The sequence below is a fragment of the Falco punctatus genome (genome assembly GCF_963210335.1).
Source record: "Falco punctatus genome assembly, chromosome: 6".
Taxonomy (NCBI): Eukaryota; Metazoa; Chordata; class Aves; order Falconiformes; family Falconidae; genus Falco; species Falco punctatus.
The window spans coordinates 7,699,069-7,771,157 of record NC_137585.1 but is presented as its reverse complement, the minus strand read 5'-3'; positions in this window follow the sequence as shown (position 1 = coordinate 7,771,157).

Here is a 72,089-nt window from a genome sequence, read left to right as displayed (position 1 = left end):
TACATCAGTGGCAGAGATAAATGGGCATAATATCATGGTATATTAGGCACTGACCTGCATAAGTGATAATAAGTGATAATACAACATTGCTCAGTTCCCACCTACCTTTTCGAACCATTACAAATCACATACACTCAGAACAGACAACAAAATACTGCTGAAGTTTGATAGCAAAGTCATCTTGAAGTTATGAGGAACCCAAGAAATATTATGCAAAATATATTCCCATATAATGTAAGAAAAATGTGGATATACTGGAGTGAGTCTACTGAAGGGCCACAAAAATTAATGAATTGGAGAGCTCTGTCATGTGAAGACAGTTTGAGAGTGCTTGATGGAGGCGGGGTAAAGAAGATGGAGCCAGACTCTTCTCGGTAGTATCCAGCAAAAGCACAAGAGGAAATAGGCACAAATTGAAATACAGGACATAGAAACATAAGAAAAAAAAAATCCTTGTTTACTGCGAGGGTGCCCAAAGTAGTTTCATAGTCTTCCTCCTTAGACATATCCAAAACCCGAGTATAAATGGGACCCAACAACTTGCTCTAGCTGACAGTCCTTTGAGTGGGGGGTTGGACCAGATATGTCCAGAAGTCTTTTCCAACTTCAATGATTCTGTGATTCTGTGTGGTTCTGGAAGATCTATGAAAATCACGTAGACAGCTCTGTCAGGTCTGGAAAATAGCCCTCTGCCTTCTTGATTTCTGTTCCATATTACTCATGAAGCCTTGAAAAGAGATGATTATATATGTATACTCTCATACCATATATATGTACATATATATATATATATGTATATGTATACTCTCAGCCTATGCCAAGAGAAGTGGAAGACTGTTGCTTACATTCTGTTTTTGAGTGCTCAGAGGAGAGAAGGCATGTAATTTTATTTGAGGAGCTAAACGTCATTATAATGCCATCCCCCATAAGCTATCAATGGTTAGAGAATATTACATCTGGGCACACAGCTTATCAGAAAGTAAGTGAAGTAATACTCTCAGAATCATGAACCCATTTTTACTGAAATTAAATGCAAATTGCCAGCTTCCATCTTATCTTGTCACTTTCAGCTCTTCTATGATAGCTTTTAAGAAACTTTCCTTTCTCAGAAAAACTCTACCTTCTGCCTTATATTGCTTGCTGGAATCTGAGATGGAACTTCTATATTTAATTAAAAGAGAAATTTCTGTTTCACCTGCTCTACTTTTCTCTCCTGCTGGATTATAGCATGCTTAACAAGTCAGAGGGGAAGACCAGATAAGTAAAAATACACCCATTTATTCAAACAAGATAATTTGCTTTGTGTCAAATCTTAGCTGTTTCTTTTCTTCTTAGGCTACAGTCTGCGCTTAAACTTTTAAATTGCTGTTTCACATAGGGTTGAAGGAATTCAACTACACCACAGATGAAGTTGTAACAATTGCAATTACTCCTCTCTTTTCTTTCTTTGCCCAATGGCAGGCACTCTGTCATCTTGGTTTCTGTGACTTTTTCACCTTTATCAAGGGATAGACTATTGATTTCATGCTAGATTGGAAAATGCTAGAGGTATTTATTTGCCTTCTTCAGCATAAGGCTTTGGGAGCACTCTTATAAATCATTTTAACTGGAAGATCTATGAAAATCACTTAGATGGCTCTGTGGTCTGGCAAATAGCCATCTGTCTTCTTGCTTTCTTTTCCATAACTGGCTTATACAGTAAGTCATGCTGCAATGTGTCTCACTTTTTTCTGTTGTGAACAATTTTCTTTAAACACATGTACGTGTGTTCGGCTGTCACTGTCGACAAGAAACCTACTGTAACTATGATAGTGGGTAGGCATTTTTTTTCTTCACAGTTTGGTATTTTCCTTCCTCTTCCATTAAGGAAAATAGCCACAATGCTGCTGCCTCCCACTAAAACAGGAAAAATAAGAAAGTCTGATCAGTGCTGCATGTATTTCATGAGCTGAGAGCAACGTAGCTTATTTTCCAGCCTAGAACTTAGCAAAAGTAAGGTCATAATTCTTTACAATGCTGCCTGATGATGCTCCCTAATAAATTAAATACAACCAGGCTTATAGTGTAGAGTCAGCACTCTGAGATGCCTAAGATGATGATATTTCTGGCTCCAAGCAGAGCTTGTCCTCCTGGGTTATTGATCTGGTTGTGGACTTTGGCAGAATTTTAGAGATTCTGCTAGTTCATCTGTGGTCCCTGCCAGACAGAAGATCAAATTATTTATACTAAACTCTGCATAACACAGGTAAAATTGTGTGATGTGACCTAGGCGTTAATGGTGCCCACCTGCTTTCTTTCTTCAAACTAAATAAAACAGAAGATGGTAGAAGCAAAACAGCCAAAATTGAGAAGTACAAGAACTTTGTATGTGATAACCTTGTATTTTCTTTCAGGGAAAAAAATATTTCATGAGCAGTGCATGATGGCTTGCTTTGTAGTGTTCAGAAACCTGCTTGATATGATAAAAAGCCTCTGGAAATACAGATGTATCAAGTACCATTTGTTGAAGTTAGAGAAGTCAGTACAGCAGAGTTGTTCACAGTTTGGATGATGGTGAAAGCTTGCTTCTGAGAAGGGAAAGAGAAGGGGAGCAAGAGCATAGCTAGTACTACTAAAGGCAAGGCAAAGCTTCCTTAAGGAAAGAGCTCCTGATAATAGCTATTTTTGTTTAAAAATGTGGCCTAGAGGAGCCCATCAAGCTCAGAACCCTGTTGTTCTGTGTACTGGTGTTCAGATCCTGCCTTATTAGCTTGTCACTAAGTAGATGAGAGAAAAGCATTATTTCCCTGATTCTTGCTTTACACTTGTGCCACAGAGCTCAAGTGAATTACATGCAACATACTACAAATTCCAGGAGGGTTGGGACAGAGCCAGCTTTCACATCTATTTCAGTAACTGACAGCATCTTCCTGTCCATAAACCTAAAAACTGGCATGCTGAAAAAAAACTTGAAACAAAATTCAGGCTGCTAGATCAAAACAGTACATAATTAAACATGGAGGATTTAGGAAAAAAGTGATGCAGAATTAGAACTCTTCTTGCGACTAAACTAATTTGTGTGATCCATTCCTCTTCATTAGGAACACTACCTACTACAATGTGGAAACAACAAGAGTAGAATGGATGCATTTAACAAGAAGGATAAACCATGGCACTCAAAATTAAAATGTTCTTATCCTTAGTGCAGTCTTGCAAAAAGAAACTTGATAAAATATGTAATCTCTTAATGACAAAAAAATTTAAGAAAGTGGCACATTCTCTCCCTTGTACTTACTATGTTCTGGAAATGCATAAAAATGATGATTTATAAGTAGTAAATCCATGTGTGTGCCAGCTTCCAAGGAACGACCAGCTTGGTGAGGAGGAGAAAGGAAACCTACAGCAGTTTAAAACAGTGGATTCATGTTACAAGTAGATCTAAGGCACATTTTTTTAAATGGCATATGAAAGGTCATGTTCGTTCTGTAAGAGTATGAGCTCAGGAGGAATTTGAGACATACTAGTCTCAAAAAAAATATGCTATTCTGTGTCTTTTGCTGTCAGGATAAATAAAAACCCCACAACAACCTTAAGCCACAATGAATCCTATAATGGTCCCTGCAAATTATGGAAACAAAAGTATAAACCTTGAAGAACAATTTTAATGGGAAAGCTTATTGAAGTTTCTAACACCTATGGGTGAAATACACACATGGTTAGAAGCATTAGATTTTCATCTTGTGTCTGCCTCAGTTTATCTATCTTTGAGTTCTGCAATCTATAGTATTAATATTTAAGTTTATATTAATCTATAATATTACCCTGCATTTTGGAGTGTGGAGAATTAGTTGATCACTGTACATGCTTTGTGTCATACATGTTTAAAGACAATACAAAAGTCTCCCTAAATGCAAAGTATTATTTAAAGTAGTTCTTATATGTGACACAAGGATGGGAGAGACCACCTGGATTATCATTTCAGGTACTGTAATGGGACATCATCGGGTATTACAACGATATTTGTAATAACATTGTAAAAGAAGATACACTGCAAGCTTAAACTACACTAACCATCCCATACACTGCAAACCAAACATGCTTTGTTGTCCAGTACAATCTTACAATTTGCAGTACCCAAAAGCATAAAGTCCTCAAACTGAGATTTGTAAAAGGAAAAGAGCAGAAGAGGTTGAAGGCATGGTCAAGTAGAGTATTGTCAGCTAGAGTAGCCTAATCTTGGTTACTCCCTAGGGCTGAATGTGATTTATATATTTTTAGATTAGATTTTTTAGATTATTTTGCCTCTCTGAGTGACACTCTGCCATATCTAAAAGCTGTTTATTGTCATCACAACTCTAGTTATTAGTGAAAGACACAAAAATTCTCACATCTGAAAACCCTAGAAAGAAAGCAATCATGAATGGCCCACGTGGCAAGTTTTATGGAATTTTAAGCTTTAATTGTGGTGTAAGATTGAAATTCAAGCTTGTCCTATAGTTTGTGACCATTGCAGAATCCTGTGAAAACTATAAAATATAAACGTACTAAGCAGGATATCTGAACATGGCTTTTCACTGTGCTCTCAAGCCTGGTGATCCTGACCATCGGTTCCATCTATACTCACAGCTAATATAAAATATGGTTGTTAAAGACTAACAGTTCTGCATATATAGTGGCAATTAGTGTAGTGTAAGTACTAACTGTTACCAAGAAGTATGCTGCTGATGAATGAATTTAGAAAAAAACAATAGTTTTACAGTTTACAACTGGACTGGTATCTTAGTTTTCTAGGAACTGCCATTCCAGCAATAATTCCCCAAGTGATACATAATACACAGATATTATATCATATATAATGTACATGATATTATATCATGATATGCAGATATATCATGCCAGGTCTGACAACATGAAAAAGCTGAGGTGGCTGAAGTTCCATGCCTTCAAGTCCAACCAGTAGCAAGGCTGAAAGTGTATCGCCAGTAGGTAGAAGCATACGGAGCACACATATACCACACGTGTATACACATCTAGATGGTCAGCCACACAGATCACAGACACATGGAGCACTCACATGAACAGACCACACCAACATATGAGCCCCGAGGCTGCAGCCTCACTCCACCTGCTGGTACAGACCACGTCACACACACACATACACACACACGCTTAAACACCCAGAGCTGGCTGGGACTCCCCTGGTACCAACAGCCAAGTGCCTTGTAGCTCCCAGACCACTTCACCTACATGCCAGCTAGTCCAGTTTGGTCTTCACTAGTGCTCACACACTTGCTCACGCACTCGCATTCACTCTGGTTGCTGTTGCTACAGACACATGGACTGCTGTGACCCACGGTCCCACTGCAGTCACTGGCACTTAGGTCCACTCACTCCACTCTCTCCAGTTGCTGGTACCACAGACAAATAGGCCCCTCCAACCTGTGATCTGACTCCATTTGCTGCTCTCAGACCCACGTAACCCCACCCCCACCCTGAAACAGAGTGTCTTACCCAGGAAAAGAGTTAGAAAGAAATTGAATAAGAAGGCAGGAGTGACTGCACTGACCAGGTGCAGGGCACGGCAAGGCAAATGTACCAAACAGCAAACTGTACACAACCAGCCCTTTCTATCCCCCTACCCATCTATTTTCACACACTTGTTCATCTGCAAATCACCTAAATTAACCCCATTCCTCACCCTTGGTTCCTCTTTTAAACATCTCATAATATGTTTTGTGCAATTCCAAGTTCTCTTCCCTTGCATCCCCTATCGTAGACCACACCCTCAGGCAATAAACTTACCCTCAGTTTGAAAAGATGACCGGAGATTTGCTCCTGATGACACATCTTGATGGGTTTCACACCGGAACAGTGGGGCTAATGGCCTTCTTGGGGCTGCCACAGGACAGGGTTCCATTTTGCAGGAGTCACTGTTCTTCTCAGGGCTTGTAGTGATGGGCCTTTGATGGGTTGCTGGCTCTCCCTGCCGGAGTCCAGACACTGTAGTGAACACCACTATACTTGACTAAGACTTTGGTGGTCCTACCTCTAATGTCACTGCTACTCCACACTTACTCTCACAACCAATACTTGTTGGACTTATCACTCTTGCATTACTAACTGTAGTAATCACTTTCTGAATCTACAATTTGTGGTATCTTGAAAGGATCATCAAAGCATCAAATGTAGTGATCCCAGCTGAAAGGGCACTGAACTTCAGAGGTGGGTCATGGAGGCAGGACAGCCTCATGGGGAGTGGGACATGATGGCCTGCCAGGCCTAGGAGGTGTGGGGGTCTGGCAAACCACACCAGCTTGCTGGGCTCTGGAGGCGGGATGGTCTCAAGTGAAGCCAGGCACCACACTGGGCTCAAGAGTCAGGGTGGTTTCAAGGTGTGTGGAGCACCACACCAGGATCTGAAAACAAGGCGGTCTTCAAAGGAAACTGGCCCACCTGTCAGGCCAAGGAGACTGGGCAGCTTCAAGGGGCACAGGCCTCCCTGTTGGGCCCCAGAGATGGGGTGGGCTTCAGAGGAGCAGAGCACCACACCAGGCCCCTCAAGGGAAGTGGGGTGTTCCCCTGAGCCAAGTTGACCAGGAAGCCTCGAGGAACAAACCTTGATGTTGGGCCCCAGAAGCAGAGCACTCCTGAGGGAAGCAGGCCTCCTTGCTAGACCCTGGGGGTAGGGCAGCCTGGAGTGCTCTAGAGGACAGCAGGTCTCTCTGATGGACCTCAAGGCCATCTGATCAACCTCAATGGCAGTGGGACACCACTCCAGCCTACCAGACCCTAAAGCCAGGTTCGCTAAGAGAGAAGTGGGCCCCTTACCAGGCTGCGTACAGCAGGTGACCTTGAGGGGGGCACCCTCTTCACTGGGCCCTGAAGGCAGAGCAACCTCAAGGGAAACAGGGCACCATACTGTCCCACTGTGCCCCAAGATGGGGCAACCTTGAGGGGAGTGGGACACAGCACCATGCCTTGGAGATGCCCCTGCCAGGTCAAGGACACTGGATGGCCTCAGAGAGCCAGGTCCTGGAAACAGGAAAGCATTGAGGGGAGTGGGCCTAGTCCAGGAGCTGGGGTGCCTTGACACAAGTGTCATCTCCATCAGATCACAAGGTGGGGCAACCTCGGTGGGAGTGGGGCACCACATGAATCTGTCTGCAAGGCCCCAGAGGCAGGGTGTATGCGAGTGGAGCTGGCATCCACACCAGGGCACAGAGGCAAGGTTACTTTGAGAGGACTGAGGAACTATGCCAGCCTGCCGTGGTCCAGAGGTAGGGCAGCCTCCAGGCTTGGAAGCAGGGTGCCCAAGAGAGGAGCAAGGCTCTATGCCAGCCTGCCAGGCTGCGGAGGTGGGATGGCCTTGAGAAGAGCAGGGTCCTCATCCTGGAGGTGGGGCAGCCTCAAGGGGACCAGGTCTCCTTACCAGAGCACAGAAGCAGGGCAGCCTAGAGGGAAGCAGGGCACAGCGCTGAGCCCTGGAGGCGGGCTAGCCTGAGGGAACTAAGCCTCTCTGCCAAGCACAGGATGCAGGGTGACCTCAAGGGGAGCAGGGCACCATGCTGGCTCACTAATGTCCAAGAGGTACAGCTGTTGTCTAAGAAGTGGAGTCTTTACCTGCTATGCAAGGCAATACACACAGGGTTGAGGTATTTCTTTTACAGCAAGTTTGCACAAAGTTGGAAGTAGGTGGCTTTCCACAAAGGTACCTCAAAACTCAAAAGAACATGAATAATATTTATAGTCTAGATATACATGTGTATTTCCTAAAATCTACCTAAAAGATACTATTGGTAATTAGTTATACATGATATTTTTTTATTGGTCTATATATCTCTCACTTTGATTTAAAGTTACAGTGTATTTTTAATTTACTATGTATGTCCAAGGGAAGTTAGGGGATGAGTCTTTTAGTCCTGAATTGAGTTGGTGGTCACATTCTCCCCCTGCTCCCTTTACCAGTTACCATGCATTCTGTTGCCTTTAAGCCATGTGGCAACCTTCTAGTTGGGCAATCTTTGTAGCAAGATGTTTCCTTTATCAGCCCTTGAAGTCTGCTGCTTTAGCTCCTCCTTTATGCATGTCCCTAGTGCACACAATATGCCTATATTTGTGACTTACCAATTTCCCCCTTTAAAACTTACCTATGTCTTTTCTGTGGGTAAGTTTAACTTTTATCATTAGGAATCAATACTGCATATTGTCCTGTGACTCTTTTCACTACCGTGTTCTTAATACATCCAAATAAATTACAAATAACCATGACCATTGCAACAATTACTTTCAAACTTTGTAGCAAGCTTTGCAACTATCCAGTTAGGGAGAATCCAAACCCTTACAGTATTTTGTTTAACCATCACATTTCCATCACGGCTTGAAGATCACAACTTGACTTTGCTACTTGTTTGGTTTTTGGTGTTTGTTTTTTTTTATCAAGTTGATCATCTGAATGTTCAGCAATGTTTGGAATGTGAATACATCCATTTTTACTATTTAAATTTAAATATCCACATACTCTGTGTTCATGCTGTAATAGTAGATCCAAGGTTAAACTTTTCTGCAGGGCCATCTTAGAAGTAGCTTGTAGCTGGATATTCAAATCTTGCAATAAAATCCATGGGCCATTTGCCTAATCTGGCTACATACACTTCCTGTTTTGTTTATTAGTTTAAGACTTGAGAGCCCAGTTCCATTGTTTAGCATAGCCTCAAAAGTTTGGTTTAGATCTAAAGTTAAGATGCCTCATTCCAAGGGACTAGCTGCTGATTTTGGTAATGGAATGCAAGCAGTTACACTGCTTGTGTTATGGCTTCTCCCAAAGGATTGAATGAGTTGCAGAAGTAGGTTTCTTGTACATTTAGAAATACAAAAACTTACTAGTAATTGCCTTGAAATTTTCATCTTAGTAATGTTAAATTGATAGCACTTTTGTTAGAAGTCTATTATTGGATTTTGAGAACAATAATCTACTTTTATAAATTAACAAAAATATAATTAGCAGTAAAATTAGTAGTCTTGATAAGATAAACAGTCCTTGAGGACAGTTTAATTCTCCATAGGCGTATTCTGAGTCTCAGGTACAGTTTATGAACTAAACTCACAGGAGACCTGAAATTAAAATCCTTTTGAAAATTTCAATTCCAAATCCCCTGCAGGCCTAACAGTCCACTGTTTTTCTGGAGAAGCTTTCCTTACTCTAGTGTAATGTATCCAAGAGTTAATTCTGTTGACCTTTATCGCTGTATAGGTAGTCAAAATTACAAGGTATGGTCCCTTCCAAGTTTCTTTTAATGGTTCATTTTTCCAAGTTTGAATGTCAACAGAATCTCCAGATTGGAATTCATGTATGGCAGAATCTAGAGGTAATGGTGCTTATTTATTTAGATACCCATTCAGGAATGTCAGTACCTTAGAAAGAGATAAAAAAGAAGCTTGTGTAACTCGTTTCCCATTACATGCATCTGGTCACCTTTCCCCAAAACAGAATTAACTGGGTATGTTTTCCTGTAAAGGATCTCCAAAGGGCTTACACTAGACATAAAGAATTTCTAGGATTGATTCTGATTCTCATTAATGCTATTGGTAATACCTCTACCCACTTCAAGTAGGTCTTTTGGCACAGCTTAGCAGTTTGTCATTTGAATATTTCATTCATTCTTTCTACTTTTCCATTTGACTGAGGTCTCCAGGGTGTATGCAGGTCCCATTTAATCTGAGAGAACGTGGATATTTCTTGCACTATGTCCACAATAAAATAAGGTCCATTATCTGATGATACCTTCTGGTATTCCAAATTGGGGAATTATTTCTTTTAACAATACCTTAACTACCTCCCTTGCCTGATTGGTGCAACATGGGAAAGCTTCTGGCCAGACTGAAAGGGTGTCAACCAGAACAAGAAGGTATTTATAGCTGTCACGATTAAGCAATTCAGAAAAGTCTACTTGTCAGTGTTCTCCAGGACTGATTGCCCTTTCTAGGTTGCCAGGTGGTGGCTTTTGCTGAATTTTTGGATTAGTTTTAGAAAAAAGGAGACATTTTTTTAGTAGTTATGTCTGCATTTTTTGTCCTATAGGATATCATTTAACATTGTTGACCATTGCCTCTGTTCCCATATGAGTTTATGCATCTTAGTAAGAACAGAGTTCGTTAATTGGGGAGTGACTAGGACTTGGTGGGTGAGAATCACCCACTACCCTTCTTTGTTTTTACTACAATGAAATATTTCAGCCAATTTATTGTCTTTTTCTGAATACTGGGGCAGTTCTAATTCCAAATGCCTCGCAGGTACTAATGCTTCTTGGATATCTTCCTGTAAGGCTGCCTTTTTCACTGCTGAATCTGCCTGGTGGTTGCCTTGAATCATATTCCCCTGACCCTTCTGGTGGGCTTTACAATGAAGTATAGGCACTTCTTTCAGTTCCAATACTGCTTGCAAGAGATAGAAAATCTCATGTCCGTACTTAATGAGCATTCCTTGGGAGCTCAGCAGCCCTCTCTCCTTCCAGATGGCTCCATGAGCGTGTACCACTCCAAAGGCATATTTGGAGCCTGTATATATATTGATTCTCTAGTTGCATCCAATTCTTAGAGCTCAGGTGAGAGCTATCAGCTCTGCCTTTGGGGCTGAAGTATTTCAGGGCAGAGGCTGTATTTCAATTTCTTCATTGGTAATCACTACAGCATACCCAGCCTTTCTCACTCCTTCATGCACAAAAATGCTGGCATCAGTATATAATTCCAGTTCTGCATCCTCCAAGGGTTGATCCTTCAGGTCTGGACTACTAGCATAGACTCCAATCATAGCCATGCAGTCAAGGTGTAAAGGTTCAGCTATTGGTAATAAGGTAGCAGGATTTAAGGGTGACATTGTCTTCAGAGTTGTGTCATCCTGCTCTGACAGTAAGGCTTAGCATTTAGCTAACTGGCTGGGAGAAATCCAGTGATGTCCCTTATGTTCCAATACTGCTGTCACTGTATGTGGGACTAATGCTGTGATGGGTTGACCCAAAGTGATTTCGCAAGCTTCTTCAATTAGCATAGCTGTAGCTGTTACTGCTCACAAATATGCTGGCCAGACTTTGCTTACCTCATCAACTGTTTTGAAAACCAGGCCACTGGCCTTTCCCAAATACTAGTTTTTCTACTATGTGTGCCTTTTTCTTGCACACCTGTTATCCAGCTAGACAAAAAAAGTTCAGAAGGTTAATAGTCGCTTTCAGACAATCATCGTTCCAGCCCCCCCCAATTAAGGTATCATCTACATATTGTAACAACATAGTGTTCTGATGGATATCTTGCCATTGTTCCAGTTCTTTTGCTAGTACATTACCAAACAGTGTAGGACTGTTGTTGAGTCCTTGTGGTAGCACAGTCCAGCATAATTGTGATTTTTCTCCCCGCCATTGGGTTCTTCCATACAAAGGCAAACAGCATCTGACTCTGCTTATTGGAATGCTTCCAATTTACCAGATGTGAAGTAATAAATGAAACATGTACAAATAACAGTTGTCCCTCCACTCCCATTGCCTGTCTCAAGGGAGCTTGTATGATGGGACTCTGTCCACTTATCCTCTCAGAGACTGGACTAAAGTTTTCTTCACTATCATTATCACCACTACTGCCGCTATCATCCTGCAACTTCCCTTTTTCAACCCTGTCCTCCACATTCACCAGGTTGCCATTCAGGACCATCATCTGCATATCGTCAGCTTCTCCGCTGTCTTTAATGCATTTTTTTCAAGTTTTTTTGTATCCACTCTTTTTCTTTCCTTTCCCATTAACACTTTCTGCTAATACATACATCCATTAGCGTCTTCCATAAACAATCTACATTTTTTCATGAATCAACACGAATCATGAACCAAATCAACACACACAAACTCATCCCAGCTCCCTTCCTGCTTCCAAAATACCATTAATTGTAATATGGTGTTATACTTTGAAGAACCCCCCCCCCCCAGGCTGTTTCCCCCATCATCCAAAAAATATTATGGCCACCACTGATTGCAATATTTTTTTCTTTTCTCTTTAGTTGAATGTTGTCCCCCAGTTTTCTCCAGTTTTTCAAAATACACCCTGGGGAAGTACAAGGAGCTGTTACAGTAGAGGATGCCACACCCATTTCCCCATTTTCATGTTCACCAAGTTATATTATCCAATTACCATACCCCATCGGTCCAGACCTTTAATAACCTGCCACTGCACACTGCTCTGACCCCATAGGTCACATAAGGCCCCCTGCTGAGCATTATTGTGTGACTTACATGGAGATTAATTCCTCCAATTAATAATATTTATACAGTCTAGTTATACATATATATTTTCCAAACTCTACCTAAAAGTTACTATTGGTAATTAGTTATATATGCTATTTTTCTATTGGTCTATATATCTCTCACTTTGATTTAAAGTTACAGTGTATCTTTAATTTACTATGTACGTCCAAAGAAAGGGGTGATGGTGAGTATTTTGGTCCATAATTGAGTTGGTGGTCATGGTGTCCCCCTGGCACCTTAACCTTTGTCCTGGTTACTGTGAATTCTGCTGAGTTTACATGGTGTGGCAAACTTCCAGCTGGGCCAGGGAGATGGGGCAGCTTTGAGGGGGAGCAGGGCACTATGTAAGCCCACGAGACCCTTGATGCAGAGTATCTTCAAGGGGATAGGTCTCCCCATTGAGTCCTGAAGGAAGGGTGGCCATGAGGGGAGAATGCCTCCCAGCCAGGCCCTGGAAGCAGGGTGACCATGAGGGGAGTGTTCTCCCTACCAGGTTAAGGAGATCATGTGGCCTTGAAGTGAGCAAGCCTCTACTTAGCCCACCAGCCAAAGACCAAGCAGGCTCAAGGTGACTTGGCCTGTTCTTCCGTCCCTACCCACTAAATGCTGGTGAGGATACGCTTGGAATGCTGTATCCAGTTTTTCTCCTCTCTCTCCAGTCTGAAAAAAGATGTGGAGAAGCTGGATTGGTCTTGTGGGGGACTAACACAATGGCTAGGGGTGTTAGAGCCATTCTTATAGTTGGAGTTGAGTTTGTTTACAGTTACATGAAGGGTAATTTAGAAGGATGACAGAGTAAAGCTCTTCTCAGTTAGGGCAGATGATACAATATGGAGCAAGGGGCTGAAAATTGCGTGGGAATTGGAAAATGCTGCTTTGATCTCAGAGGAAACAAAAACATTCATTGAGTAGGACAGCACTGGAAGATGTCACCCAGAGAGGCTGGATAATCTCCACCCCAACCATTTTCAAGATTTAGGTATGCAAACACCTGATACAGCATTGGCAACAGTCCCACTCCAATAATGAAATTGGGATGGAGATGTCCAAGGTTCATTCCATTCATTGCTTCTGGGGTTCTGTGATTCTTGCACCATTAGCTGCTAAGTGCTTCTTTATTTCACTGAATCTTCTTGTTATATAACAAATATTATTAGTGGCTTCCAACTTAAAATTTTCTTACTTGCATCACAAATTCACGACAGATGGGCACTAGTCCACTGAGCTTAGTGCGGCATGAAAAGTCATATTTGGTAGACAGTAGTATAGACAAATAGTGTTTATGAAACAGAAAAAGAAATGGAAATAGTTCATTTTTAAGTGCGTTTGTGAATGGATTTCTAAATACATTTGAGTATTAGGAATATCTGGGAGCCAAAAACCCCATTAAGTTCACACTTTAACATCAGGCTTTGGTTCCGTTTAATTTATGTGTTTAAGTATTCTTCCTGGCCAGTTCTCAACTGAGGCTTAAAAAAATCAGTTTAAAGATATGAGCTTTTTCTTCTCCTAACCTATCATCATGTAAGAAAGACGTAACAGGTTTGTCAGTGAGACACTAGTGAGCATCATATCCACTGACCACAAGGGCAATTAAATAAATCACCTTTGTCTTATTGTCCTCATCCAGTGAACTGCAAAATATAAGTAAAAAGATACATATGGACAGTGGAATGAAATATATGTTTCAAACTATTCTGATCATCTAACAAATTGCTATAGAATAGAGAGAGACTCCATCATGACTCAACTATATTTCATCTTCCTTGGTTTCTTGACACAAAATATTTTAAAATTTGGCTTTTTGTTGTGGATGATTTCAGTTTCAAAGGTTTCCAAGTGAAAAGAGTAATTGGTTCCTATGACAGAATAAAAAATCTGCCAATCTCACTAACTTAGATTTAGGAGTTTTCTTTGCCAGGTTGCAGTTGATATTCCATATTGATGTCTTAAAACTCAGGATTTACATTTTCACAAGTAGGCACACTCTGTTGCCAGTGTATGTTAAGTAATGACACTGTATATTTACCCCAGGGAATAAGACCAGACCACTACAGATGAATTCAATCACAGAAGTGATGACAAGTCAGTTTGCACCTTAACAAGAGAACATCACATTCCCAAAAGCAATAAAAAATTAACCTGCTCATCATGCCACGTACACAGCAAGGTAGAGTTGTAGCATGCTAAATTGTATTATTTGTGTTAATTGTATTATTATGATCTTTTTCTTGCTTAAATATAAGCCAGTAGGATGTGGGTTTAATTGCTAAATATTGATGCAGCTCAATTTTCACCCTCTTCAGCTCTGCCCTTTCCCTTTTAAGGCCTCCTAAGTATTTTCTGCTTCGCATTGGTATCTGCTCCCCTCCTTTCTCCAAGCTCCCCTTGTTCCATGCAAAACCTCTATCACCTGCTACAATTTCTCGTCCAAAGGTAGATGAGTGTGGGTCGGCTGACCTTGAACAGAAATTACAGATGAACTGCTTCAATCAAAAAGAAGTGTTGATTTGAACAGTCAATTGTAAATTAAAAAAAAGGACAAATGCAGCAATCCTAATGAAACACAAAGGGCCAGATTATCAGATCCTTTGAACTAAATGTACAAAGCACAGGCCAGACAGCACCAGAACATTTCATGTATACCACCCCTGAGGAATCATTATTGTTGGAGCTAATAAGAGGTAGGGCTACAAAAGCCTTCCACTAGGGGATGGTGAAAATGCTTACTCCATTTCAGGGCTACATATATTAATGCAGTCTTTTAGGCAATTAATATTAGTTACATAAGGACTCTTGCTTCATAGGGAAGCTGAAGGAACCTCTAGCTAGCTTAAAATGATAAATGACACTTTCTTTTGTATCTTGACTTTTTCTCTTTTTGACCTATACAACTTAGAAATCACAAGAAATCTGTCTGATCTGTTTATAAAACGTCATATTAAAATCTGTGCTAGAGAATGCAGACTGATTGATGTTGCCATTAGAGATGGTAGATCTCTGTGTTTGCTGATATGAAAGAGTCTGGTTCTGGGTGGTTTTTTTTTCTAGGGAATTTCAATGGGAATATGTGCTTGAGTTAAAAACACTAATAATAAATTTAAGACTTGTTCACTTCAAAAAAACTGTAGATACTTCTGTCTCACCTCCCTTTTAATGGTTCCTTAGCCAAGCAAGGCATATTTATAGCTTTCTCCATGTATTCTTTCCCCATAAATTAATCCCTCCAAACAGACCCATCAGAATTTTTTTATTTCCCTTCATTTAAGGGGAATATCTGTCTTTAAGGACAAACCTAGAACTGCCCACAGGACAGTTCTATCAGCTCCAGGGAGAGACTACTGCTGTGTGTTACCAAATTTCAATACCACAGACCTTTTTTGCTGGCTTATTCCTTTAAAAAATTGTCTGATTTTTAATTCTTTACTTTCATATTCCTGAATTTAATACTGTTGAACTTGTTTCTGAATATTTCCTATCAATCACAAATCTGCCTCTAAAGTTAAATTTTCTGAAATCTATTCCCTAACATACTTCTAACAGCTTTAGCTCCCTTTAACATCTGCTGGTTTTACCAATATTTTGCAAAACCTCATAAAATAGACTGACTTTTGAATTTGTCCAAATCCATTAACACCTTTCATACGAACATAGTCAAGGATAATGAAAAATATAACCACGGTAATGAAAACTAAGCAGCTCTGAAACTCCTTAATAATCCTTGACTTTATCACATTTCATTTCAGAGCCTCTTGCTTCCTTCCCACACCGTTATAGTATTTCCTTTCTATATCTTAACCTCCATTTGAATGGAGGCTTGCTTCTTAAATAAGAACAGTGCAGAAAAATCTGCCCCAAAAGGAAAACACAGACATGGCAGGGAAGAATTCTAGACTCTCAGGGTTCTACACTCTACTGCTAATGTTAAAGTTTTGACAACCAATGCTAGTGCAATGAGCTGGAAAGCTATAAATGAAATTTCTTGCAATGTCTGTGCTTTCATGGGAGTGAGCTGCAATATCAGTGGTTGCTCTGTTCAGGTCTTTGAACCTTGTAGCTCTGACAATTTCAACAGAGGAAGTTTAGCCAATACTATCACTCTCAGTTAAGTGCTAAGGAGAGGTTTTTCTTTCCACAGTTTGCATACCTGCTTTGCAGTGCACTTAGAAGGGTCTCACTGTTGTCTCATTTTAAGCACACACAGAATGCTCTAGGTTGGAAGAAAACCCACTTCTTTTCCTTTTTTTTTTTTATGGAAAAAAGAAAATGAAAGTATTTTACTTCACTATCAGAAATCATCACTCACTGCAGGTGAGTGAGCAAACAGAAATTTTAAAGAAGAAATGAATATGCAGTTCTGCTCTAGAAATGGCTATCTGGAAATGGCTCTTATGCAGCATATTCTTCTTGAGGATGTTGCAGGAAAGAATGGAACTCTCATACATAAGAGACAGATACAAAATATAAAGCACACAGGAGACTATCAGATTCTCTAACACCTTGGTCTATTCTAAACCAAACCAAACCCCAGTATAACTTCAGCTTTATTGCATATTTGCATCTTTGACTTCAAGGTGAAATTTAAATTCTTGATTCTGAAAGAAAAACAGGCCAACAAACCGAAACTCACTTATTTCTTATTCTAAGAAAATATGCTAAAGAATATCTAAGACAAAGCATTTTTTTTCTGGAGAGAATCATACCTTTGGAGTCTCTGTGAGGACTGTGAATACAAACATGGTTTGTGCCTCATTATCAATGGGATGACTTCTACTGCCAGTGATTGATGACAACCTTGCTTTTGCAGATGCAGCTTATTATGGTCTTGTTCAAGAGGATGAGTTTTCATCAGACCATTCCATAAGAGAAAGTACATTACTCCAAAGGAACAGCAATTTATTTACACAGCAAATGAGCTAATCAAATTAGACACACCCTACTTTGTCACACAGAAGTCGATCTCACAAAAATGTCAAAGCACTCTGCTTTTTCCTACTCCAAGTTTCTTTGCTTTCAAAACCACTGATCACAGCTTTATTTGTCTGAGTTCTGTTTAAAGAATGGAAGTGCAATCTACAGTATTAAACATCCAGAAAATTATAAAATTACATCCATGCCATAAAAGTCATCAGCTAAGGGAAAGGAGAAGCTAGAACAAACCATAACAGATGACTTTTTCATGTTACTGCAGAAGCTCACAGAGACATCCAGTGCCAGCTTAGTTAAGAACCTGGGTCTTCACAAGCAAGCTCTGGTGCTTCCTTTCTAAAGGAATATATAGCATTACCCAGCTGCCTTCTGTCCTTGCTACCAGAAAATTTCTGTTCAACCACTGAATAAAAAGAAGATAACAGGTGTCCAGTTCACAGCATGTTTTAGACCAAACCACTGTTCTTGGCAGAGTATGCTAAGCTACAAGGTTTTCCAATGCAATGATTAATATGAAGGCTTATGTTCCCTTTCATCACCCTTACTCTCATGACAGATGCTAGCTAGTACGGTAGTGGCCAAGGAGAGTTACAGACTGGAATCTCTTGAACTGACAAAGCAATAGTCAGCAGACTCTTCTGTCAGAGACCTCAGACTCAACAAAAACTAATTTCCAGAGTATTTCATCTCATATAATGCCAAGTTCAGTACATTTTCAAAAAGGGTAACCTTTTCATATGCATGTACTCCTTTACTTTAAAAAGTCTCATCCCAGGCTATACTGTCAGTCATAAATCCAAGCACTTTGATACCTGTTGTTAGTAACTGTGACTCCAAATATGCAGGCAATAACTAATATGAATCAGAGAACCCTTTTTATTTTGAGAAAACAAAGTCATTTATTGAAAATTGCTTTCCTTGGGAAAATACACTGGGATGAGCTCTCTTTTTGACAAAAGGAACTTTTGCTATTGACTATGTGTGCGTCTCTGAAAATGTAACTCTCTTCATTCTAAAAACCTAAACTGTAAGAGCTGTAAGTTAAATATTAGGATTCTGTCAGGAAAAAAATAGTCTGAGATTATATAATCCAAATAATGTTTGCCTTTCGATGCCATTAGGGAACTTATTTTCTCTTCAGGTGTAACTAGGCAAATTACTCTTTGATCATATTTTTTCCAGATTTACTCTGAGAATTTGCCCCTAAAAATAAACTGAAATTTAATCATTCTTCACAAATGTTATGTTCTGCTTATGAATGTTTGAAAATGACATACAGCTTCTCACAACCTCAAAAAAACCATCAAAGCTAATGATGATCAGATGCTGTGTAGAATACATTAACTGACAATGCACTATTCATGTGTCTCACTGTCTTCTGTACAGGTTTCTCCTGTTCCCATCAACCCATCAGTTGCCTTTGGCAACTAGTTCTGTATCCTCTAGGCACACGAAGAACAGTCATTTCATTTGAATTGGTTCATCTAGGGCTGCTTAATGTTTGATTTATTTAAACTGTAAAAACTGACAGATGTTGTTAAAAAAAAAAAAAAAAACAAAAAAAAAAAGAAAAAACAAACCCACAACAAAACAACCCCAAAACAAACCTAGTTTTTCTTTTCTGTTAGATTAGGCAAGGTGATCCAAATCAACGTATTTCTGTTCTGGAACTTTAGATAATGGTTATCTTTCTTACTAAGGGATTCCTTTTCAGTGCAGGTTATCTGATAAACTTTTATTCTTATATAGCCAACATCTTTATAGCAGCTTTGCCTAAGCATAAAATCAATTAAAAACCTTCCTTTGAACTTTGAGTTGAATTCCATCTCTTTTTAAAATTGCTGTTTAACTGATACGATTAATAAGAAAGTTTTTCACCTACCAAATAGGAAACTCACCATTTCTAAAGACAGTAAAAATGACAAAAGAATTTGATCTGAGTACTTGAACAATCATGTTTTAATGCATGACTGCTTTAGCAAATTTACAGAGATAATGTGTCTTCTTGGCTAATGGAAGAAAGGACTGTAGTACACAATCCTGTGAAGAAACCATATTTATAAAAGAAAGTAGCTAAACAGAACAAAATGAACAATAAGATCACGTGAATCAAGGTTTCCTTCTTCCAGTTATTTTAGAAACACTTAAAATGGGTTGATTTATTTATCTTGATTAAATTTATTCTACTCTGCAAAATGAGATGAAACAGTCCTGTCTTACAGATCTCACTAAGGTATTTCCAAAGGCGATTTTTGTAAGCTTATTTATGCTGATGTTGTAATTCTTACATGAAGTAGATTTGACCATTTGTAGCTGTGGATCAGCAGCAATGCTTGATAGAAAAACCATGCTACTATTAAATCTGTTTAAGAATTACTTTAAGCTTTGTCATGGTTTAACCCTGGCTGGCAACCAAGCACCATGCAGCCACTTGCCCACACCCCCCACAGTGGGACAAGGGTGAGGATTGCATGAGTAAAAGTTAGAAAAATTGTGGGTTAAGATAAATACAGTTTAATACACAAAGCAAAAGCCAACAGGCAGCGTTCAGCCATCTCCAGGAAATCAGGGCTCTACCATGCATAACCGTTACTTGGGAAGACAAACACCATATCACCCAGTGTCCCCCCCTTCCTTCTTCTTCCCCCAGTTTATATACTCAGCATGACACTCTATGGTATGGAATATCCCTTTTGCTACTTTGGGTCAACCGTCCTGGCTGTGTCTCCTCCTAATTTCTTGTGCCCTTCCAGCCATCTTGCTGGCAGAGCCTGAGAAACTCAGAAGTCCTTGACTTAGTATAAACATTACTTAGCAAAAGCCAAAATCATCAGTGTGCCATCAACATTGTTCTCACACCAAATACAGAACACAGCATTGCACCAGCTACTAATAAGAAAACTAACTCTATCCTAGCTGAAACCAGGACAAGCTTTCTTTGGGAAGCTGGAATAAGGCCAATAAACTTCCATATGCAGGCCCCTGATGAACCTGTGGCAACACAAATTCTGAGCTGGAATCCAGGGTTTGCACAGGAGCACAGACTAAATTTAAATTTAAGGCAAGATTCTTACCTAAGTTTCAAACAGTAATCAATCACAGGGTGAAAGCAGATAAAAATCTATTTGCTTCTTTTCAGAAATTGCATATTGCTTTATTTACAAGAACATAATTTGATATCTCAATGGCAAACTTAGCACTCCCTACTTAAGTCATGCGCTTAAGTGCAGCATGACTCTGTGTGGTGGCAGGACTAAACCTTGAGTAGTCATCAGAAATGCCTTGAATAGAACAGGCTCAGAGAGTAAATAGAAGTATCTTGAAAATTCTGACAGAACAGAAACAAGATACTTTTGCAGAAGAGAGGTAGGAAAGTCTGCACATCTGCTTCCTTCTTTACTATTGAATGATTTCGGCCTCCAGAGCTGTCAGGCCAGTACATGACGCAAATCCTAAAATCCACTTAGAACAGCCAGCTGATTTTGATATAAGCATGCTTTTGCTTGATTTGCAAAGAGTTCTCAGGGAGTCTCAAGATTAAGAGGCACAATTAATTTGATATACAAAGCCTCCTATGCTTTTTTGATTACTGCTTTGTAAAGTGCCTGTCACTAGGGAAAATCTAATAGAAGCATTTTGTTCATTATGACTTTCATTGTAACAGTTACTCCATATTGCCTTGCAATATGCTGATTTTTTTTTTCTTCATGAAGCACATAGCCTTCTTTTCAACTCCTTTCCATTCTCTGCACTTACAATAAACGTGTTGGAATAATAATTGCCTTTGTAAGGCAGTCCTTTTTGTACACTGTATTATACATAGTAGCTATACATTTTATCTTGGCATTCAGCATTCCTACAAAGTTTGTTCATCAGTTCTTTTTCTTTTGTAATTCATCAAGTGTTAGGGTTGCCGTCATATGCATGTTTGAATATGAAGCTAAGGACCCCAGTTTTGCTCTTGATAGTTCCTCCAGTTTTGTTAGGAATGTGGAAGTATCATCAAGAAGTGAGCAACTGTTTAACTGAAGGATGCTCTTTACTGTGCAAATCCTCTGATGTTTTATCTTCGTTAGTTGAGTCTCTTCCCCATATTTGGGGGTTTCAGTTTTGTTTATTTTTTCTTTTTACAGATTATATTTTGGTGCATTTAGGAATTCTGAAGCCATTATCTTTTAAAATTTCTTTCTGAGATGCAGCAAAATTTCTACCCCAGGGGATAAAGAGTCAAGAGTCTCTGCTTTAAGAACAATCTTCAGTATTTAGGAACAAGGAGTGCTAGAAAGATGTGTAGATATTGATATCCAGAAGTAAAACCATCTAATCAAACTGCTGTGCCAATGATTCCAGTTAGAAAATATATAGAGTCTAAGTCTTTCATTAAGCACTTCTATTTGGAAATTCAGCAACTTCTTTTTTTTCCTTCAAGTTTTGATTCAGATATTGAGATGGTTATTCGCATCTGACTTGCTATAAATCATGCTTCTGGTAAACAAAAAATAATGTCAAACCAGTATAATTTCTATGATTTTATATTACTTGATGTTTTTTTGTTTTTAATAGGAATCACAATTTACTTATCGAAAGTATAAAAGCAAGACTAATTAAAGGAAGTTACATTCACAATTTTTGTGACACTGGATTCTGTCTTTTCAGAGTACCTCGAGCTGAATTAGTAGTCTGGGGTCTAGCCAACAGGAACTGATGAGGGCTCTGTTTTTCCTCAAATAAAATCACAGGATTGGCAGTAATTGATTTCAAAGATTTTTACTAAAGGTTTGAAGGTGAAAATCTCTTGTTATTGACAGAATTTAGACCGGATCAACTTAAGCTGAAGTCAGGTTTCACAAAGAGAGCAGTATGATGAAGTACAATAGGAAAGTACTTTCTGTGCTTACCGCTTCACTCTAGCTCTTGAGGGACAGAACACATACTTATGTGGTAAGATTCCAAATAAATAGCATACAAAAGAGCTATGAAATATTTCTACAGTGTCTAACTAGCAATTGTATTTAATATGTCTTAACCGTTATAATTCACTCTCCAAAGCTTTTTAGAAACAACTAAAATTAGACTGCTGATGTTATTTGTTGTGGACCACACTGGCAGACAATCCAGTGAGAGTGATCTCGCAAAGACAAAGTTAATGAATGTTCAGAGGGTCTTCAAAATTCTAAGAACATAATTCTGCAGGATATTTCTGCAAATCCCAACTTCTCTCAGGAGGCATAACTGATTGAGGGCACTTCCAGTCACCCTGTATATTTCACGTGGGGTTTTTTGTGCTTATAAAAATATCTGAAACATGCTACATGAAAATAAATGTTGGTCACTACCCTTCACTATTGACACAAAAGACATAACAAAACAGAGGCCCAAGAGGAAAAGGAGACAGTGTCATCAGGAGATGCCGAAAATTTTCAAAAAAAGCTGTTGGCATCTTTTGAAAACCTTTAAAGTTTATGATGTTTAGGAACGGTTCTTTTTTTATAATATATGATTAGCAAGGCAGAGGTTCTGCACCTGTGGTGCCATGAAGTGAGTTCTTTCTGGATCTCAGTAATAAAGGCCCAACAGCAAATGGCTTACTAAAATGGCTGTTTTCATAAGACAGAATATAAAGAGGAATATAGATAGCAAGTGTATCCTTCACCGCTTCAGATGTTGGGCATCCTGCATTCATACATCATCAGACAAACCCTGGATGGATTTCTTCCCCACAACACACTATGGATTTCATCTGTCGAGAGTGATTCCTCCTGTTTGGCCTTTCAAGCTATTACATATTTTCTTATAAGAAAACAACTATCTTCCTTGAAGGAGGCTCACATGAGGCCTTCTTGCTGTACATTTAGATAAAAGCAGGGCCATAGAGGTGATGTAGTAGCCAGTACCAAGTGGAAGCTGCCTGGAGGCTCTTCTGTTACAATGAGCAGTCAGAGTTTATACTGCATGCAAGGAATTTGTGCAGTACAACACAATCCTGGAAGTCACACCGCATGTGCAGCACAGCGCAAAACTGGGCCTATTCAGATAACTTATGTGGATCACTAATTCCTAAATGCATAGCACTCTCTTGGTTAGGATCATTACAGCAGGCAAATACATTTTTTTCTGAAACATTAATAAAAATAGCTGGTTAGACATATGTTTATCTGATGTTATCTGTTACATAAATTCATGTCTCTGCAATTACAAATACATTTTAGATAGCCAAAATGAACATAATCACATTTTACTTGCAGAGGCTGTGTCCTCTCCCAGCTTCTTGTGCACCCCCAGCCTGCTTGCTGGCGGGGCCACATGAGAAACAGAAAAGGCACTGATGCTGTGTAAGCACTGCTGAGCAACAACAAAACCTTTGGTGTATTATCAACACTGTGTTTGGTCACAAACCCAAGGCATGGCACCATATGATCTACTGTGAAGAAAATTGACTCTGACTCAGCCAAACCCAGCATTGTGTATCAAGAGGCATTCGCATTTACTTTCCATAGTCCAGTTAGTGAATTGAACTTTGTAGATAGAGGCCAACTTGTTTTCTATGGGTTCCAAGTTGCACACCCAAGCATAAACACACTTAATATAGTGTATGACACTAGTGGGCCAAGGTAGACAAATCTCTGTCTGTCTGGTAAAAATCTGTTTGATCAGAATGAATGAAGCAATGACCAAGCCAACGAGAACCTGCAGGGAGCATGATGCTTGTGTGCATGCATCTGCTGGTCAGATACAAGACAAAGAGCAGGGAAATTAGCTATAGTTAGCAGATGATGTTCCACTCAGTGTACCAAGAGGAAGGAGACTTCCTGAGAAATTGTACCTAAAGAAAGGTGGCGGATCTCATAATACTCTTTTAATACTTGTATAACAATGTCTGACACAACTTCTATCCTTACAAATTGTCTAGTAGCATCATCAGTTCAAAGAACTAGACAAACTTCACTGCAGATGAAAACTGGGTTTAGGTTAACTTCAACTTTAATTATGGAGAAACTGGAATTTCTCCACAAAATGGCCAAAGGTAGTCAAAAATAGCATTACTACTGAAAGATGTGCTCAAATTCCTTATCTCTTTGCAATGCTTAAAATAAAGTACTTTAAGTCCAGTGTGTAATCTTATAGCTAAATCTGAGAACTTCTGTGATAAATGGTACATGTTGTTGTCATTAGACTATCAGGTAATATCATGCTGTCTCCAGTTCCTTATTTTTTATTAACTGCGTCTAAGTTTTTTTTCTATGATTTTTTCCTGTCAAAAGAACAAATTATATATCACAGCAAAAAGCATTAAATAAAAAAAAGACACCAGATTCTACTCATGTATATTCAGGATGATCCTAATATTTTAATGGACAATTTAAGATTTATTCTAGCCTTGGGAAATCAAAATCTGGATTTTCATTGTTTTCTCATTATACTTGTAGTAGCAGCAAAGATGTTACACATCAGAAAAAGGAGAGGAAATGTAAGTGATCAAAGTTTGAGAAAAGCTGTGTCAACTAGATAATCTCTCTTTTACAGATTAATAGAGAAAATATGAATCAGCTTTAAAAATAGAGTAAGAGCAAGGGCAGATGATAGCAACGGTCTTTCTCAGTGTCTTAAGAATAAAAACACGTTTTCATAATGCTGAGAAAGATACTTGTCAGAGAACTTCCACATAATCTGTTTTCTTCTCTGGTGTTACCCACATGCATGATCAAATGGTACTTATTGAGGGATAGATTGCAGTATTATTGCCAGTTATTCTTACTGCATGAAGTACTGTTAAAAATCAGCAGAAGCATACTAAGCATTTCAGTGAGAATCTGAGCAGTAAGTTTAACAGAGCTCAAACTACTACTAGTTGAACTAATAGTACTACAGTAGTTGTTTTTGCAATGTTATCTTTCAAGAAGCAGCAATAGCCACATGAGCCATACTTGATAGTGCATATTAGAACAAAGAAGCAGTCATCATAGTAGTAAAATACTGTTCAAAGTAGGCTGTGAACTTACAGTGAAACAGAAATTACTTACAATGACTGGAGTTCCAAAAAGGAGACCTGACAGAATACAAAACATCTAACAGAACAGAAATTCCCCACAAGCGCTTAAATTACCTTTCCAAACTGTGTGCGCTAACAAATACCTGGACAACTGTGCGCATGACATGTAGAGTATATGAGCATGGTTTTGAGCTTTGCCTATAAAATTACTTGTTAGCATATGAAAGATCAAATACCATTCTAGAAGGACTGAGTTGCAGGTGCTAAATTTGCAGAATGTTCTCCATATAATCCCTATCAGTTTCTGAAATCAGAAATACTACACAGAATAAATAAAACTAAATAAGAAAAAAGTAATTATATTTACAATTTTTATTTTTGTGTATTTCACAGTGACTCTACTACTCTTTGCCTACACACAGCAACTTTAAAATATATGAATTATTTAAATTTTCCCTCCACAGAAATGTAGGTTCCTTTAAGTAGTGGATTTACCAGTTACAGTAATAGTATTTCTATCTTGTCTATTCACACAGATAGATCCTCACACGCATTTCTTAGTTTATACAAATGTTGAGCTTATTTTGAAAGGAGATTATACTTGGGAAACTGGTTGAAAACAATCAGACTTAAAGAACCAGTGATCTATTGTCAATCTAAAGGTATACTTCATCGGTCTGTGTTGGGTCCAGGTTTATTTAACATTTCATTTTGAAATACAAAATGCACAAGCAGAGTTTGCCTCTTAGGAAGTGGTTATACATGTTTTAGAGAACAGACTCTGAATTCAAAATGACCTTGAAAACTGTACTCTGGTATCAAGAAAATGCAATTCCACAGAAGGACAAGTTATTTACAGCTCAGAAGAAGAAACTAATGTAAAAATGTAAAAACTAAGTGGGAAATGGCCAGTTACAGTGCAATGGTGTACAAGCTAGCCTTGAGTCGTTAATTTGACTCTTGCCAAAAAGGCAATTCTATGTGTATTATAAGGAAAACATGGGAATTAATTTTTCATCTCATGGTGCTGCTGAGATTGTAGCCCTGCCATGACAATTTTTGGTCATCAGACTTCAAAAAATGGTAAATCAACTGTAGGAAATTCAAAGATAAGCTATAAAAGTGACAAAGAGGTTGAGAAAACCTGTACTAAAATGGAAAACTGAAGGAATTTGGATTGTTTCATTTGGTAAAGACAACACCAACAAGGGATATTATATGTCTTAAATTACATTTTTAAAAAAATCATTGAAGATAGTGCTTAGTTGACATCACATCTACTGGACAAGGAGAATTGTTTGGAAAAGTTATTTGGAATTACTTCTGGAGGTCTCTAGCCCAGCAATCCCACTTGAAGCAGGAATATCATTAACACCATATCAGGCTAACTGTGCCCTTTCAACACTTGGCTATTCACTATTGACACTTGAAACCCTCAATGGAAGGAAATGTCATCATTTTTCTGCGTCACCTGTTCCAGTCCTGTACTAACCTCTGGTGAAAGTATTCTTCCTAATGTTTGATCTCAGTTTCCTTAGTCACAGATTTTTGGCTCTTGCCTCTTGTTGTCTGGACCTATCGAGAAAAGTAATCTGGTGTCATCATATTTGTTAAATCCATCCTGGTTCTTATGGGTTGCTACATATTGGATCTTTTGTCTTCTCTGCTGGAGTAAACATCACCTCCTTCAACTCCCTTTTGTAGGTCATGTGCTCCAGGCCCTACACCCAGCCCCTCTGCTGGACGCCTTTCAAGTTTCTCCATTTCATTCTTTTATTATGAATTCTTCAGCTCATGGCCAACTGAAGTTTCCTAAATTTATTTCCCTAATCATATATGCTTTAAGTTCCTATGAAAGATAGGCAAGGTCTTCGGGACCCAGCCTCCCAAGAGATGGAACTGGGTGCTGTACTTCATCCAAAGTCAAATGAGCTCATATACAGCTACAACAGGAGGGTTCTACCTCATAGCACAAGACTGCATTTCCATAGGCTGAGAACAGCAAAAAGATGCAAAGTGGTGCCTTGCAGGGATGTTGGAATTTACTCTAGACAGATCTTCATGTTTTATTACAGAAGAGGCTTCACTTTCAAGCTGGTTTACAAGAACCAGCATATGCTCCAGCAATTCAAAGACTCTGTGGCTGTGAAATAGATTTTTTTTTTTGTTAAACGATGGAATTCTCATTGGATTTTCTTGCCTTTGTAGCTTAATCAACTGTCAAAATACCAGGTTTTGCAAAGAAAAACTTGAAAAGCAACATCTACAGCAAACACGAACACCAATGTTATCTCCTGAATTTTTGATCCTGCTGCATTTTGCAATCAAGCTGGATTGCTCCCCAGGTTTTACTGTTCCTGTTAAGTGAAAAGACTTTGATCTACAAACCTCAATTACAAGATCAGTGCATTGAAATCATCTGCGCTGCAAAAGCACTCCACTTTGATCTGACACAAAATAGTTTATTACAGCCACAGAGTTAGCATTTAATTAAGCAAACAGGTGCCTGTAAAATAATGGTGATTGATATATGATCTTGTGTTCAGAGCAACGATGACATTGCCATAGATTGACAGAACGTGACACATTATGTGCTCTACAAAACAGGAAAATGAGCTGGAGGTGTGGACCTTGTATGTGGATTCTACATATGCCTTTGTGTTCACATGTTAAAGACTTTTTCTGTTCCCTACTCTGGTTTATCTATTTTGACTGTAAATTCTTCAGAGCATGGGCTTTCTCTTCTCTGGGAACAATGTGCACTAATCTCATCTGATCTTCCCAAATAATAATTTAGAACAAATAATAAGCATAAACAGGTACACTGATGTAAAGCATAGCTTGCTCAGGTACTAGAAAAGTGAGTGTTTTGTAAAGCATATGCTGCTCCCTCACTCATTATTTTAAACAGGTGCATAACAGACTGGAAGAGAGTCCAAAGGTACAATTGGTGGCAGAGGAAAAAGAGTTCTTTTTATACTGAGCAGGGAGAGGGAGAACCTAGGAAGTTACTGCAGTGCCTATGGTCTTTCCAGTCCAGACCGAAGAGTGTTACAGGGAATCATCTGCAATGGAGTAGCTCAAGTTTGGTGCCAAGCTGTTTTCTTTATTACACTTACTACTCATTTGGAAAAGGGAAGTTAAAGTTTTCAAATAAAAAAATCCCCTAGGGCATGGCTTGCAAATCAAACAACAGGACTTCACAGGTTAAAGAGAAGGGTATTACAATAAAAGAAGAAAAAAAAAAACCAAACCCAGGAAGAGGGAAAACTGGGGAACACAACTCAGTGTGGAGATATCTAGCTAATTTTAACAGCTTGAATTTTAATTTGGGTATGATTTATTGCATTCTATGTTCTTCAATTTTGAGAGCAGGGCTGGGGCATTTATAGCATTATACCTTACAAATACTTTGTGGACAAATAGAACAGGAAAACAATAATGTCAAATGATATCTAAAAGATTTTGTGGACAGCAAATTGTATATATGCTTGAAACACAATATAAAAGGGAGGAGATTAAATAATGTGCTTTTGAACAGCATTTTCCAAAGCATTATTTCTTACACAATTAAGGGCTATTATTCTGCAATGTTCTTGAACATATGCTGAACTTCAAGGCCCAGTGTAGCTTTGACTAAAGTGGTATGTTTAGATTTAACTGCAGGAATAGGTGTTTAATTTGATCAAGAACTAAGGAATCTCATGTAATTGAAACTAAATCACACTAAATAAATAAGCAAAATAAATGTTTCATAGTAAGAGTGAGAACCCAGGCCACTAAATACTAGACACACTTCATAATTAAGTTGGCTTGATCCTCTTATATTCTTTTTTTTTTTTGTGAAATACAGAAAGAGAAAAATAAAGCTAGAATCAATATTGACATTGCACATGGTACTGAGCATACCCATCCTAAAACTGTAGCTGTCTCACCCCAATTTCTGTTTCAAAGGAAAAATAAACCAAACCTAAACAAAAAACCCCAATATAGATTAAACCAAAAAAACAAAAATCTCAGACATATTGATACCAGCTTTGAAAACATAAATGTCACATTAACCTGAGGTTCTGGGATTCATTCTGCAGTTCTAATATCTCATAAACAGAGAAATAAATGACTCAGCATCATCTTGCTAATATTTCTTATAGCAATCAGACTCATGACATTGCTTGGAAGCAACAATGAGAGATTTGACAATGGCTAGAAGGCAGGACATTGAAAAGATGCAAATTATCTGCCATAAAGCATTAAATTTGGTTATCATCTTTTGGAAACCTTTGCATCAGTCAAGAAAAATGCAGAAAACATGACTTTTTCATTCTGTAAAAAGCTAACAGTCTGGTGTTCTGTTTTTAATTAAAGCATTAGGCTGGACAGATATCCCCTGCTCATACGTCAGTATGTAAACAGGTTATACAGCAAGATTTCATTTTGGCAGCTGGTTATTGTTTGTACTGAACCATGATTGTTAAACAGCTCTTGCACTTTACTGTAGGAAAATAGGGGTAGTCATACATGAGTGTAAGGATTTTTCCAGTCACAGTAAATGTATACCACAGCACTGTTCAGTGAGAGGAAATTCCATAGGACATAGTGGCAAATTTGCATTTTAATGAATGCCTTTTATTTCTGCATTCTAAATAATATGAACCATCTGCAGCTAGACAATGTACCTAAAGGTAGCACGATCCAGAGGGCTCCGAGGTACAATATATTAGTTTCCTCCAATATCAGCAAGCAGTAGAATAGGTTTGTTCAGCAGTTAAGTGTTTTATTCTTCTAGAAATATAAAATCTGATCATCTGAGTCTCCTTTCTGCATAGGAGCAGAACTGCAGTCTTCAGAAACCGCCAGAAAAAAGTGTCCATTATTTTTATGAACATTTATTATTTTCACATGTTCCATGAACAACTAATAGAACTAAAAGAATTACAAGTACTTACTGTACTGGTTTTGGTTGAGACAGAGTCCATTTTCTTGACAGGAGCTCATATGGTGCCATGCCTTGGATTTGTGACCAAACAGTGTTGATAACACACCAAAGTTTTTGTTATTGCTCAACAGTGCTTACACAGCATCAGCGCCTATGACATATGAAGGCACAGACCCCAAGCGAGATCCTTATGGCATACATAGGTGCCGGTTATATACAATTACTTACCCACCCAAGTTCTGCCCTGGAATATGCCTACATGCAGCAAAGCACCTTTGCAGCTAGTTCACACTCTGCCAAGCTGTTTGCTCCCTCCATGCTCATCTGAGGAAACTGCTTCTTCCCAGATCAGGATTTAAGATGTGGGAGGCTTTGGGCACACCCCTCATTGCAGACAGGTGTGCATAGAATTGATTTGCAGGTGAGCTCAGAGAGCCAGATTTAGTGCTAGTTGCTTCCTCACTATATTCTAAGGCATAACCACTTTGCAGCCTGGCACCCAGACAAGGAGCAAAGCCTTTTCTCAGAAAGGGCCCTTACAAATGCCTTTTCCCTTTCTCGCGTGGCCCTGCCAGCCAGCAGGCTGGGGGTGCACAAGAAGCTGGGAGAGGACACAGCCAGGTTAGCTGACCTCAACTGACCAAAGGAATGTTCCATGCCATATGATGTTGTGCTCAGCAATAAAAGCTGTGGGAAAGAGAGAGGAAGGGAGGAGGCTCCTAGTTATGACATTTGTCTTCCCACATAGCTGTTACACATGATGGAGCCATGCTTTCCTGGAAATAGCAGAACATCTGCCTGTTGATGGGAAGTAATGAATTAATTCCTTATTTTCACTTTGCTTGTGCATGCAGCTTTTGCTTTACCTATTAACCTGTCTTTTTCTCAGTCCATGAGTTTTTGCACTTTTACCCCATCCCACTGCAGGAGAATGAGTGAGTGGCTGTGTGGTGCTTAGCTGCCTACGAGGGTTAAACCACAACGGTACATTTTTAGTTATTTCCTCCCCCTCAACACCAATATTTCTTTCATAACTGTTCCTGCATTATGTTCTTGTACCAAATATTCTTGGTATATCACATATGCTTAGATAAGGAGACTCACAAATACTAGTTAATTAAATCAGTTAGCTGTGCTACTGATTTTATCATGAAAACAAGAATCCTCCCAAATCTTCCTTCCATGCTTATTGTATTAAATACTGTAGCTTTTAAAACTCCTTCTGTGACTCCCTCTTCTAAGCCAAGTGGGTCTAGCAGGTTAACTGCTTCTCACATAGAAATATTCAGCCTATGCTTCTCAACTTCCCATCATTTTTGCTGCATGCTTCTAGAAATGTCCCATATGTATGCCATTTTAGAGTGACTAGAGCTTTCCTGAGAAATGCGCACCACCATAATATAAAGAAAACATCCTCCTGACTATAAGGTGATCTTACAGATTCTCCCTGATTTTATGCCTCTTTGAGAGGACAAAAGTAGAAATTTGATGTGAAACATAGAGTGATCCTATGTCTCCCATCCTAGCAATCCCAAAACCACTTTAAGGATAAGCTTTCACCACTTATCCTTACATCTCCAGATCAGAAATCCAATCCCATGTTCTTGTCACTGCCACTCATCTCACCCAAAACAGGAATTAACCTTATTCACCCCTACCTTGCACTGCTATGTTTCTTCAGTTCTTTATCCTACACTTCCCTGCTTCCATGCCTACAATATCCCACTTTGCCTCAACATCACCACTTTGTCCTCATCTGGATGTTTCGCACCACCTGAGTTCCTGCAGAAGCTTTAAAGCATCTAGAGATGTCAACTCATATTGGGAAACATTACTAACAAGCAGAGATGCCTTATCTCTGAGAAAGGCAACTCCTACACTTCAACAGCTGATATAAGACAAGGTGGTGGTGGGTGTGTGGGGGGGGGGGGTTTGGGTTGTTTTTTTTCAGGAAAACTATACTAAAAACAAAATAGCATTTGCTGTACAATAATCCACTATGTGTTGATTGCAATATTCTTGTCGTTTTCGCTTCCTTTCCCCTGGCACTGTTATCCTGCACATGAGAGACACTGGTTAAAAACAAATTAACTGTATCTCTGAAATTTCACACCAAAACCCAAACAAAAATCAAACCAATCCTTTGGGAGAATTTTCTGGAAAACAAATGCTGGGAAAATTTTAACATTTTTGCTAATTCTAAACCACTGACTAGTTTTTTTGAGATTTTTTAAAAAATCTTTATATGATATGTGGTACAAGAAAGATTTGGGCTGCTTATAGTGAAGGTAGGAGGTGTTAATACTGGTTTCTGTGATGCAACTCACCGACTACAGTACAAAGGATCTTTCAGTTCCTTCTAAGAGTCACACTTCCATCCAACTTTACAGAAAATTCACTCAGGTATTACTGCCTGTATTGGCAAATTTAGGAGTAAGGAAATAAGTAATAAATTTGCTTGTGGTGTATGTAAGAGCCTGAAAGCAGGCTAGAAGCTGCAGACAGGTGTTTTATGTTGAATTTTATGAGGGGCAAGCTGTAATCCATTAACGGTTTGTGGAAGTTAGACCATGTAAAATCAGTTAATTTTTGTAGTTAATAGAAAACAGGTGAAGTCAGCCAAGTATAGAGAAATGAGTCAGATTCAAAAGTGGAATACAGTATTTTATTGAAAGCTGTATACTTGAACAAAATAAATGCCCAAAGGTAAATATAAACAGCTGCTACCTGTCAAATGTACTGAGAAAGAAGAATCTGCATGTAGCAGTACTCCAAATTTTAAGTTGTGATCTAAGGCACGCAAAGAGTAGTGAGGGCAAGTGCAAAGAGTACTTTAAGAGCACAATGTACTCAATCTCAATGGCAGTTTGTTCTTCTGCATAACATGAGTTACATGTTGTTTTAAATACCACATGCGTTTCCAGTGGGCAAACAAAAACCAGACAGCAAGCCAAATAAAGTGATAAACAAAGAAGAAAGATATACATGTTACATTAGAATCAGAAGATACATAATCTTGAGAAATGCCTAAGAGATGACAGCACTGAAGCAGTGAAACCTTCACAAGGTGAAAATAAAGTTTAAACTGCGGTTGTGAGAACAAGGAGAGACCAGGAGAGCACTCAAGTTTAAAGTGAAAGGTCAAATAGGAAGAGTGAATGTATTATTTTACAGAAAAGATTTAAAATGGGCATCTCAGAAAGGTACTTAAAGTCAAATTTTACTCACTTAACTAAAAACTGGGTAACTGTATGGAATTTTGGAAGTTCTATCCCAAAAGTGATTACATAAAAATTGCACCTTCCTACTCAACAGATTTGATTGCTGTGTTTATTCAGAGTCAGATCTACTTACCTCAAAGACAAAAATATGTCTTTACAACTTTTTATTCCTGTCCTGTCTCCTTGCAGAGCCCACACAATTCAGCTGGGGGTCTAGAATGACTACAACAGCTGAATGACTTTGCAAGTTTCAACTAACTATACTTGTAAAAGCAGCCAGAACACAGGTTCAGTGCAAATATTAAGGAATTATATTTTGCAGTCTGCATTGTGGAGTAGGCCAGAATGATCTTGTTGGCTCCTCCTGGTCTTAAAATCTGTATGTAAAATACTGACTTCCCTAAAAGTCATGGGGTTTTACCACTGACTTCAGTCAAACCTAAACACATGCAGATATAAACTAATTCTCAGTCTCTTTCTGTCATTTATTGGCTTGAATGCAAGATCTCTAGCAAACAGATTTCTTTGGTTGGCAGTGTGGCTGTTAAAGAGACCCTCTCCAGATTCTCAAACATCCTTCACTATTTGTAATATTATGCAAACGTATATATTTACAGAAAATATCTAGAATGGACATCTCAGCAAGGTACTTAAATTCAGATAGTACTCTCATATTTAACTAAGAATGAGATAAGATATAAGTACTCCAATTACCTATGCAATGTGAACTACAGAGATTCAGCCCTTGAATCTCTTCATTATTTTCAGTTCAGTCTTTTAGACTTCCCAAACTGACATGTGAAGTTTTTCAATTCAATGTGAATGCATTAAATTTTGGAAAAAGTGGTTAGGGATTGATTAGCCTGATTAAAATTCTCTATGGTCACCTCAAGCTGCTCCTCCTGATAAAGTGCACAGAAAGTTTCGCTCCAAATCTGCCCCATCACAAAGAAGTAAAAAATGGACAATATAATTTCTGATGTAATTGCTTATTTCTCAGCTCAAGGTAAAGACAACATGAGCAAAGTGCTTCCACCTTCCAACTGAAAAGTCTCATGAAATGAAAACTTGTTCAAAAAACTGCATAATCCTAAAGGAAGCATGTGTACCACTTAACCTCAAATATACATCTGGCACAATGTATGGGTCTGAGTCAAATTTCACTCCACGGTCAGGAACACACAACCACTGGCCCTGGGGTTGTTACCAGCAGCCGGGCCCCAAACACTCAGGGTATGGTGGGCCTCGGTGGCTGAGGCCTTGTGTGGGCCACGTAACTGCACGTGGTGTTTGGGCCCGTTCTGCAGTGCTGGCCTCCCACCTACGTTCCTGCTCTCCGCACCCAAGGAGACTGTGCAGGTTGCCGCACCATGCAAACACACCTCCTGACTGCAACGTAGATGGGGTAGAACAGGATCTAGGCATGAACACAAAAAGCATGAACAATGTTTTGAAGAAGGGGAAGTGGGCAGAATGGGAAGGCTGGGAGAGACGCAATCAAAACAGTTACACTGTCCAAAGCAGCAGTGTTAGCAAGGGAGAAAAAGAACAGCAGAAAGAAAAAAGCCAAGGAAACTGCGACATAGAAGAAGGTTTTCTAAGAAATGTAGAAATTCATTCTGTGGAGATGCTATGGAGGGAAATGTGACAGAAAGCAGCTACAACTAGATGAGAGCAGTATCTGAAAGGCATACAAGCTAAGTTAAAAGTCAAAATGTGTAGACCAAGAGTGGAAATGATCCATACAGCAAGAGGAAAATAACCAACTTGCACAAAGTTTTGGTAGCAGGACGTAGGCTCACATTAAAGGTGAACAAATTTTGGATCTTTCAGTCAAACATCTGTGTAAGAAGTCAGAACTGAGGTCAAATGGAGCAAATAAAGATTATCTGAAAATACTGCTTCTTAGAGCTAAAAAAAAATAAATGCAGATTTTCTGTTCTGAGTGATGGGTTGGAGGCAAAATGACAGAGAGCTGGAAATATGAATACCATTGACATCATGAACTCTGAGTACTTGGCTAAGTGGCACTTGAGACATAAACCTTAAACATTAATAAAGGTAATTTCCTAACTGCTGCAAACACACAGAGCATGGACCAAACCTCTGTTGTTATACAGGAAAAACTAGAGAGAAACCTCATAAACTGTTTTTGCTTAAATAATGCTGATGGGAGGGAGAATTAAACAGGAAAAATCTGAAGTTTATGAAATTGGCAACCATGTCTTTGATTTAAATTTGAAATGTGAAGGATTTTTTTTTTACATTGTTCAAAATCAGCAAATACAATCAAGTTGTTCCTGCACATTTTAAACTCAGGAATTATTTTAAATCTAGAAAACAAACAACCCACTCTCTCCTAACACTGCAGTACAGCTACCTGTTTCAAAGTAAGCTATAGCCAAAACTATCATAATTTAAACAGTAAAGAAAATTTCAGTGAGGTTGACAGAAATAGTCATCTTTAAGGCAAATGCAACATTTACCTCAAAAACATTACAGCTATTTGGGAACCTCTACTGAACTGAACCTTTAAATAGAGGGGAAAATATTTTGCTTGCCCTGTTGAGGAAGCCTTGCATCCAGCTCTGGATCTTCCCACCTTTGTACTGAAATAATGAGGAACACACAGATGCTCTACTATGCTAGCCGTACAGCAAGGATGGTAAGGGATTTTAAGGGATGCTAACACAATTATTTCTGCAATAGTTATTTGATTCTGACATGAGATGGATCATCTTATTATTTTAAAGACCCTACTAGAAAAGCAGTTTAATACTAAATGGTTCCTCTTTGTTTCAGAGGATATTCAGCATGCAATATCAAAAATGTTCAGTTATTGCAGTCAGCTTGTCAGGTCAACACTAAAATGTTTTGCTTTAGAGGGCAAGTCTTGCCTCTAATTACGGGCCTAATTTTCTTCTCACTGACATCAAGATTAAATTCATTATGGTCAAAAGAGTTTCACTGCAGTATTGGCATGAGGGGAATTATAACGTGGAAATCTGCTGTAGCCAAATCTAGAAAACAACAACTAAAAGCCTCCTGTCCCTTGCTTAGTAATTCCAGTCAGCTGCATATGGTAAAAAATGTGTTTTACATGGCATTTTTAAAGCTCCAACAAATCACGTAGGAAGGTCCTAAAAATTACCTGTTATCACCTCCCTACTTATTATTGTGGGTTACAAAACCTTTATTAAGGCATTAACGTCACCTTTTTCTGTCATGGGTGCTTTGTTTGCTGAGCTGTCAATCCTAAGGGAGCTAGTGTCATGGAATACAGACTTAACCAAATATAGATACAGACTACTGACTGTACTGAACTCAGAATGCTAGGCTTCTGAATTTGGTATTTTTAGAATATTGTTGTTAATATTTTCAATTTTTATGAATTCTAGATTTATCAACATATACTACTAGCAAGCCTTTCTCAACTCCTTGGCTACCTCCAAAACTGCTCTGTGCAAGCAATTGAGAGTATACATTTCAAACAAGAACAAATAAATGAAAACTGAGACAATAAAAAGAAAGTTAGCCTGCTTATTGGTAGACTTCTAAATGAAAATTATTTCAAGGATAAGTGATAAAAGAAGAATTGAGTCTAAAATTACAGTATGTCTTTCTCCCCTGCTATGAGAAATAAAATAAATGTATAGAAATGCATATTAAGCAATGATGTATCTATCCTGAAGTGTGAAACCGAACAGATCCATCCAGTAATTCTCAAAAAGAATGCTTGACATTTGGATATAATCCATAAGGAAATTAAATTATATGGATCAAGGTGGGTAAAGATGGACCACCCATATTAAAAAGCTCTCACATAAAATGTATCTGAATTGAGGTGTTGCAGTAACTAAAGGGAATAAATACGAAGATGCCATTTCGTGTTCACATTTATCATAATAGACTGGCTACCTGAAAGACTCTTCAACAGCACAACATAATGAGGCCAGTTGGAGGTAGTAACGGGCAACAATAGACCAGCCAAATCTATCACAACATTTTCAGCAGAAAAATTACACTACCTAAGAGAGAATGTCCATATTGCTTACAAATATAATAGACAACCTTTAAAAATTTTAATATTTTGAAGATTCAGATTTTTTTCGACCAGGTTTTCTTTTACTTTTAAGATGAAAAGTTTATAAGGTAAAATTGCAAAATGCCTGTGTGTCCGCTGAGAGTTGACTGTTCCAATTCAATTGACACCCAAGACTGATTCACTTTTACTGGGTATTCCAAGATATCACTACTCTCTATTTTCTAGTTACTACAGATTGCCAAAGATTTTCATGTCCATTGTAGAGTAACCAGAACAGATACAGGCCTCGGATACTCATGTTCGTGGTCTGGTATTGTAACATAACCCCATTTTAAGCTGTTTTAAGACACCACAGTAGACCACGAGACAAAGTGACTAAATATTATGCTTTTCCACTTCTGCAGACTCCTTTAGGGGATGTTAAACTCCGTCAGAGGAGCACCATGTGGTCAGTGTAACAACTTACATGTCACAGCTTGTTCATAAGAATTAGAAAAGTATGGTTTAGTCTTTTTTATCTTGGCAAGATAGTAATTTTAGTTAGATCACACCTGATGGCTGAAGCCAAAGTAGTGATAATTAGCCAGAAAATTACTTCTGGAACGAAGTCATTAAAAAATGATTAATGATGTCTGGACTTTTAGCTGCTATGTGTAATGGAAACTGGGTGTAGATTAAATGTTTCATAGGTTACTAAATAAGGAACCTGGAAGCTACACTGGCAATTGATGAACATCCATAAAGCCAACTATACTTTGAAACTTGTTTAAGCAAAATCCTTACAAAGTCAATTTCATTTTCATCACCAATATATCTTCTAGCTACCTCTATATGCAGTGATTATGATTTTGTATGAACAATCTCTTATTACTCTTAAATTTCAAGCAAACATAAAAAAAATCTTTCCCAATACTTTGAAAAAAAGTTTTTTAAAAATTGCATACTGGTATTGCAAATTCTTGTTGGATCTTTCAGGTTAAGGCACCTACCTCTCTATACCAGTCAGGCATAGTGTTTTTCTCTCTAGCACTAGTCACTGAAATTTGTCTCTTCTAAGCAGACACCTTACATTACCAGCTCCTCAAGTGGCATATGAAGACCACCTTGCCACTGTCTTGGTACTCTGGAGTGTTGGACATTGCAAAAGTGGTCCAGAGTCACAATGTATCATAAATGGGAAAGGCAGTCCCTTATTCACCATTGATTTCACAATCACCCTTAGCACAAACATTTCAAATAATGAACCTATTTACAATAAATTTAAATATAAGCAACACGATTGCAAAGCTTTCATGTTCCTGGATTACTGACGGCCCTCCATCTCTTTAAAAATAGGACTGTCTCTCAGGGAAGCCAGATGCAGTCACATTCCCCTCTGAATTCAGTGCTTGATTAAATCATAAGCAAATCATCAGACTATGATGAGCAAACCACCCTCTATACAGAATGATGTTAAGATCATCAAAGCAATGTCAAAAATTAAAATCTCAAAGCAAAGCCTGACTGAGCCTGGTATTTTCTAAACATGCATGCATTGTTGTTTAATATATCTTATAGAACCCTAAAAAAATAGACCAAAGCATATGACTCATTAAAGTCTGCTGGCTGAAACTGCTGATTGATTACATTCGTATTCTAGGGATCATGAACAGATTTATGGTAGCTGTCTTTAACTCAGTTTTTGAGGGATAATATTAAAATTTAATTGGGTCAAGTAATGAATACTCAATAGACAGGAATACCAAAACACAGGCACTGGCATCAAAGTGTATCAACAAGTCAAAATCGACAGAGATACATAAAAAGTATGTTGTTTTAACCAGCTGAAGTACCAAAACACAGCATAAAAAGCTAGCCAGTCCCTGGTAGGAAATACCCCTGCGCAGGTTACAAGGAGTTATGTACATAGCTTTATGACAGCTGCCTTTCAGTCAACAGACCTTCAAGAAGTTACATTAGAATACTATATATTCAAATCTATATTCTGTATACTTTCAAATTTCTGCAAAACTTGAATTTCATTATAATCAAAATATAACCTCCAAAAGGAAACAATCCAATAAAGATTTACCATGTCTCTTGCTATTAGAAATCATACATATAAAGATCTCTGGAAAAGGAAAGAATAAATCTAAAATTTGGCAGAACTTATGATGTAAGTAGACTGCTGGCTTATTTGTCAGGCTAGTCAGGTTTGGTACAACATTAAGTAGTAAAAGGACACCACAATCTACACAAAATATTTCATATGCAAATTTATGAGGTCTGAAAATAACCCCAGCAGATCAATAGAGTTCTAGCCTACTCAAGGAATATTAGCGTTGTTTTACAGAGAGACAAACTGAGGAATCATGCAGTTCTGTGACTGCTGCAGATCAAACAAGCCAGTGCCAAAAGCAGAAATGTAATGCAAGATTTCCTGCACTCCATTCATTAAAAGGCTAAATTCCAAACTATTTGATCATTCTTTCTCTCTCTTCTCAGTGCAAACTCTTATTTTCAGTCTTTCATTCCATACTGATAATCATTCTCACATAGCAAAGATATATTACTCTATCTCAACATTCCACACAGCTGCATTTTTTGGTCATGCACTGCATTGAAGCAGTGGTTGAATGAAAAGCTTTTTTCATCCAAGGCTGTGTTCTGATTGGTTGGTTGGGATACTTTAGGGATGCTGCTGCTAAGGAACAATCACTAGAACCTCACCACAAAAATAATAAATACATTATATTAAGTGCTGTATATGTTTATTATTTATATTAGAGACATCTAACTTCAGGTCAATAGCTGCATATTATTATTAAGGCATTATAATAACTCCTGATTTTTTTCACCCCATTTTCTGTATTTTTATTTTTTTCACTAAACAACCTACACATTTGTTCAATCAAAAAATCAAACCACATGCCTTTATTCAAGAGCAGCATTTCACTATGTGCTTCAACTATGACAGATCCATTAATGCATTCACCCATCTACTTCCTACTTAGCTGCTTCCATTTTGCTGTTTCTAATCTTATCCCTTTGCTTTTATATTTAACATATTACACAATATTTCTCTGGTTTTTTAATATGTATAAAAATTCTATTAAGAAATATTTGCTTAAATTACTCAGGCATTTAATTTTCTTCAAGAATCTGATCCTTTGTACCTAACGGTCTGGTTTCAGCTCAGATAGAGTTAATTTTCATCTCAGTAGCTGATGCAGTGCTGTGGTTTTGGTTTCATATGAGAATAATGTTGGTAACACTGATGTCTTTAGCTGTTGCTAGGGAATGTTTATACTCAGTCAAGGACTTTTCAGTTTCTTACACCCTGCCAGCACAAAGGCTGGAGGGGCACGGGGAATTGGGAGGGGACCCAGCCAGGACAGCTGACCCAAACGGGCCAAAGGGATATTCTGTACCACATGACATCACACTCAGTATATAAACCAGGGAGAATTGGCTGGGGGCTGCTGATCACTGCTCAGGGACAGGCTGGGCATCAGTCAGTGGATGGTGAGCAATGCTATTGTGCATCACTTACTGGTTTGGTTTCTTTCCTTTTGAATTTTATTCCTCTCTCTCCTTTTCATTCCAATTGTTGTTACTATTATTCTTATAATATTTCATTTTATTTCAGTTATTAAATTGTTCTTATCTCAACTCATGAGTTTTACATTTCTTCCCAATTCTCCTCCACATCCCATCAAGGAAGGGAGGGGAGAGAGTGAGCAGCTGCATGGTTCTTAATTGCTGCCTGGGGTTAAACCATGACAGTTCTTTTTGGCACCCAACATGGGGCACAAAGGGTTGACATAACAGATCTGACTAGAGTGTGTTAAAACAAAACTGTTATAACTATTATATTGGTTTAATAATAGCTGGCCACGGTGCAGGTTTCTTTGCTCTCAGAGTCGCTGCCCATGATCTCAGGGTTGCATTATGTAGTTTACTTGCAGTATGTGTTCCCTGTTGTGCTGTTTATTGCCCATGGAGCCTGGACTAAAGTTATCATTGTGTTTTACTATGCAGCGCTGGCTTCCGACACTATAGACTTGCTTGTCGTGAAATTAATCCAGTCTGTGTGCTCAGCGTTGCAGTCACCTCTGTACTTCAGGAGTCATCTAATTGGAACTATTAATAATTAGACCTTTTGCCTTTTCTTCTCAGAGAGCCAATCTATGGAGGAAACATCTTTCCACATCTTGCCCTTCCCTGCCAGGTTAATTACAGTGGTGTTTCAGAACTCTGAAAATTTCTAATATCCTTGGTATGTTGAAACCGGTATGATCGTATTGCTAGAAATGCTGAAGTCTTTAAGGTTAAACAACTATTTAAGAATACTACCCAGAGATCTGCCCCAAATTTGGATAGCTATGAGTAGTAGAGTGCATGGGATAGTGTGGGAAAGTACCTAGGACAATGGGCATCTTCAGTGTTTCACCCCTGAACAAGTGCAGAATCAAGAAGAACTAGTAAAATATTTGGAAAAAGCATGCTGTCAGCCTGGGAATTCCAGAGAGGCACAATTTACTACAATGTGCTGGGCCCTAGCCCATGTCTAGTGAGCCCTGTTCAACATTTTTCAGTACCCTGAAGGGGAAGAGGTCTCTGGATCTGATGGCAAAGTGATAGGCATTGTGGCTACTCCAACCCCTGCTACAGGCACTGCAGCTGAACCAGAGGACCAACCCATGCCAGTATCAGTCATCCCTATACATAAAAAGAAATGGACATCAAAGACAGCTCGTTTAGTAAAGGTGGACGAAGCAGGGCCACCACAGGAACAGGAGGAAGAGTCAGAACAAGAGGTAATCGCTCAACCCCTATCCCTGAATGAGCTGTGGGATATACCAAAAAAACATTCTAGCCATCATCCCAGTGACCACGTTATCACCTGGCTGCTTCAATGCTGGGATAATGCAGCTAATAGCTTGGAATTAAAGGGTAGGGAAGCCAAGCAGCTGGGATCACTTTCTAGAGGAGGGGGCACTGACAAGGCAATTGGAAGAGGGACACATCCTCAGCCTCTGGAGGCCACTCCTGTCAAGCATGAAGGAAGGGCATCCCTTCAAGGAGGATATGACATGTCACCCAGGCAAGTGGACTGCAATACAGAGAGGTATCCAGGGAATTAGCTCTGAAAGAGATGACTTATTATGGCCTGAATAGCATGCAGTTACCCATAGACCCCAACAAAGTCCCATGCACGTGACCCACGTGGCAGGAATTTGTATGGAGTGCACCATCATCATATGCCAGCTCATTGGCAGAAATGAGCTGGGGAGACAAAGCACCACCAACATTGTACAGAGGAGCTTGCTAACTCTGGGAATATGAATATAACATCTCTGCCTCCTTGTCTCAACTGTCCAGGAGATGGTCCAGCAAGTCAAAGAGGGTAGATCCTATTCCCCACCTTTACAGACTCAAATCTTGCTATTAACAGTAAATGCCCTTCTGCTCAAGAGGAAGAATATAGGAGGTACACACCAGCAGGACCAAAGAGTGGACATGAGGAGGTGGGATGGAAAACCCATCTCAACCCTGGAGACACAGGTACATGAACTGCAAGAAAAAACAATCACAAATAGGAGTTCTTCCAGGAAGGCTGCTGCTCCCATCTCCAGCAGGCAGTTTCCCAGACAGAGTGGAAAGGCTGATCTTACTCTTGATCCTAGGGAAGGGAATTCTAATTTGCTTTAACAAGAAGTGGAGAATCCTACAACCAGGACTAGAGGGGCCCTGCCTCCAGCCACATGGAGGAGAGGGACAACTGGGTTTAGCGGACTGTGTGGATCAGATGGCCTGGCACATCAGACACATAAAGCCCTAGCAGATACCAGTGCACAGTGTACCCTAATGCATCAAGCTATACAGGAGCAGAACCCACTTGTGTTTCTGGAGTGAAGGGGGACCCCAACAGCTAACTGAATTGGAGGTTGAAATAAGCCTGACTGGGAATGAGTGGCAAAGGCATCCCACTGTGACTGGCATCCTCAGCATAGACTATCTCAGGGGAGGGTATTTCAAGGACCCAAAATGTCTTTCAGTGAGCTTTCAGTACAGCTGCCTTGGAGATGGAGGAAATTAAGCAGCTGTTTATCTTGCTTGGTCTTTCAGAGGACTCTTCTGGTTTTTCATTGCTGAAGGTTGAAGAACAGACACCACAACACCTAGGAAGAAAGGAACCCTGAATTGATTCATGCTTTTAGCTGCTTTCACAATAATAAAATTAATTAAGGTTAATAATACTGGTGCTTGAAGCAAACAGGACGTGGTAATAAAGGGCAGCTAGAAATGCAAGCTGGCAATACCTTAATAAGCAAACATACCATTTTTTCCTGTTAGGCTGTGTTAAGCAGTGACTGTCAAGATAAATGGGTGAGCAGAGAAGCAGGCAGAAGAATGTCTTTCTCTGGTTTGTTTCTTTGTACCTTTTTTATTTAAACACAAACCATGCAATTCTGGCCCCACTATAGTCACGTGGGCAATTTACAATTCACTGGTCTTAAGACTGGAAGCACAAAGGGATTCTGCACTAGCTGGTGGACTCTACATCTCTTTTGAGGCACTGACTTGGAAAAATAATGGTTATGCCAAGTACAGGAACAAGAAGAAGTTTAAAAATGTGTGTCTAACGCTCAGTGACTTTGAAGGCCAAGTCTGGATTGTCAGCATGCCCTTGGACACATATGATCAGCCAACACTTTGTGACAAGGTCAGGACAGGTTTGGTAAGACTGAGTAAGAGCAAATCATCCCAAATATTATTTTCTTTCTGTGCAGGTTCATTCCAGTGCATTGCAGAGCAGAAATCTTGTGGCATACAAGCAAAGGCAACAAAAGGCAGGTTGAAATGCCACTGTTCTTGCATCTGTTCCCTTTTACCCTCTCATTCTTCCTTCTCTTTCTAAACATGATCTTTTCTATCCAAAATTTCAGCTTCCTACATGAGGAAGCACTATAAAGCAGGCCAGCTGGTCTTCAGTGTTCCTCAACATCAGGGAAGCCAGGACTGAAAAGCATCAAGTTCGGAAGAAGTGAGGAAGTTTACTGCATTACACAAAAGAATATTCTAGCAGGTGTGAGTTCAAACCAGGACTACAAAATGCTATCTCTCCAAGGTGCTGCAGCACCATGGGAATCCACAGCTGGACTTCCTTGCTTGGCATCATAGGGAGGCAAATTATCAATTATCTAAATTCCATTCAAGTCAGGTGTCTTGACTGAAAAAAAGCAAATTAAGAAACAACAGAAATTTGGAAGGAAAGGAGCTGGATATATACTTAAGAGACTGTTTTAAGAAGTCTACTGCCTTTTCATCTGACTATATTCCAAGAGTCTAACTGACCTTTCTGATTAGGGTAGAGTAAAAACAAACTACTGGAATAAAAGGGAAGTGTCAAAAAGGTTCACATGCAAATTACACACATTTAAATTACTCCAATTCCACTGCTGTTATGTACTAAATCTCATACTACATGAAACCAAAAATAACTATGGCTAGCTTCAGTTGGCTCAGTGTGAACAGTTCAATCAAATTAGTTAGAATGCCTGTAACATGTTCTTGAAAGACCAAAATATTTTTTCCCCTTAGACCCATTTTGCCTCAAAGGATGAAAAGCAACAATTTAGGGCAAAGATAAATAAAGAAAAGTGTGCACAGTTGAACTGTGCTGATCTGTTCTGCAGCATCATTCATCTTAACAGAAGTGCAAATGGCAGCTTCCTAGGTACCTTCGCAGCAAGCACAGAGCAAAGACTACATGAGAAAGTACCCAGAGAATGCAACATCACTTTGCTCAGATGGCACACCACCAACTCCAAAAAACCTACTTAAATTTCTACTTAACTTTATAGCAAATAGTTATATATGAGCATTTTTTTGCAGCGCTTATATGGTCCCATTAACACAACAAGGAATTTTACTCTTATGGAACAAACTGCATGTGAGTGCAGCAGATTAAAAATGTGATCATGTACATACCATTTGCTACATAAAGTTAGGAATTTACTCTCCATCACCCTAAGGTACTTCTAAGATTATTAACAAGCAAACAATTGTTTATTTGATACTACGAAGTATAACCTCCTCAAAGTCTTACAGCCCACACAGGTACATATCCAAACAGATACTCCCTTGCTATTTATTCATAGATGGGAACAGGCCTTGGAAAACGTAACCTTAAAATAGGAAGACTATGAATGACAATAAAAAACAACAAAAAGATCTTTGAATAAAATTGTATCATACTGCATTCCTGACTTTATGCCTAAATTAGCTAAGTTGCTCTGCAAAAGATGCATATGCAGCTTGGATTTAATATCACCATGTAGAAAAAAGAGAAAAACCTCCCCAAAGCTTAAAATATAAGATTAATCTCTTCCATTGCCAAGGGATGGCCAAAGCCAGTGGAATGAGTTGTCAAAATATTTCCAAATGAGCAAAAGCCTTATTACTACATTTACCCTGTGAGATGAAGAGTGGCTGAGAAGCAACCAATACACTTCCTGTCTACATGGCTGAGTGTAGCTCACATCCAAGCAATCCGTTCTTTTCTTAATTAGAAACAAGCTTAGATCCGTTATACCTCACGTATGCAGGCCACGACTGACAACAGGATCCCAAGTATGCTCAGACCCACCCCCCCTCCAAACGCTTACAGAACTGGGTGTAAACCTCAAGTGTGTTAGTGTCCAATATCTATGTTAGACAAATCTGGATTTGAAAATGAGTTTAAATCCATGCTGGACTTAGAAATGTAAGTAAGAAGACTGTTCATATGCTTACAGTTAGATGCAACGAGCTTCATCAAATCACAGTATGGTCAGGCAGGGCTGGAAGGAACCTAGTCCAACCCCCTGCTAAAGCAGGGTCACCTACAGCAGGTTGCACAGAATCATGTTCAGGCAGGTTTTTAGTGTCTTCAGAGAAAGAGACTCGACAACCTCTCTGGGCCCCCTGTAATCCATGTTGACTACTCCTGACAATCTTCTTTTCCTCAACATGCTTAGAGTTAACCTCCAGGATGAGCTGTAGCTTTTTCTGCTTTAGGGGAGACTTCACCTTAAGACCAGTGTAGAAGCAGTCAGTTATTGTGTTCAGCCAGTGTTTTACAGTTTGACAAGTCACTAATTATTCTGCTGACAGACCAGGCACAGAGCTCTAATTTTAATACTCACAGCCTCAAAAACAGCATTAAAAATAAATTTACTGCCCTTAATAAAACAAGCTTTGCTTCGAATGAGTCATGTAGTCTACAGTCTTTTACACTCATTTATTTTACCTTTAATCACCCTAACTTGATTGAGAATGAGCCACAGAAGGAACCATAAGAGAAAGCAGGAGTTGATCAGAAGTAGGCAAGGCCTGCAGGCCGCAGCAGATTCCCAGCAATGCTAGACATTCCCACACTGTAACATTCCTGTATCCTTTGGATATTCATGCTATCCCCCCTTGCCCCTTGCTTTTGGTTCTTTCTTTAACCCACTGCTGTAAACTGAAGATTCTTAAGAAAAGCCCAGTGGATTTATCAATGCCAGTAAGGACAGAGCAAGAACCACCTCCTTTGGACTCAAACAAGGAGTTACCATCACTGTATCCAGGTGCATAGGTTGGACAGAAACATGGGGGACCTGACACTATGGCAAATCCATCAGAGATTCTGGAGCTATGTACTGGAGAATTCTTCTGTTCAGAGGGCTGTCAACACACTTAATTTGGAGAAAAGCCAGATAGGGGTGTGGCAAGAGAAGACATCAAGCTCAGGTATATATTTTCTTCAGAGGGGAACCATTAACCTGAAAAATCAAATTGGCAATGTATTTCAGCTCTTAGAAAAATCCAAAATGTTTTTAACTCAAAGAAAAAGTCACCTTTTAAAAATATTATTTCCCATCAGTTCATACTGAGCACTTGACAGGCCTATATACGGGTGTCATGACCTTGCCTTCTACGTCACTAGGCTTTTGCTCCAATTCTGAAAACCATAGAATCATAGAATTGTTTGGATGGAAGGGATATTTAAAGGTCATTTGGTCCACCCCCAATGCCATGGGTAGGGACACCAAGGAAGGGACACCTTCCACTAGACCAGGTTGCTCAAAGCCACATCCAACCTGGCCTCGAACACTTCCAGGGGATGGGGCATTCACAGCTTCTCTGGGCAACTTGTTCCAGTGTCTTGCCACCATCACAGTAAAGAATTTCTTTCTAATATCTAATCTCAAATCTATCCTCTTTCAGCTTAAAGCTGACTTGCCCTGTCACTACATGCCCTTGTAAATAGTCCCTCTCCAGCTTTCTTGTGGACCCCCATTAGGTACTGGCAGGCTGCTATAAGGTGTCCCCAGAGCCTTCTTTGCTGCAGGCTGAACCATCTCAACTCAGCCTGTCTTCATAGGAGAGGTGCTCCAGCCCTCTCATTTTTGTGGCCTCCTCTGGACCTGTGATGTCATTCTCTTGCTTGTTCCGTGCCCTTGCAGGGTCTGAACTAATCACACACTTCCTTGCAGGACAGCAGCCTGTGTTACTTGTGCCTCTGCTGAAAAACACCTTTACGAACATCAGTAAGGAAACGGTTTGATGTGATGTTTCTTTATTTTCAAAGTTTGCAAAAAATTACTTAAATGGTGAGAAAAATATTACTAGATAGATATTTATTAAATTAGCCTATTATAAATGACAAAATAATACCAAGAGGATCATTTTCCACCTCTGAAGTTAACAGAAATAGCTGTGCTTGTCTCTGAAGACTGCAGTATCTCATCTTTCACACGTGGGGACTATGCCATGCTTTCTAAGACCATAAGCCTGGTCCTGAGGCTGGTACAAATCAAGCATAACTCCCTGTTTAGTCACAGAGAAATGCAAGGGCAAGTAATATAAAATTTATTGTTTATTTTGACTTGCAGGAATTTGAGCTTGACAAACCCTTCCTGACAGACCTGACCCTTATGCATAGCCTTCAACTTCTAACAGGGCCAAAGTATTAAGGATAAAGGCAATAAATGTCCAAGGCAGTATTGATGCAGTTTTGAAACTGTCTTTTTACCAAATGTTGCTGAAGTACTGCCAACACGCTGGCATTTTGGGGAGCATGGGGGCTTACAGTCATTCTTCGCCATTGACAAGAGGATGCTTGCAGTTACAGTGCATACAGTAGGGCCAAAACCAAGGGGGATATATATATATATGCACACACAGGGAAGTGGGGAAGCAACACTGAAAAGGCAGACTACAAGGAAAAGAAAGCATCCAGTGGCTACCTATCCTTTTGAAGACCACTTCTGAGGAATTGGACTATTAAAAGAATGAATGCTTCTGAGGGCAGGTGTGGGAATTGACTGGCTAGGGAGAAGTTGTGAGGGCAAGAGACAGGGCAGGCCAAGGAGCTACTGAGCAGATGGGAAAATGCTCCTCACTGCAGAAGGGAGGGGGGCTGAGGGGCACAGGACATCATTGGGGATACTGCCAGGAGAGGAGGGCAGCACCACCTGGGGCACAAAAGCAAACAGAAAGGCCAGGTCATCTCATGAAACAGAGAGCACTCACTCAGTGCCCTAGAGTTTATGGGGAACCCCTGCTAGTGCTCCTAAGGAAAAGCTGACCCCAAATGCATCCCCATCGGGAGAACAAGGAAGGAGAGTAATAACATGGTGTTCTGGTTTCAGCTGGGATGGAGTTAATTATCTTAGGAGCTAGTACGGTGCTGTGTTTTGGCTTTGATGTGAGACTCTTCAGTTCCTCAGGCTTTGTTAGTGAAAAAGCTGGAAGGGCACGAGGAATTATGAGAGGATGCAGCCAGGTCAGCTGACCCAAACTAGCCAGAGAGGTATTTCATACCATGGGATGCCATGCCTGGTATAGATATCTGAGGGACTGGATGAGCATCGATCAGCAGGTGGTGAGCAGTTGTATTGTGCACCACATGTTTCTTTCTCCCTTTCCCTCTGGATTTTATTCTTTCCCTCCCCCTTTTCTTTGTAATTGTTACAGTTACTGTTATTATTGTTCTTTTATTTTTATTTTATTTCAATTATTACAATGTTCTCACCTCAACCCTTGAGTTTTACATTGCTTTCCAACTCTCCTTCCCATCCTTCTGGGTGAGGGGGGGGAAGAAAGCTGTGTGGTATCTAATTACCATCTGGGGTTAAACCACAACACAAGGGCTCTGGGCAGACCTTTTTTGCTGCCTGGACATATCAGCCTCTTCACTCTCCTTTCCTCCCCTTGCAGCACTCATCTTCTACCACTTCCCTGCCTCCCACCCACCCTGCTTCTACTCCAAATCATTGGCAAAAACTTCTATATTTGTAAAAAAATAATAAAAAAAATTAGGTTTTGTATATCCAAATGACCACAGCAGCTTCCTTTCTGCTACTGCCATCGCTGGGGCAGTCATGCTGTCCATTTCAGCCTGTTGAGGTTCCTTGGTTCCTTATCCACCTCCACGCAAAAACCTATAACTCCCAAGCACTACCCAGTTGCAATTTGAGTTAAGATAGACAACAAATATTGCAATATACCCATATCAATTAGTTGTCAACAGCTCACCTCTCACAGTGTTATGGGTTGCAGGTTCTCCTGCTTGTCTCAGCTACATTGGGCACCAAAAGTTACAGTCAGAGTCCAGCTCAGTTGGCTTCACACAGGGCACCAGTTGTTGCAGAACAAACAAACTAGCTGGCTACAACAAGGCTTTACCATTGGTCAGATTCTACTGTCCATGCTGTTTCTCCTTCCTCTAAAGGTGAGACCACACTCCTCTATCCAACCACTTATCCTACCATCCTCAGGGCTATTTAACCACCTAGCAGGAACAAGCTACAGCTGCACATAGTCCATGTCAACCAACCCACTGCCGCTGAGGCAAGGCCACAGCTGCGTGTTATCAGTGCTAATCAGCCCACTGCCTGCATTCCTCTACACTACTCCAAATGAAACTACTCAACACCAGCTGATACAGGACCTTGCAGGCCACAGGGCACCACTGCTACTGCAGCTCTGGGATCCGTGCACAGAACTCAACTTTTAGTGCAAAAAGTGCTGCAGCCATTTTTGTGGATCCTGGGCTGGAACTTTTTCAAGACATATAGCAGCTTAGAGCTGGAATACTTTTCCAGCTTAGAGCTTCCATGATTTTCATGTATAAGAATTAAAAAAAAAAAAAGCAAATAACTGAGGAAATTACACAGTAATGGGGTTTGCTTTCCTATCACCTCATACCCAGCTCCAGTGTTTACATTAAAATACTACTTCTTTGATCCCATCTGTTTGTACCTCACTCTGCCCTGACTAAGAACTGGCCAAGTGTGTAAAGTAATAGTCAGCCCTAGGTCTTGGAAGTAAGGGGTGGTTTCTGGTCTCTGCTGAACTAAATAGAGCCATGAAATAACAAAAAGGAGGAACAAAAAATTAAGCTTGGGATCTTCTCAGACTTTTTTTGAAGGAGCTTGTGGCAAACATGTTTTTGCTTGCTGCACCCCGCTCATGCTGTCAAGGCTGGAACACTACCAAACAGGAAGAAAGGAAAGCATGGGGATACAGACTCTCCTTACAGTAACATTCTTTCCTGGTACTTCTGAATTATAGAACAAGGAGAGTGTGGAAATCAGCCACATCGCCCTTTCAGTCTAGTTTATACACTGCAGGGTTTAGGAGGAGTAAATAGCTATTCTCAAATTCTCATTTTTAAACATACCGTCCTGAATGAAGGAAGCAGCAGCATGGGATAGGATAAAAAGCTACATCAATACACAAGGGGAAACATACTTTGCCAAAGATAAGGAAGCAGGGTCTCCTCAATGCATAACCCTGCATAAAAACTCTGACAGTTATCTTAGCTTCAGAAACTAGCCAACTATTGGAGCTACCAGGAGAATATTTCATTAGTCATGTGCTGAAAATGGGTTTTAGTGAGGTCTCTCTGTTTCACTTGGGAAGAAACCCTAAGGCACAAAATGATCCTCCTGTTTTTGGTGAATGCACTTAATCCTATATGGCTGGACAATTGCAAACTGCCACAGCTAGAGAGCATGTGGTTCTGGAGATCATAAAATATTCTGAGCACTGACATCTAGAGCTTTGAAGGGGATCAAAGAATAGGTGTTTTCTAAACATCCCCTGAATTAATGAATCTGAAGTGTAACATCATGTTTTTCATCTTCCTTCACTGGAAACTGAACAGGGCATATCCAGATAAATATGGCAGGAATAAATGCACTTTTGCCAAAAAATGTTCTTGGCTTTTATTTGTCTTTAACTCAGAGTTTGAGAGCTAAAGTGTCAGTAAAGACAGTTTATTTCTGCTGTAATTGGGAAGACATAGGAATAAAATGCATGTTTCTTCCCCGTCTTTCCAAACATACAGCCAAGCAGACACTGAGTTTATCACATGCTAAAGATAACACAGAAGTAGTAGACCAGCCTTAAGGGTACTACCAGATGCTTCAAAGTGAGATGCAAGAAGCCTCAGATTAAAGAGCTAAAGAATTACTTCCTTGAAGAGGAGTTGCTAGATATCTCTCATCCTTTCTGTCTCTCATCCTGGATGAAAGATTACTTTCATCCAGAAGCACATGGGCTTTATCTCTTTTAAGTCTTTCTTAGTCCTGTTTCTTAAACCTTTCAGGTGTGTCTGTGAAGGTGAACTTTCTTTTTCTCCCTAAGCCACTGTTAATCAAAGAAGCAACTTAGAAATCCAGTAGCTCTTTATGTTTTGGGTTGGTTTTTTTTTTAAATTATTCTTCATCGTTAAAGTCTATTGCTGCTGGTCACTGGAGGCTGCAAATCGTGTGCCTTGCTAGTGCAACTTTTTGTTCCCTGAGACACCATGCCTCCTGCAGATCCCTAGAACTGCAGCTATACACTGTTACACACCTGTGACCAGGTATGTAAAAAGTACATTGGCTCTGAAGACGACGTTATCTTTTCACAAATATGAATACTGCCTCAGTAATCTTTTCATGCTTTAAAAAGAGTGAAATATGGGAAGAAGTTGTGCAAAATTCTGCACTGGCATTGACACCAGCTTGACTCAACTGCCTACCTGAACTAAGAACAATATATTCAGCCAGGGTAAGAGACCCAAGAATGCTATCTGCCTGACTGCCAGATCCTCCTGCCAGCGCCATCTGCTTGAGAGACATCACAAGTTGTTCCATTACTTCTAGTTTTCCAAATTAAAGTGAGAATTCTTTTTTTATTTTATTTTATTGGTGTGCAGTTTGCAAAAAAGAGCTTCCCATAATGGGAGAAATCTATTAAGGCTTCTCCTTTCAGACCTGAAAAAAAGATACCAGCTATTCAGTGCATCCCTGAGCTCTGAAGAACTGAGCAAACACCCACTGGGCTTTGATTTTTGCTATTATGTGGCCCAAGTCAGCTTCTTTTCCATGTCCAAGTAGCCCAGGAGAAGGCAAATTCTCCTCTTGCAGTTGACATCAATGATATGGCTCCTAAGTAACACCAATGACAGGGTAAATGTAAATCTTATTCAATATTGACTTCAGTAAGACCAACAGGATCCAAGATCTTTAGCCCTTTAGCCCTCTTTTAGTCATCTTCCCATCAGACAATTCAGAAGATACACAAAGCACATGTGTGACATGACTGTAAGATTTAATGGCTTCAGCATGCTAACTGAGCAAAAGTCAAAGCACAGATTTTATTGGTCTCTTCAACTCATTCTCCTCGGCCTGGTTTGCAGCAAACGTTTGTAATGGCTTAGGAGCATAATTCAGTACAGTTGAACAAGTCTCAGGTTTCTGTGAATTCTCTAAATAAGTCGATCTTGTTTAAAATCTCAGTAAGTCATTGAGTTGGGAAGTGGAAGGTCAGAGACCTTGTTCTAAGAAATTGAGAGGAATGAACTGCAGTAAAAAACTAGCAGAAAGCTGTGAGAAAAAAGAGGGGAAAACTGATCTTAAAGAGTATTTGTAAATATTCAGTAGGGGCATGTAAAGACTGGGCATAGCATAAACTGGCCACTGTGGAAAAAGTAACACGTAGTAGCTACAGTAAAGGACTCTGTGTCTGCTTGGCCAATTTCAGTCCTCAGTTTTACAAATTTAAAGCCCATGATATGAATGTGTAATATTGCAAGATGTTCTAACATTTCTAAAAAAATGTGTTTTCCCTGTGACTACTACAACAAGCCATGGACCTAAGTGGTATCTTTCACCAAAAAATCCTTGGCACACTTTGCCGTGTAGCTCCATTTTACTGGGAGAAATGAAAACAATGTTATGCAAAATAAGTTGCTCTAAAATAAAAATTTAGAGCAAGACAACCTTATCTTGATCAGATGGTTGAGAGTTAGGTCCTCTCTTGCCATGAACTGCCTCTGGATCAGAAGGATTTTTCAGTCTTGAGATTAAGAGCTGCTCTGGTCAGGCTCAGTCCTATGTCAATATGTATAAATGGCTTTGGGAACAGATCTTCTTTCATGTCCTGCCAACAGTATGGACAGGCCAAGAAAATAGTTGACCCCACATACACATCTAGCTATGCAGAAAGCCCTTGTGAATTTCTGTCCCACTAAAACACCATGCTACTCAGAGAGCATTCAGAATTAATCAGAACTATGATTCAAATTTTCCTTTGTTTACAGATACAAAAAAAAAAAAAAATCTATTTTAGCATCCAGGGAAGTGGAAATTAGTAAAGAAACAGAATGTAAAGTGAACACTCCAAAGACACATCCAAAATATTACCACGTTCATTGACAACTGCAATAAAACATCATAACTCTGCCCTTCAGCATACCCTGAAGCTGCAGGATGCTGCACAATAAAATATTTAATAAATGTAACAGTTTTTGAAAGACTAGAAGAGCAGCAAGTGAAAGTCAAAATAGTGAGAACTGCCCAAATAGGAAGGAAGAACTCTGAAATCACAGGATATGATTCAGGGAGTACTTATATTCCAAAGGCATTAGGGTATTGCTCAGTGTGCTTGAAGTATCACCTTCCTGCTTCTGACTGCAATCGAATTCCCCTGTACCTCAAATAACAAAAGTTCTGCCTAACATATTGGGTTATAGTACCTTACAAAGACAATTATAAAGCCCTGAAATTGATACAGAGCTGTACAGAATTGTGTTGTACAGTAGGAATGATATTTTCAGGTCCCATGAGCACCAGGTCTTAAAACAGCGCTAGAAAGAGGCAGGTATAGCAAGTCACCTTGAGCTCGATTCCGCTGTTAGCTGTGGCCTGCTCTTGCGGAATTGCAAATGAAAGTTTTGTCCATTTCACAAACTGCTTGTGTCAAAGTGTAAGAGTCGGTCTAAAGAGAACAATATTGTCTCAACATTGCTAACAGAGACCTGGAGATGGAATGTGTTCCTCATGGACACCGAGACCCAGTGACCCTGAAGGAGAACTGCATGGTACGAGGAGTACTATGCCGTTCCCTGATACCCAGCACTGGAAGGAACAACTACAATAAGGTCACATAACAGCTGTCCAGAAGATGAATCACAACTGTTGTCGTAACAATGAACCAGAACATATGTGATAACCTTGCTCGTGAAGGCGGAGACTGACAACATTCCATGGGCCAGAGGAGGAGCAACGTGTGTTGCTCGGCATAAAAGATGATTCCTGAGCAACCAAATTTGGGAGATCTTCCCCACCAAGGATCACGACGATTGGAAGGACAAGCAGGATGCTGCTTGGACCTGGGACCATAGGGACGTCTTGGACCCATGGTGGTAGCTATAATCCTCTTTCCTTTTCTTTTTACTTTATCTTTTTTTCACTTTCTGTCTTTCTACCTATTGCACGCCACTTTATGGGCAAACAATAAAATTATGCTGCTTGATTGAAGCATAACTTCCTGGTGTGGTCGCCTTGATTTTTTGCACTTCGAGATCATAGTAAACGAACCATCACGAGTCCACTGAGTGGACCGTGACACAAAGCATACAGTTTTTTCATATCTTTTTATCTGACTTTCATGAATGTTATTTACAACTTGCCTACATAGAATATAGCTTAGCTCTAAATAGGATCAGTTCCTTGCAACTATCTTAGTTGCTGGAGTTGGTACCACTTCGATACCTTAAAACTACTCCTATCCAGAAGACTGAATTGCACTGTAGTAAAACAGGTCTTACATAAGAAAACACTTGTCCTTTGAAGGGCAGGGGAAAATTTCAAAACCTGGGTCAATCTTTTGTCCAGTGAAATTGATAACAGTACCACCAGTCTTACGGGACCTTAGGACTGTGCATCAACCAGACTTTGTGACTGGAATACTCTCCTTATGTGTGGTGTAGATCATCAGAAGCATCCCAAAGGGGAAGGATTTATCTTTCACTAAGTTCAGTTGATGCTGAGGTGTTTTAGTCCCTTAATAGATTAGGTCTTATGAATAACTCTCTCTGTGCTCCTGTTGACCATGGCCATGGAGCTTGAACTAATCTCATAAACAGACTTTGAGGCCTGGAATTGTGTGGGTTAGGATAAATATTATTTGAATATGATTGTGTAAAACATTTGATCTGTGACACAACTGTTGAAGCCATTATCAGTATCTTTGCAGTTTTTAGCAATTATATCGTCATAAAGCTGCCAACTGTGCAGTGCTTGCTGGTAGCATTCCAGATTCTGGAAGCCCATGCCAAATACTAATCTCCGGTGAATGTTTTGCTCACTTTGCCTCTACAACTAAAAGTACTTTATGCTGAGAGACTGTTTTCATGCCATACAACAACACTCGTGCTCTAACAACACTTGCGCTCTGCTCATCTGCAGAGAGTGTCCTGCAGAACAGGTTATTTGCTTTTGGTAGAGCAGATTCCCCACTGCTTGGACTGCAGCCCCTGGACTGATTAACACATTTTAAAATTTCCTTCCCATTCTAAGAGAGAGAAATCAGTAAAATAAATGAAAGTCATTCCACCTGAGGGAAATCTGCAGGGAGACAGAAATTATGTACTGTGAGGAGAGGAGGGTTATGGCTGGAGTCAGGCAGGGTTAAGGAGTGAGCAGGGGATGTAGAAATTGTTTATATTAATGTCTTCACATGGATGAGAGCAGCTGCATCAACTACAAAAGTCATACTGAAAGTTTTTTCTAAATCATGCCAGAATAGCTTGCTCATTCATCTGTCATCCACCTGGCCTCTTCTTCAAGGCACACATACAATTTGGAAATTAAGCAGTAGTTAAAAAATGAACTGCCAATCAAAGAGATTTTTTTAAGAGAGTAAAAAAAAAAAGGAGGATAGCAAGGTTCAAAATGGTTGAGGTAGGATTTTCATATCTTCCCATAGAACCTTCCATTCAAACTCATCCTGGTTTCCTCCATACTGCCTTCAGGAACTAGTGAGATGAATTCTTCCCAGCTTTGTCTCTGTAGGAATATATTTTCAACCGTTTTTCTTTTCCTCACACATTTTGACAAGATTAAAGAGGCAAAAAATACAGAAGAGAAACAGAAGAGTGAAGGAAGAGTGAGCTGCTTAGTGAATTAACAGTGGCTCACAGGATCTTTCGTCTTCCTGCTTAGAATTAATTTAGCTTTGGTCGTTGTGAACAGGGATTTGTATGATAGACTGTGTCTTTTAAGGCAATTAACTTACACAAGCTTAGAAATCTCAGAAGGAACCATTACAGCCTTAGTTGTCCCATCTGCTTACCTTCTTCAAGAGAACAGAAAAAGGAAATCAGCACTGTGATTTGGGAGCGGACCTATCACTTGAGGTAGCCTGGACTGGGATAAGTATGGGTGCAAAAATTTGAGGATAGCTTGCACTCCTGCAGCTTCAAGCATAAATGAGGATTTTACTTTGGAGCTCTATGACACTCTTTATATGACTAATGGAGACAGAAAAGACAGTCTTACTGTTAAAATTAATTTTTCCAAAAGTAAGTTGTTGTCCATAATTTGTATCCCCGTTGACTTTAAGGTCTGTAAATGGAATATATATGTTCCTGATAGTTTCAGTAGGTAATATAGCTATTCTTAAGAGACTAGGAGTAGGATTTGCTTCTTCCAACTCATTAAGAGTGCTAAGTGAGCAGGACCTTGATCATAAACCTATTCAGGTTAATGGAACAATTTCTATCGCATTTATCTTGCTTCAGTGTGTTGCAGACAATGTAACAGTTATCTCCAAAAAGAAAAATTGAAATGTAGTAAAGATAAAAAGACAGAGTCAACTTACTGGATACAGAAAAATATATCTGCTGCTTTTCTGGGCGTGTGAGAGCCAAATTAGGAATTCACATTTATTTATGTGAACATCTCAGAAATTAAAAGAATATTCAAGGCTCCTTGGCTTTAAGATTCCACTTAGGGAATCACACAGAATAGCTTGAGATTGGAAGGAAGCTCTGGAGACTGTCTGGACAACCCCCTGCTCTTGAATCATTGTCAGCTAGAGCAGCTTGCTCAGTGTTCTCCAAAATTGCTGAGGGTGCACTCTGTCCCATTGTCCAAGTCATTATTGCAGATTTTAAACTGTATTGACCCCTGAGGTACAGCTTTAGAGACTGTCCTCCAGCTGGACTTTATGCTGCTCATCAGAACTCTTTGAGACCAGCGATTTTGCCATTTTTCAGTCCCTACACCCACACCTCCTTGAAGTAGATGTGATGAAGTATATGCCTGCAGTGTGACAAAACTAGAAGGCAACAGTAGTGGGACGAGGGATGGGACAAAGTGAACAGTATTCTTGGATATAGCAAACCAAGAGGGAAAAAGCCCAGGTTAGACAGCTGAAAATAATTCCCATTAGTATTAGTGGCTAAATGCCAGATGAAACATGCAGAGACATTACTGAAATTGTGGGACTTAAGAGATTTGCAAATTCATGAAACAAGGCATTAGAGAAAGACAGAATGAGAAGACTTTCAAAGTACAAAGATTCAGACTTGCATGATGAAGCAAACATTTACATTTCTTTTGGACTCTGCTCTCTGTGTTTATTTCATTACAAGGATCAGCTATTCTTAGTATCACTTGCTATTAAGATCAATGAAAAAGGCTGTGTTAAGGAGACAGAGACTAGGAAAACGGGCAAAAAATAGGAAGTGCAGCAAGGTAAGGAAAAGTCTGTAAGGAAAAACAGGCTTAAAGCAAGTGCTAGTGATAGTGAACTGCAAAGGCCAGCTGGAGAAGGTAGTGATTGACAGAGCTACTGAAAGAGGAGAGGGAGAATGAAAAACCTGCTCTTCACAGGCTTAACTTACTCCCTCCCCAAGGCAGGGGACAAGATAACTACAAATATTTTTTTGGTCTGTTTAGTTGCCTAAAGATAGGTGTCTAGTGCTACTTGAGACATTCAGGATGTCTGCACAGGGCTGGCAAGTACAACACAGAAATGATGAAAGAACTCTGCAGTACTGGGCTGACACCAGCATGTCTGATGGAATAGCATCAGGTGTTCAAGTGATTGAATCAGTCTTCCATCACGTAGTCTGGGAGATGGGAGCTCCACTGCTTGAGGAATGGAATACCCTACCTTGTTATGGATGTGCCTGAACAGGCCTAGAGCTCCTGCCATGCTGCACACATCAATGTCACTCAAAAAAAGCTTTTCCCGCAGGCCTGCAGGATGATTCTGCTGCAGAAGACATTCTCCTGCCATATCTGCAACCTTTCTGCACAACAACCTGTCTCAGCCTACCACATCCACACATGTGAGTTCACAGGTATCATGTTTTAAACAGTAACATCCTTAAACTTGCTTCTGAACCCCATTTTCCTTCATGAAAAACACAAAGATTCAGAAATCTTTAGGCTAGAAACCTAACTCCTGTACTCGAGGGTGATTAGAAGTGACAATTTCAATTCTATTACGTGGTGGACCTTGATATTGAAAAGGCAGCTGAGATCTCCCACCATTCCTTGGACCTGTAGTTTCCAGCCACTGCCTTTTTCCTACTCATCTCCATGTCTGTAGGACAAACCTGCACACATGTTTATACCTGCCTAGACAAATGTTACGCCTTATCCTGTGCCTCTTCCTCCATTCCTTATGTTCATGTCACTTCAAGAGTTTGAACATTATGTACCAATGTAGTTCATTGACATCAAGATCACAGTAGGGTTCTGATTGTTAACTGATATAAATATTGTCAGAAACATGGTTTTGGAAGATCTGCTGGAAATCAGCAGATACCTAACAATCTCTCTAAGTCTGAAAGAGGAGATGATCAGGTAGATAGTAATTCACCGGGGGGTGTGTGTGGGGGTGTGTGTGTGTGTGTATCTGATCAATACAGACAAGTTTTTATACCTAAGCTTGTCAACCATACATCCTTTTAGTTAATGAAACAAAACCAGTTACTCTCTTACTCTGTCAGGCACAACTGACCAAGAGTAAGATAGTGTGATTTTCTGGCTTGAGGAAGAAGGAGTAGGACAAACCAGGAAGAACCCTCACACCTTTTTCCTAGGGAAGGAGCCCTAGTGTAATTCTGAGTGGATGTATTAAATAAAAAGATATTTTGATGATAGAAATAGCTGACCTTATTATGACATTTTTGCATAGAGTGATGTCCAAGTAGAACAGATATAAGTAATTTCAGCGTTATAAATCTACTGTCTTTAGCACAGTTTAAAGTTTGCCTGAATTTTTCCTTGCCAGCCAACAATACTGTAAAATTAAACCCAGGTAATGAGATTGCTAGAAAGTTAAACTGAAAGAGATACTCTAGTAAGGGAACAGCTATTTCTAGTCATTTTTTAGTCAGGGAGTGACAAAAATATCAGTCTTGCCTACACAGATAATCTTCAGCAACCTGCAAAATATCATTGCTCTCCATTGTCAAAGAAGATGCAGCAGAAGATGGAGGCTGAAGACAGGGCAGAAAAGGATGGGGAGAGACAGCAGCAGGAGACAGCAGTGGGAGATAGCAGTGGAAGAGGCAGAAGAAGACAGTGGTGCAAGATGACAGCAGAAGATGGTGGCAGAAGATGAGGCAGAAGACAGCAGCTAAGGATAGCCGTGGGAAAGGTGGCTGAAGATGGCAGCGTAAGAGAGGTGGTGGAAGAACGGACGAAGACAGACAGTGGTGGAAGATGGTGGAAGAAGAAGTGGCAGAAGATAGCCGTGGAAGAGGTGGCAGAAGACAGTGAAGGATGGCAGCAGAATAAGGCCTCTGCCTTCTCTTTCTCCTGCTTATTCCTTCCACCTCCTTCTCTCATTTTGCATCCAGTGTCATCTCCTTCTCCTCTCCTTCTGCTTCCTCTCCTGCCTATTTCTTACCTCTTTTTGCCTCCCTGTCACCTTCTCCTGCTCTCTTTCTGCCTACTGTCTCACATCCTTTTCCTCTGTGGCCTCTGCTCTTGCCTTCTTCTCTTCTTCCACCTCTGCTGTCGCCTCCTTCTGCTCTATTTCTGCCTTCTCTCTTGCATCCTTATCCTCTATGGCCTCTGCTCTCACCTCCTTCTTCTATTGTTCTGACTTCGATGTCACCTCCTTTTTCTCTCCTGCCACCTCCTCTGTTGCCTCCTTTTTTGTCCACTGTTGCCTGTTCTTCTCTCAGTCCAACTCCACTGTTGCCGCCTCCTTCTCTTTCTCAACCTCCACTATTTCCCCATTCATCTCTCTTCCACCTTCTCTGTTACCTCCTTCTCTCCTGCCTCCTCTCACATCCTTCTTCTTCCACTTCATCTCACCTCCTTCTCTCCTTTTGCCTCTTCTCTTGCCTCCTCTTCTTAGCCTCCTCTCTCACCTCCTGACCTCTTTCCTTCTCTCTCACATCCTTTTCTTCTCTTTCCACCTCCTCTCCCACATTCTTCTCTCACCTTCTGCCTCCAGTTTCTCCTATTCTTCTGTCCTTCCACTTCTGCTGTTGCCTCCTTTTCCTATCCTTCCACCTCCTGCTCTCATTCCACCCACTTCTCTCACCTCTTGTTCTCATTCCACCTCCTTGCCTCACTCTGCTCTCCCTCCACCTCCTCTGTCACCTCCTTCTACTGTCCTTCTGCCTTTTCTCTCCCCTACTTCTTCTCTTCTTCCACCTCCCCTCTTGCCTCCTTCTTCTTCCTTCTGCCTCCTCTCTAGGCTCCCCTGTTGCCTTCCTCTGCTCTTCTTCCACCTCCTCTCACACCTTCTTCTCTCCTTTCACATCCTCCATCACCTTCTTCTTCTCCCCTTCTGCCTCCTCTCTCACATCCTTCTTATCCTCTACAGCCTCTGCTCTCACCACCTCTTTCTCTTCTGCTCCTACTGTCACCTCCTTTTTATCTCATCTCCTTTGTCTCCTCCTTCTTCTCTCCTTCCACCTCCTCCATTGTGCTCTTTTCTTCCTCAGCTTCTTCTGTTGCGTCCTCTTGTTGCATCATTCTTCTCTTCATCTCCTTTCTCTGTTGCCTCCTTCTCCTCTTCTGCCCCATCTCTTGCTGCCTTCCTCTCTCCTTCCACCTCCTCTCACCTCTTTTTACTCTCCTGCTGCCTCCTCTGTCACATCCTTTTGCCTTTTTTCTGCCTCCTCTCTCTTATCCTTTTGCTCTTCCACTTGCAGCGTCACCACCTTCTGCCTCCACTGCCAACTCATTCTTCTCTTCCTCTGCCTCCTCTCTCACCTCCTTCTCCTCTTGTCCCACCTGCTCTTTCACCTCTTTCTGCTCTCTTTCCACCTTCTTTTTCGCCTCCTTCTTCTCTCCTTCCACCTCATTATCTTTCTTCCTCAGAAAAACAGTGAGTTGGGTGACACCCCACTAACTTCCTCCTTACTGGTATCATGAGGCAGAAGTACCACCAGGGATCCTTGCCCATTTCCACTTATTTCTTCTTCCCTGTCATCAGGTACAGCTCCAGGCACAGGGCCCAACATTTCCCATGAGGACAGAAAGGTGGTGCCCACATTGCTCAGCATGAAGACCTCTGTCATTTGTTGCCTGTGTTCCTTTCACCCTTGCCACTCTCACAGCTGTGCATTCCTGTGCTCGTGTGGTTCTCCAGCTAGCCTACACTGAGTTTGTCCTATTCAGGAGAGGCCATGTAGATGTCCTTCCAAGCAGAAACACCTGAAGGTGCTGTGGAGAGGATGCCAGCGGCCTGAATCTTGTAAGCCTGTGAGTAGAGCATCAGAGAAGTGTCACTGGTAGAGCATGAGTGAATGAAATCTCACTGTACAGCTGCTAGTGGTCTCACTGGCTGCATCCCAGTGGCACCTTCTACACCCCTCTGGAGGACAAGCTCAGCCCTGCCAGAAATGGAAACCACCTTGGACAGGTCGATCCACAGGGCAGAGGCGGCAATGACCCAGATGGTCTCAGTCCCTGAGCACTCCTTGAATTTGCCAGACAAATGTTCTCCTGGAGCAGGGCTGCCAGAAGCCCTTGTCCCAGAGGCAGCGCCAGGCTGAGATTCCCAGGCTCCCCAGCTGGGGCCCAGCTCCCAGGTAGAAACCATCTCTGGAGGAACTTGGGCTGCTGCCTGTCATCAAGGAGGGTGGAGGGAGAGGGCACCCTGCCCCCAGCCCTCAGCACCTCCTCTCCTTCATGCATCCCACTTTGGGCCACACTTGATTCTTTTTTCCTTCCTACTCCAGTGCATTTACTGTCCCTGGCTCTTCACAGGCATCTACCTTCCCCTCCTACCCCCCTCACCAACCGCTGGGCCGGGGTTGCACACACATGCATGCACACACACACTGACCCCTCACACTCCCATCACAGCGATCGCTGCACCAGCCTAGAGCACTCCCAATATTCAGCCCTGTGTGCGACCAGCCTGGCTGGAGTGGGCAAAGGCTCAGGGTGCTGAGCATCTCCTGCCCCTGCACTCGCTCCGTGGGGAAAAGATGGCTGGAGAAAGCAGCCAGGACAGGCAGTCGTGGCCTGCTTTGTTTCCTGCCCCTCCTAGTCCCGGGATGAGAGCTGTTATGGGTAGGGGAAGCGTGGGGGACCTGAGATCCTCTTCCCACTCTTTCCTTTGTGATGGTCAGAAACATTCCCAACCCCGTTGCAGAGAGTTAAAATAAACGAACTGCAGTGGGGTTCACAGCCCCGGCAGGAGAGCAGCTGGAAGCTGCGGGCACTGTTTTGCTCTTCAGCTAAAGGCATGAGGGAAGAGCTTCATTGCAAAGCCCATGAGAGCCCTCAGCAGGCAGAAGGCTTGGGCTGTTGTGGTGTCTTTCCTCGTCCTGCCCCTCGTGTGAACTGCTGTGCTCACAGTGCTGCACAGGGAACAAGAGCCCTCACTCACCCTCTGTGTGTGTGTGTGTAAATTCAAACATGAACCAGCCATGGCTGGGGAAGAAAGGGAAAATGCATGGGAAGGTGCAAGAGACCTATGTGTGTCCATAACCTGTGTCCTTACTAACCTGATCTCCTTCTACAGTAAGGTGACCTCCCTAGTGGGTGAGGGAAAAGCTGTGGGTGTTGTCTGCCTGGGCCTTGGTAAAGCCTTTGACACCATCTCCCACAGCATCTCCTGGAGACACTCATGGCTCGGATGGACGTACTGTTCGCTGGGTAAAAAGCTGGCCGGGCCCAAAGAGTGGTGGAGAATGGAGCTAGATCCAGCTGGTGGCCGGTCACAGGTGCTGTTCCCCAGGGCTCGGTACTGGGGCCAGTCCTGTTTAATACCTTTATCAACAACCTGGATGAGGGGATCGAGCGCACCCTCAGTAAGTTTGCACACAACACCAAGTTAGCAGAGGGGAGTGTTGATCTGCTGGAGGGTAGGAAGGCTCTGCAGAGGGATCTGGACAGGCTGGATCAATGGGCAGAGACCAATTAATTGTATGAGGCTCAACAAGGCTCAGTGCCAGGTCCTGCACTCGGGTCACAACAACCCCACACAATGCTACAGGCTGGAGCAGAGTGGCTGGAAACTGCCTGACAGAAAAGGACCTGGGGGTGCTGGTTGACAGCTGGCTGAACATGGGCCAGCACCATGCCCAGGTGGCCAAGAAAACCAACAGCATCCTGGCTTGTATTTGAAACAGTGTGGCCAGCAGGACCAGGGCAGTGATTGTCCTCCTGTATTCATCACTGGTGTGGTGGAAGTTTATTAAATAATGATTGATTACTGCTTATGAAAGAGTTTTTGATCATGTATTTAATTAGGAATTGTTTAACTTGGACAGTGAGATCAAGGAGCTCAAGGACAAATATAAATCACACTTAATGCATCCAACAGATGGTGTTTATTCTGGGCGCCCTGAATGGGCAGGATGTGAGTAGGACCATCCGGACAATAAATATTGCATGCAGCTGTGTCATGACGGTAACTCTACCACGTCTGGACAACTGGCCAACATCCCTGGCGTATGTGGACCTTACAGATTGTGAGACAGTGTATGCCTGTGCTTGGCACAAATTTAAAAGTTTGCATACACTAGGTATTGTGTACCTAAAAAAAACCCGCTTTTGTTTTTGCTGAGTATAAAGGCGGACAAGCTCCAGGACTGGGCCAGAAGCCTTACCTATGGGTGGACACACCATGTAGGAACTTCCCAGTTACTGAGAGACTCCTGGCGCCAGCTGCAACGGGGCTTCCCAGACGAAGCGTGGGCCTGGATGATGTTATTAAGGTGGTAATTGGTGATGTATCATTTTCTTGATCACTGTAACGCTTTGCAGTAAAGATTTGATGCATTGCTCCTATTGCTTTTTTATCATATTGTGCATAATAACTAGTACTGTTTCCTTTTATCATACTGCATGTTGTTGTCCTTTATTATATTGTAATATAATAAACTACATTTATTTTTGTATTTGTTTTGGAGTCCATTTTTGGTTGGTATCCAGCCAGTCAGCAAGACAACTGGGGAGGCTGCACCTTGAATACTGTGCTCAGTTTTGCACCTCTTACTACAAGAAACACATTAGGGTGTTGGAGCGTGTCCAGAGAAGGGCAACGAAGCTGGTGAAGGGTCTGGAGCACAAGTCTTATGAGGAGCAGCTGAGGGAACTGGAGAAAAGGATGGTCAGGGAGGATTCTATTGCTTTCTACAGTTACCTGAAAGGAGGATGTAGGCAGGTGGGTGCAGGTCTCTTCTCCCAGGTAACACGTTAAAGGACAAGAGGAAAAAGCCTCAAGTTACACCAGGGGAGGTTTAGATTGGATATTAGGAAAAAATTATTCACTGAAAAGGTGGTCAAGCATTGGAACAGGCTGCCCAGGGAGGTGCTGGAATCACCACCCCTGGAACGGTTTGAAAAATGTGTAGATGTGATGCTTAGAGGTATGGTTTAATGGTGGACTTGGCAGTCCTGGGTTAGTGGCTGGACTCTGTGATCTTAAGGATCTTTTCCAACCTATGATTCATACCTCATTCCTCCAGCTTTCAAGGACTTCAGAAGGAGAAGGGGAATTTTCAGCATTCCTCTGCCTAGCATGCACTCAGACTCTCAAGCAATCTCAGCATAGTTCTGTCCATGCAGCCCCCTTCTCCCTTCCCCACCCACCCCCTGCATCTCTGCGGGGTTTACACTTCCCCGTGATTGTGCATGTCATTTCCCAGTGTTGCCAGCCAGACAACCCTTTCTCACGTTTCATGTCCTGCCCAATCCAAATATATCTCGCCCCTATTCAGTATTTCCTCTTCACACATCTCTGGGCAGCTACAAAAGGCAGGTCCCTGAAGGGACAGGGGCTTTCTCCCCATGGTTGCCTGCTTGTTCTTTGTGGCCATACTGGCCCCTATGTGTAAGTGAACTCGGCTCACCCCTGAGCACACACGTCAATTCCACTGCTGCTGCCTCAGCTGAGTGCCCAGCTGCTGGCAGCACTCCATTCCCCAAAGCTTCCTATACTGAGGATGGGCAATGAATGAGGTGGGCAGGAATCCCCGGATCTCCTGCAATGGCTGTCTATCTTTTCTGCTGTGCACAGTCCCCAAATGGTTCCTTTCTTGCACACAAACTGCACAGGAATGCATCTTGCCTGTCGGAGAGAGATGGGAAACTCACCTGAATCTGAAGAGCTGTCCCATCCCTCCCGCTGTTCCCTAGCCTGGCCTGTTCTTTCTCACTTTCTTCTCTACCATGGTCCCTAGTTCATGTTTTTCCACTTTTTCGTCCTCCTTAATGCTCTTCTTTTTCCTTTCCAGCATTGGCTCTGGAACAGTCCCCAGATACAGAGATATGATGAGACCAGTCCGTGAGTCTGAGCTGTTCCAAGAAGTCGTCCTCCAGCACAGCTGCGTGCTGGTACAAGCTGCCTTTGGAGAAGGACTCCCGGCTGGTCCTAGTGGCTTCTGCATTAGAAGGTGGTAAAACAAATGTTGAGGAGGCTCTCCAAAGCCATTTCAAGAGCAGTGAGATACAAGGAGACAGGATGGCCCTCTTGATAGAGCATGCCTTTCTCAACGGCTCTGGCACTGTTACTGTGTTGAGGATGAAACACAGTGGCTAGGCTGCTGGGGGAGCTCAGCACAAACCTTCCCCTGCACAAAAGGGACGTGCTTTCCTCCTTGTCGGTGATGAACAAGGCAGCATGATCCCTTTCACTCGTTACCTCCCCTGCTTCCTAGCCCTCCCTTCCTCCTCTTCTCAGACTCTGTGAGTTTATTTGTCCTACTTTCTCTCCTTGCCATCCCACTCCTCCTTGCCTCCCTCCCCATTTAACTCTCATTTACGTTATATTCACTTCTGTCAACCCTTCTTCCCCTCTCTGTCTCCCTTTCTCTCCCCACCTTCTTCTGGCTCTTTTAAATCTGCACTCCACAGACTTCCTCTCATCGCACTCCAACCAACCCTGCTCATGATTCTCACTGTGAAACAGAAAGATGTTTGCGTAAGAAGCTCTTGAGCTCTCCCTCAGCATTCCTGAGCTCTCTTCCTCTTCCTTTCATTTGGTGCATCCCAACGGATGTGCACACGCTCAGGCTGCCACGCACAGCCCCCCTCCCACCTACGCATACGCACACATACACACAGCAGGTCACCAGTGGAGCAGGGGACATGCACCTCATGCCTGCATGCAGGTGTTATCCCCACTGTCCCAGCCAGCCTTCCCAGTTTCAGGTTCTCTCTCACTGCCCTGCCCACCTACAAAGAGACGGGCCTCTTCCTCCCTCAGCCTTCCCTCTTCACACATCTCCATGCCTGTGCTGCCACCATGGGCAGGTTGCTGGAAGGAGGTGGCCTTTCTCCATGGTTCACCACTGGTTCCCAGTGACCATCCCGGCCCCTGTGGGTAAGTGAGCTTTCTTCTGCTTGAACAGCTGCGCTGGAACCACCTGCTGCTGCCTCAGCTGTGTGTCCAGCTGTGCATCCAGCTGTTGGCAGTGCTCCATCACCCAAGGCTTCTAGGGGGAGGGAGGGCAATGAGTGAGGTCAGCTTTTCCTCAAACCTCTTCACTCAGAAAACTCTCCAGATCTATAAATTATTTTTTTCTGTTCCGTTTTAATACTTTAATTGAGAGTACTGAAGTAATTATTTTTCATAACAAATTTGCTATTGTGATTGAAGCTGATTTGTGGTTTGGTTGCCGTTTTTTTTCCCTCCTATGTGCCTCTCTCAGAGAAACAGGACACTGCCCCATAGCTTGCTGACATCCCTATGCCACCCCATCCCATGTCATACTTCAAGGATATGTTTTTGTGTCCCCTTCAACACATTTCATCTCCTCCCATCTCTTCCCTTCTCTTTCCAGGCCAGGTTCTTCAGCAGCCGCCAGACATTGCTGTCCGAGTGGCAGACCCTGTGTCTCTGAACTGTTCCCAAAAGAGGAATGCACTCTTGACTGTGTACTGGTACAAGCTGCCCATGGGGAGGGACACCACTCTGCAGCTTGTTGTACACTCAGAGAAGGAATTCAGAAACCACTTGCTAAGTAGTGGGACAAAGGGCAAGTGCTTCTCTGTGGAGATATATCATGTCCTACTCAATCACTCAGGCACATGTTTCTTTGCGGAGCAAGACACAGTGACACAAAAGCTGGAGCAGCATAGCACGAACCTTTCCATGCAGACAGGGATCTATCCCCAGTGCACACACAGCCCTGTACGTGACAGTACCCTGTTTTCTCCTCTTGCCCACCAGCTCTGTCTGCTTTAAGGAAAGTGGTGGTATCAACTGCCTGTCTTCTCCCAGTCTCTAATTTCTTCCTTATTCTTTCCCATATCTGAATCACCTTTTGACTCTCCTCTCTTCTTGTCTCATTGCCTTGCCTTATTCCTCTGCCATCCATAGACTGCCTCCCACTTTCCTCCTCCAGTCTTTCTCTCTGTTCCCTTCCCCTTTCTTCTCTGTCCTCTCTCACACCTGTCCCCCTCTGTTTCCTACATCCTCTTCCATTTCTTCTCCCTTTCATCCTGTAACACTAACTCATGGGTAAGCAGGATGTGGAATAGTTCATACAGCCCATTCCTTCTCCACCAGCTGGAAAGCCAAGGCCAACCTGGAATTGAACCTAGCAAGAGATCCCAGAACTGAGCGCTCCTGCGTGTTCTCATGTGTCTATGAGATTTGAGGGTCTCCTGGAACTGCTCACACTGTGGTTTCAGGGGGTACAGGTGCCTCACTGGTAATCTGGAGCTCAGCATGCTGCCACACATGAGGGACTCCAAGTTCCAGAACACTGGCTGGACCACACCACTGAGCACTTCTGTGTGTGTCCTGGTCTTTTGGCTCCACCAGTCTCCAGGGAATGGGTCTCCAAGTCACGCTGCTACCCTGTAACCTCAACACGCTTGATGTATGTGTAGCCCAGGTCTCAATGGTATGTGGGGATGGAGCATGGTCCTGCAGGTGAGGAGCCCCATGCTGCAAGGTGCTCTGTGGCAATAATCCACGATACCTTTGGCTCTTCTACCCACAATAGAGCTGTCAAAGACAGCAGCAGGATCATTCCCCCACCCTGCTCCACACTGGGGAGGCCACAGCTATGGACTGGAACCACCCTGCATTCCCAGGACAAGGGAGATATCTATCAGGGTCTTGGAGATGGTGAGCACTGGAACCCCACTGGCAGGTGGGGAGAGGTTAAGCATTCTGGGTTTGGCCAGAAGACAAGAAGGTGGGGGAACATCATTTGCAGCCTTTCACACCCCAGAGGCAGCTGAGGATGCGTTAGAGACAGACTCTTCTTGGAGGTGCCCAGGAAAGGACTGAAAGGTGATGGGCACAATCTGGGACAGGGAGATTCTGCTGGGGAACTAGGGGGTGGGGAACTGGGATTTTACTGTCCCTAGGACTTGGTGTTCCTGTATTGAGCATGATGGCTCCTTGGATCCCCTCTCTGGGGACTCCAGGGGCAAGCAGTAATGCCAGACACCCTTTGTGGTGCAGTTCTTAGACACTCAGTGGGTGAATCCCTAACTAGAACAGAAGCTCCTGTCACAGGGCAGGTTGGTGGCTTTGCTCTCCCAAGCGACTTGCTGGGAGCAGAAGATGTTTGACTTGAGCCCTAGGCTCCTACGCCACTGAGGAGCTTCCTAAATCACTTTCAGGTCATACCCTGAAGAGGAGCACAGGGCCCACCAACTCTCTCCCTTTGACCCAGAGTATGCACATCAGCAAAAGAAACAGACCAGGCAGGCTCTCCACCCCTAGGAAGGTGGAATTTGGGATGATGAGGCCTCCAGTGGCTCTGCAAGCACAGCACATGGTGTCCTACTGAGTCTGCAGGCAGGGACCAGGTCTTCCCCATGGAAGATCCAAAGTCTGTTTCAATGCCTTGCCCTCTTCTGACCTCCTTGCAAAACACCACCCTCTTCCCCTCTTCCATTCCTCCCTGCTCCCCTCGTTTATACAACGGCATGGATCATCTGTCCTCCCAGGAGAGACAAAATAGCGAGCAGTGACACAAGTACATTCCTCCAGCTCACATATTTGCTTTCAGACACCCAGGGAGCTACAGTCAAGCGTGAGCATCAAAACCCACAGTAACAGATCCTGTGCATTGGCCCAGATGGCACTTTGCACACAAGAGACATTTCCGTGCAAACCAAGAAGTCTGTCAGTGCACGTATCTTTCTCCACTGTATCTTTCACCTATGAGAACCCAAAAGCGACAGAGCTTTTGAACAGCTGCTTTAAAGTTCCTCCTCATCCTTTCACCTATGACCAGGACCATGAAGCTCTATGCTTGTAAAACTGCATATCACAGTGCCTCCAGAGCCCTGAGCCAGGCTGCTAAATGTGAGTCTGACAAGGAACGAGAAAGCTTCTATGGAAAAGGGAGGCATCAGCCCAAGGACAGAGTAATCTGGGAAGGATGTAGGTGAATGGATGCAGCTGTAGCTTTGTATCGGGTCTGGCTGAGATGAAGTTAATTTTCCCCACAGCAGCCCCCGTAGTGCTGTGGTTTGTATTGTTAGCAAGAAAGGTGTTAATAACACACCAGCGTTTGGTTACTGCTGAGCCTCCCAGCCGGCGTGGCAGAGCCCAGCACGCTGGCCATGATACAAACCTCTGTCCCTCTGTCCCTTGGCAGCACTGACACCTCGCAGGCTGCAGGGGATCGGGTCCTTCCCGCCGTGCAAGGGAGGGAAAGGTGCAGGCAGAGACCCATGCCGGTTACTCGTATGAAGGTGGAGAAACCCAGCCTCTTCCCAGCGCCTCACCTGCTCGCTGGAGGAAAATAACCAGGTTCACGTACTTTGTGCCTCTGTGTCTCAGAAGAGCCACCGAATTTGTGCTGCCTGTACATCACATGTACCTAACAATGCTTTCTCCATTTCCTTTTTTCTGTTAAACACCACGTGACTGAGGAAACTTTCAGCGTTCTATAACTATGCCCACCTTTCTGGAGACAGACAGGAGGAAAACGTCAACATTAAGCACATAAGAGACTCAAGAGAGACCAGAACATTCTATTCAGCTAGGGGTTTCTCCATATCATGCAGCTATGCAATAATGCCTGCATAGCTACAGCATGCAGCTAATAGCCTGCGCATGAAGCCCTTCCCAGTAACACAGACTGCAGTCGTCCCAGCACAAACCCAGGTGGCCCCAAGAATGAGGTGTCTCAGGAGTCTATTATATCACGGCTATTTTATCAGGGTAAAGTCTCCCAGTTACAGACATATATTCAAGAATAAACAGATCCACATGTGCCCTCAGACACCACCAGTCAGCTCACACCGGCTGTCTGGGGACAGGCTTGTTCACTAATGACCTTATTGCTCCTGTAGCACACTTTATCTTTCTCTCTGTGCACTGGTTTTTTTCCCTTCTCTGTCGTGTTCCTCCCCCCCCCTTTTTTATCTTAAAATGGTTTTCTCCCTTATTCTGCTATTTATTTTCTCTCAGAAACTCCCCCCCTTCATTTGCTGTGGTATTTAGATTTATCTAGGATAATTTGAGATCTCCTTGGAAATCTTTTTACCTCCTTTTCCAAATACATCAAACAACAGATATCTCAGCTGTGACCCAGGGCTAACAAAGGGATTGTAATCCCTGCTTCTTGAAAACTGAGGATTTTTCCCAATTTCTTCCCCCCTTCACTTATTTTGTCAGGAGCTGTTCCTTCTTATCCTAGAATTGTGCGATTTCTGAGTCACAGATCCTCCCCTCCACCCTTTCCCAAGAGGCATGTTGACTTTTACACAAACCAGCACAATTTGTTGCCAAGTCCTATTCTTAATGGTTCTTCCAAGCGTTGTGCCTCTTTGGAGAAGCTGGACTGACCAAGAGTTTTAGCTCTGTCTTGCCTTTGGAACCTTTCACTTAAGTGCTGCTGCCACTTGGTTACTTCCCTCCTGTCCTGTCAGATTTGTGCAAGGTTTTTATGCCCTCATATGCACACTGATCCGACTGGACTTTTTGCTGAGAAAAAAGTATGGGGCGC